Source organism: Pinus tabuliformis, chromosome 7 (assembly GCF_031772625.1).
Source record: "Pinus tabuliformis cultivar Carrire ecotype Pingquan chromosome 7, CPIR1, whole genome shotgun sequence".
NCBI lineage: Eukaryota > Viridiplantae > Streptophyta > Pinopsida > Pinales > Pinaceae > Pinus > Pinus tabuliformis.
The window spans coordinates 1,413,944,551-1,414,016,639 of NC_142293.1; positions in this window are offsets into that span (position 1 = coordinate 1,413,944,551).

Genomic DNA, 72,089 nt, shown 5'->3' on the forward strand with positions numbered 1-72,089 from the left:
ACCAAAAGGTCACCCCACCGGCTTCACTAGATCCAGAAGTAGAGCAAGTCCCAAGCAATCAAGGACACACTAGAATCCTTGAAGACAATCCAGAAGCCGAGATGCACACCATATGTTTTGACGAGTCACAACATAGAGTTATGCAGTCGCGCAGAGTTCCCACTTTGGATGTCCATGTATCTCCTGCGCAGTTTGAAGAATGAGTGATCATGTCTGATGTGCATAGACATCCAAATGCATTAGTCGATGCTACCAAGGCGTATGCTAAAGCCACCAGCTCGAGTGTTAGATTATTGATAGTTGAGAACAAGCACATGGATAAGGAGTTACAAGTGGGCAAGTAGGGAGAAGAGAAAGTTACAACATTTTCTAGAGCAAAGGATAGGATATCAATACTAGATCAAGTATCGTCTCTTGAGACAGTCATGTAGAATATGTACTTCAGGTTCGTTACTGTGCATAAGTCAGTTCTCCATCTTAACAGTTGGCAGCAATGTTGTGCTAGGAGAGAAAGAATCTTGTCAGACATACACACTACTATCAATCACATGAAAATATGGAGAATGAGGTATAAGGGAGCCCCATTGCACTTGCCAAAGATGATGAAGCCAAAGGAGGTGGAGTTGAAGGCATGCATCAGGAGTTAGATACAGAACTATAAGGAACTCTCACATCTCATCACCAGCTTACAAGCTTCACATGCACGAGTGTTTAGGAGCATGGATGTCATTGTGCACATGCATGTGATCCCATCCATTGGCACACTCATTGAGGCAAAGACAAAGAACCAATTCTGACTCGAGTTGGACATGTACTTTGATTAGTTGATGCGCATAGCCACTAGCACGGACTTGCAAATGAGCGCAGACACCATGCACTAGTATGTTGTTGGTACGACTGCACTCAAGACCATGATGTGCATGCTATTCAATGAGTTCGATAGAGGTGCCAAATAAGTGTACTCGGATGCAACAAAGGCAAGAGTTCACTTTCAGAAGGATGTCACCACAAAGCATGTGGAAACCATAACAGACTACCAAGCTTCGAATTAGTTTTCCACCATTGATCATCGAGAGAATGTCGAAGATTTAGTCTTCCCACAACTATTCGAGTCTTAGTGATGTCTTGCATGTCTTAATCAAGCCTATTTTTGTCTCACATGGTTACATGTGTAGATTGTAATATAAACATGTGGTAAAAGTGAAAGGCCAAGTGTCAATGGTAGAATGTAACAATCATGTGTAAGTTGAAGAGTCATGAAGGTAGGTGAAGAGTCACAAAGGGGAATTTCAAGGGTCACCCCACCCTTTTCTATTTATAGAACCTCATAACTCATTGTATAGGCTTTTGGGAGCCAATATTCCTATAGGTATCACTTAGAGAAAGCTTAGAGTGTATTGTAACAAGCATTGGCTTCTCCATAGTGTAGAGCTAGTACATCTCTCTCGAGGAGCAAGCGACAATGCCTGTAATGTTCCGCTATCGGGGCTAGTGGTTGTCATGGTTGTATGTATGATTGGATCTTTCACTCTTTTAATATAACAGAGCCAACACGTTTCATGCATATGTTGTTATTGTAGTTCGGCTATCCTGGTTACTTTAATGATGTATGTAGCTGTAATTTACACATGTATGTATGGACTATTCCATATGTGTTTGTATGAATCTTATCGAAGTGTGTTGTTGATATAATCCATCACTTTGGATCGTCGGTTATCCTGCTTTCCATCTCGTGATGTCTTTCTGCTCATGTGTTCCCTTTTAAGATATTTCCTATCACAGGTTTCTAAGGAGCACACTCTTCCCCCCTTCCGTGTGTTAGAGCCTTTCATGCACCTTCCTTGACTTGCTGCAAGGTCACACCCTTTCTATAAACAAGGACATCTTACTTACCTCTACGTGAAATTGCAGTTAAGGCGATACCATACCACCCACTACCATAGATCCTACTCCAAATGGTTTGAGGTCTATTTGGGACTTCTTACTGGGGAGATCCCCTGACATGTTGGCGGGTCCAACACCGTCAATGTTTATGGCGCTAGAAGGAGGGCCAGATGAAAAGCTCAGTACTCACACCTTATTTTGAACCTTCACACATCTATCATGAATATCATTGTAGTTAAACCTCTACGATGTTTGTCCAACACTAATTCCTTTGAAGTCACGAAGGAGTTTTTTGATCACTTGTCGGAACTCGAGTATGATGGTGAAGGAAAAGTGGCCCGGCCTTAGCACTTACATGACTTCCTTGCATTCTTGGAAAATGCAGAAGATTTTGATGACATAGAGACCATAATGTTGCTTGCATACATACTTCGCGGATACCCAGAACATTGGTGCCACAACCTGCCTCACAATTGCGTGCACTCATTTAAGTAGATCATGATCTAATCAAATATATTTTACATCATTTTGATCCTAAATCTCTTCACAAAAATAAGTTGAAACAATGGAAGGCATCGCATGAATCACCTATGGATTTTTGGAAGCACTTCCATCTACTCATGTTTGAAGCTCCGAAAAGTCAAATGAAATTCCAATATCTTATGGATAGATTTGAATATTGTTGTCACAAATCAATCCGTCTCAAAGGAAGAAAAAGTTCAAACCCCACTCATCATACTTCGGTGATGGAGCTGTGCAATCACAAGTGGACATAGTTGCTGTCACTAGTGACTGTCCACCTTCCCCTCATCAAAAAGCTCCATCCCCATAGAGTGCTATGGGAGAACATGCACATAAGACTATTCAACTGGTACATGTCTCACCCTCACTATGCTTAATTTCTGTGCAGATTTGGTTTGGAAACCCATGGGTTGTCATATGCACTTGTTACCTCAACGTCCGTCTTTGCATTTTGCTGATCCTCTGGATTGTACTGTCATGTGTTCTTCTATTCTGGACTCTACACCTATTGTGAACGAGGATCAAGCTATTGACGGAGTTGATGTTGCACAAACAACCTATGTTGTCATTCAACATGAGTATGACTAGGGATATGAGCATCAACCCACAGTGAAGGATAATGTCCTTCTGTTTGCGCCTCCTCCGCTTTTTCCTGACATATTTGGCGATTCTACTATCTATTATTCTCCTTGTGTAAATACATCCACAGATGCATCTAATTCCTATCATTTGCAGAACACACCTGATGCCAATCGATCATTTCACAGCAGAGAGGAAAAATTCTTCATTGAAAATCCACTTGATTTTCATCTACTTTTTTCAGAAACATAGAGGGTGAACATTCTTTCTTATCATCTACCCCTCTGTATGATTCGTCAGATCATGAGGATGCCAATGAACTCATTTATTTTTTTATCGTAGTTTTTGTGATCTCTTTACTCCTGTATTCAATCACGACGTTGATTCAATCATTGTTGATCTTTCAAAGCCACATGTTTGTGATGATCTATTTGTTGATGAAGTTGAAAACCCATAGGTTGTCAAGGCACTTCAGCTCGAGTTGATGGTTATGTCATGCCCTCACTGTCCTGAGGTTGGTTTCACTTCCGTTCAAGAAATTGTTGAACCACCCAAGGCTCCTCACCATTCATTCGTATGCATTAAAGATCAATCCAACACATAGATTTCACTTCCTCCACCTAAATCACATGATCCTATCGCTCATGTATTGGAAGAATCTTACACAGCAAGCACACTTGTGAGACATAAGTTATCTCTCTTCCTCATGTTTTCTTGCTTGTCACAGTCAAGAGAGTGCATATGATTATCATCTACACGCATTGTATCACAAAACCATGGTAAATCCACAAAGTGCTTGTCCTGTGCTTTCACTCTTTTCTTTTCTGTGGACGCATTTAAACTGAGAGTGTGTTTGTCTTCATGGTTATATCTCTCATGTTTGTTGGTTCACCTAACTGTGTTGTTCATGAACCATGCCTTCACCAACATGGGTCAACCAATGCGCTGGTGGCTACATTGGAAATATCACTTCACATGATCAAACCCATGCACCATTAGCTTAGGAGTAGGAGTGGTGTTTTGTTTTTGTCTGGTTTTCTTGCATGCATGTTTGCTTTGTTTGTTTGTTTGTTTGCTTTTATTACTTGCTTTTCTTTCGCATTTACTTCCTCTCTTTGCTTTATTTTTTTGTTTGCTTGTCTACGTCCGTAGGTTAGTTTCACATGAAACCATGCACGGCTCTTAAGACAAGAAGGGTAAAGTATAATAGGACTTGTACAACTATCAACACTTGGTTATCCGTTGTCTTCTCTCTTTATGCAGAACTTGTTGTCTTCAATCAATGATACACCAATGGAAAATATGTTCTGTTCGAAGTGAGTCTTGGTGAAAAGACAACACTTGCGCTCTAACTAGTACCACCTACTCTAGTCGGTTGTTTTTGGGTTAACCCTTATCATCTCAGTCAAGTAGAGTAGGGTGAGGGGGAAAACCTTAACAAGTATGTCACAGGTAGACATAACATAGTTCTCTGAAGGAACAACCTCTTCTTCTATCAATAAGTTAGGATCCCTCTTCTGCCTTTGAAATAAATAAGTGTCTATGCACAAGTTCTTGAAAAAAATGAAAAATGAAAAAATGAAAATGTGAAAATTTTGAAAAAAAAAAGGCAAAAAAAGAGAAAGGCTTCTTGCATAGAGAGGTGATTCAAGTAACTCCGTCGGGGTACTGACCAAGCTCGCTAGCAGAGGAGTGATGCTTGTGTTCCTGCGTGACTCCATCGGGGTACTGTCCAGGCTTGCTGACAATGGAGTAACACTAGAGATGAAAATTAAACTCTGACAATTATATTACCTATGTACCAATATACCCCTCATCACGTATCGAAACAACTAAGTTGACTTGGCTTGGAATCTATGTTGTTTGATCATGAGCATGGCATGTGCTACATCTTTCATTCAAGCTAGTGTGGAAGCCACAATGATCTAAGGATCGAACAATACTTCCAGAGAAGTTAGACTTGATTTTCACGAAACAAGGTCCATTCAGAGAGTTGGAGTTCTACCAGTGTGTCGCCAAGTGTTGTAGGGGCTACAACACTCCTCCAAAAATTTTCCTTAGCTTTGTTTTGGAACCTCTCTACCAACCATCCTTAGTAGCATGTCTTGGATTGACAGGTATCTATGCTTTAGTTGAGTTTTTGTGGCTTATCATCTTCTGTTTTCTAGCTTGTTTTCCTTCCACCCACAAGCTAACATCCCATGACTTGGTTATTATCTGGCTATTTTGATGACTTGAAAAATTGCACAGAACTGGAGGGAAATCAACCTTGCTCTCTAGAATTGTGTAGAACATGAAGGAAATATGCCTCTCTAGAAATGCACATAGCAAGCAAGTAACGTTCCCTCTGAAAATTGTGCAGAGAAGCCCATCACTAGGCTTGCTCTCAAAATTTGCACATATCTGGCTAACAACCTTGGCTTCAATCCAAAAATTGCGCAAATCTTGAAGGGCAGGCAGAGCCACTCAACCCAGAAACTGTGCAGAAGTCACTCCACAACTTGCAGTCCTTTGCATGTGCTCCCAAGTTGACTGGTTCTCTCCAGGACTAACAAATCTTGCTTAGTATGCATGGGCTACTTTTTCCCAAAAAAATTCAAAAACCATCCCTAGAATTTAGGGATCCATTTATAGCAATTGGGGGTTACGTGCAAAATCCATTTTAGAAACCTCCGGCCAAGTGTCGCTTTTTCCTAGATTTGTGGCATGTGCGTCATAAGCCTCAATTTTATCAAAACTATTTATTCGATGCCTCTGAGCTCATTCTTCATTTTGATCTTGGAGCTCTGGCATCCCCATCACATCTAGGAGCATTCGGCACACTTAGCTCAGATTTTTCGGGTAAGTTTGATTTTCATGTATTTTGCTGCTTTTCTGTCACATTTTGTATTTTGGTTTGTGTGAATGTTGTTTATTTGGTTTTGTTGAATGCTTTCTATCATTTAAATGCATGTTAGCTTGTATAAGCATTGTTTCAAGTTTTTCATTGCATCTCATTGTTTTCGCATGCATGACAATGTTTCTGCACTAACAGTCGTTGTTGCGGTGACTCGCTTCACACACTTAGTTTTTTTCCCATTTACTGAATCCCGCACTCACTGTTTTCATGCATGTTCATTCACTCATGTCTGCACTTAGATTCACACATGCATTTATCCATTTTCATTTTTTAGTCACCCGTCGGCGGGTCGAGGCTGCCTTGGCCCAGACCTTGCCTTGGTCGACTTGCACTGTTCATTTGTAAGAGTGAAGGTTGTGCCTTCCTCCCAAGAATTTCATATATCTTGCCCAAAACTATCCTCCCAGGGTTTCTCTATACAATTCTGAGAGGCAATGCCCCATTGGCACCTGGAATTGCACAGATGCAATTTGACTGGGTTACAGTCATGCTGATTGAAACTGCACATTGCGTAGTTTTAGCCCTCAGCAGGCCAAGCTGGACCGTGCTCAGCGAAATTTCAATAGTCAGTTAGCTCACTGACATTCTAGACTATGTTCTACATAGTTCTGGAAGTCATTCTCTCAGCCTCCCAGTGAAAATTGTGCAAATATTCCAGTGAGTCACCTGGGTCTGTTGCATGTCAGTCCTCAATTGCATTTGGTTTTCAACCGACATTGTGCTTGCCATGAGTGTTGCTCTATCTCCAGGTATGAAAGGTGTTCAACAATCTCTCAACAGTACAGGTACAATGGCTTCCAAGAGAGTACGGTCAAAGGACACCATTGAGAGTGCAACTAGAGAAGCAGTCAAGAAAATGTCTCTGAGCTTTCCCATCTATGAAGACACTAAGTTGTTCATAGACAAGGAGATAAGATGAAATGGAAGGAGATCAATGAAATATTTTCAGGCACATTTGAGGAGAACCTAGAGGATGCAGGGTCTATGTCAACATATGCAAGCCCGGTTTGTATCGGGTTGCATGCATGTATCCCGCGTTTCCATGCGCATACATGATCCACTGGATTGTCTTGCATACTAATCCAGAGACAATGGTGTTTAGTACTGTCAGTGAAACGAAACTTTCTACCTTTAGGGAAAAGGACTTTCAGGCAATGTACCACTTTCCACAGTCGGTGATCATGATGGATACACCAATCACTAGACCTAACAGTAGTGAAAACTCAAAAGACATCTTGAAGAGTTGGGTGAAAGAGTCGTCCAAGTTCAGGACAACACCCAACCAAGTGTACAAGACGAGGATACTGCGGAAGGTTTATTAGCTCCTCGTCATCTTAGCATGTCACTTATATGTCCTGGAAAGTACAGATACCTTCTCGCAGAGTTGGGTGATCATCTTGGATCAGTTGGCGAACAAAGGAAGACCTCTTAACTGGTCTGACATGTTGGCTCTCTAGCTAAAGGAATAAGTAATAGAAGCCAGACATCCACCCAAGTATCAACAAGCAAAGCTTTTCATGTCCGCTTACATACTTGATGCAGCCAGTGTCCATCAGCAGTTTCCAGGCTTAAGTTGGGCATGGACACCATTAGAAACCTCTGTGCACACTTAATGCAAGTTGTTATCCGAATGCATCTTCTGTGAAGTTATCATACAATTATCAGACCACTTCGTCACCCCGGTGTACAGGATGATCCTTTGAGTAGGATCCACTTTGCATGTTGTATCAATGATGGAGGCATTGGTTGACATGGCAGATTGGTATGCCTCACCCCTTATCACCTTCATCCAAATGTATAATGCAGATAAGGCTCTACATGTTTTATCGAAGATTTCCATGGATAAGTTGGACATGCAAGAAGTTGTGTATGACATATTGATAAGGTTGTCAGCATGACTACACAAGAAGAAGAAGTCACCTTGGCCTGCTCTTCCTTTACGAATTGGGTTGTATGAGGTCCAGAATATCAAGCATGCTCAGGCCAAGAAAGAGGAATTAAAAAGGTTCACCTTCTACACTAGAAGCTTCAATCCATATGACCTACATTTCTTAGTGAAGGACCACTGTGCAAGAGTGTATCATCCTTGGATCCATGGGGCATGTCATTGGCCTGAGGAAGACCCATGGAGATACTGCTATAACTTATCAAGGCTCAATGAACCGGTCAGAATGGTTGTAGAGTGGTTAGCAGTGTAGAAGGAAACAACATCTCAGAGAGCAGCATCATCAGCAGTAGCAAAGAGAAGCAGACCTGTGCTTGACAAAGGCAAGAAGAAGGTTGTTGATAACACAGAGGCGGAGAAACCCTGCAAGTTTAAAGCAGATCCACTTATGTTGAAAGTAGCTTTGGAGATCGAGGGAAAGAGGAGAAAATGCGACAGGAGGATCGCGCAAAGGAAAAGAGAGAAGCAGAAGTTGGAGGAAGCAGAAAAGTAGTTGCATGAGTTGAAGTAGCAACACAGGGAAGAACAAGAGTTACGCAAAAGAGAGAAGGAAGCGTAGCAGGAACAAGAATAGAAGGACGAGTAACATGCATATATTGATGAAAATGCATCCATATAGGTTATTGATTCATCCGAACATCTGGTACATAACAGATAAGGTGAGAAATCACAATAGTAGTACTTTGCTCAAGAGATTGAACAAATGTTGGAACAGATGGACATGGATGTGGTTCAACCAGAGTTAGATCAGGACATTGACCTCATGCCTCAAAATCAAGAGGTCACCCCATTAGCTTCACCAAATCGGGAATTAGAGCAAGTCCCAAGCGATCAAGGAGACACTAAAATCCTTGAAGGAAATTTGGAAGTGGAGAGGCACAACATATCTTTCAACGAGTCACAACATAGAGTTTTATAGTCATGCAGAGTACACAATCTGGATGTCCATGTATCTCCTATGCAGTTTGAGGAATGAGTGATCATGTTTGATTTGCATAAACATCCAGTTGCATTGGCTGATGCTACCAAGGCATATGTCAAAGCCACCAACTTGAGTGTTAGATTCTTGATAACTGATAATGAGCACATGGATAAGGAGTTACAAGTAGCAAAGCAGGGAGAAGAGAAAGATACAGTATCTGCCAGGGGGCAGAGCTGAGGAGAGCGATACTAGATGAAGTATCGTCTCTCGAGACATTCATGTGGAAGTTGTACTTCAGGTTCATCACCATGCATAATTCATTTGTCCATATTAACATTTGGTAGCAGCATTGTGCTAGGAGAGCACGCATCTTGTCAGACATACACACTATTGTCAATCACATGTAGATATGGACAATGAGGTACAAGGGAGCCTCATTTCACTTGCCAAAGACGGTGGAGTTGAAGGTACACATCCAAATTCTAACCCAAAACTATGAGGAACTCCCATAGCTCATCACCCGCTTATAGGCTTCACATGCACGAGTGTTAAGGAGTATATTTGTCATTGTGTGCATGCATGCGATCCCATCCATTGGAATACTCACTGAGGCAAAGACAAAGGACCAAGTCCGATTGGAGCTAGAAATGTACTTTGATCAGTTGATGTGCACAACCACCAATGCAGATTTGCAAATGGCCACAGACATTATGCACAAGTATGTTTCTAGTCTGGATACACTCAAGACCATGATGCGCATGCTATCCCACGATTTGGACAGAGGTGCCAAACCAGTGTACCCTGATGCAACAGAGGCAAGAGTTCGCTCTCAGAAGGATGTCACCACAGAGCACGCTGACACCATAATAGAATACCAATCTTGGCATCAATTCGCCATCGTTGATCATTGAGAGGATGTTGAAGAGTTAGTCTTCCCATAGCTTTCCTAGTCTTAGTGATGTCTTGCATGACTTACTCAAGCCTATTTTTGTCTCACATGGGTACCTGTGCAGATTGTAATATAAACATGTGGTAAAAGTGAAAGACCAAGTGTCAATAGTAGAATGTAGCATTCATGTGTAAGTTGAAGAGTCATAAGGGTAGGTGAAGAGTCACAAAGGGGAATGTCAAGGGTCACCCACCCTTTACTATTTATAGAACCTCATAACTCATTGTACAGGCTTTTGGGAGCTAATCTTCCTATAGGTATAACTTAGAGAAAGCTTGGAGTGTATTGTAATGAGCCTTGGCTTCTCCATAGTGTAGAGCTAGTACATCTCTTTGGAGAAGCAGGTGATAGTGACTGTAATGTTCCACTATCGGGGCTAGTGGTTGTCATGGTTGTATGTATGGTTGCAGCTTTCACTCTTTTAATATAACAGATCTATCACGTTTCATGCATATGTTGTTATTGTAGTTCGACTATCCTGATTACTTTAATGATGTATGTAGTTATAATTTATGCATGTATGTATGGACTATTCTATATGTGTTTGTATGGATCTCATCAAAGCATGTTGTTGATATAAAATCATCACTTTGGATCGTCGGCTACCCTTATTTCCATCTCTTGATGTCTTTTTGGTCGTGTGTTCCCTTTCAAGCTGCATGCTATCACAGGTTTCTAAGGGGCGCACTGTTCCCCCTTCCATGTGTTAGAGCCTTTCATGAACCTTCCTTGACTTGCTGCAAAGTCACACCCTTGCTACCAAAAAGGACATCTTACTGACCTCTACGTGCAACTGTAGTCAAGGTGATACCGTAACACCCACTGCTGGGACTCCCACTCTAGATGGTCTGAGGTCTAGTTGGGACTTCTTACCGGGGAGATCCCCTGACATGTTGGTGGGTCCAACACTGTCAAAAAGCTTCCAATTTGTTTCTTTTGTCCTTTGGCATATGAAAATATATGGGGCATCCAAATACACAAATATGGCTAATATCATGCTTGATATGTATGAATATTTCTTTAGGGGTCTTGTTTTTAATGCTTGATGAGGCACCCTATTTTGAACATATACAACAATAGATGTAGCTTCAGCCCAAAGGAACTTTGGCACCTTTTGATCATGGTGCATGGCACAAGTAGCTTCTACTATAGACCTGTTCTTCCTTTTAGCCAAACCATTATGTTCAAGAGTATATGGCACAATTGTTTCCTTGTTGATCGCTTCTTTCTTGCAAAATGTTATGAATTTTTTTGACATGTATTCTCATCCATTTTTGGACCTGAAGACTTTGATTCTCTTTCCTGATTGATTTTCAATCAAGGCTTTGATTTCCTTGAATATTTCAAAGGCTTCATCCATGTGCTTAAGGTAGTATATCCACGTCTTTGTTTAGAATTCGTCAATAAAGGTGATGTAGTAGAGATGACCACCAACATAATGTACATGCATAGGACCACATATATTAGAATGAATGAGATGGAGGATGTCATTTGTCTTGGTCTTACTAGAGGGAAAAGTTCCCCTTGTTTTCTTTTCACTAGCACAACATGGAAAAACTCCATCATGATGAGCTTGAACATTGGGAATACTTGAGACCAATTTATTCAACTTCAAAAGTGCATCCTAGTGTAGATAAGCCAGACTGTGGTGCCATAACTCTCTCAGATGATTGGTATTATGAACCAATGCTAGAAGAGGTCTTCTAGTGACTCTATAGAGTCTTTCAAATCTCAATCCTAATGTGAATGAATCTCTCATAGGTGAATAATAAGGCCAAGTAAAAAAAATCCTTTGATGAAGGAAACCCTCACCCATTTATCTTCCAATGTGGATATAGATACCAAATTCTTCATTAATCCTAGTACATACATACCATCATGCAGCATAACGGATTCCCTAGAATTCAACTGAAATTTGACGGATCCAAATCCTTTCACATGATGAGTGGAGTTGTCTCCAAGAATGATTTTCAGCGTAGTCTCTCTATCTACCAGATTAGAGAGGACTTCCTTGTATCCAGAGAAATGATGAGTGGCCCCAATATCAACCAACCAACTATCCCACGAATCTGGTGGAGAACTAGTAAGGGTAGAAATAAGAATGTATTCAGATTTATTTACAATAACTTTCGTAACTGGGAGCCCTTGACTTCTTTTGAGGAGGATGGTCTTCTTCACAGTCACTTGAGGAGTCTCTTCTTATTCTTTCATATATTTTATCACGGTTATTTCTTTCATTGTGTTTTCTTCTTTTGTTATTGTTTTTGCTTTTGGTGTTGTAACGCGGCCTCTTTCTCTTCTTGGGACAGTCATGAGCATAATGACCTTTCTTGTGGAAATTGAAGCATTCAATATGAGATAATGATATGGCATTCCTTGCTTTTGTGTTTTGAGAAGGAGGCTTCCTTAATGGACCTCTTTTTTCCTTCTCCCTTTTACCATGAGTAATATATGAAGTGGGCTCTCCCTCTTCATGATTTTGAATCCTTCCTCTTGCTATCATCCTTGATTATTCTTGAGTAAGATTCCCAAAAATTTCATCAAACGACGAAAGGAAATTGTTGTTGTTATGAAACTAGCTCACAAAAGATCGAAAAGATAGATAAACACCTTATAATTCAGCCTCTTAGAGGGGGAAACCTCCTTTAAATTACACAAATGAACAATTATTGGATGATACAAATGACTAAACGTCCCTTCTATATATAGGAGTCTAAGGGGTCAAAATATAATCAAGACAACCTAACATTAATAGCATAAGGGCACAATGATAACAATAGTGGGTTTCTATGGGGCACACTAATAACAATATGGGGACAATAGGGGCACAATAATAACAATAAGGGATACAATGACGATAGTAATGGGGGAATCACTAGTATTATAGGGACCTAACATGCCCCTCTCCTTCCGAAAAGCATTTTCCTCAAGGTTTAAGTAGTTATGGATGCTTTTATGTAAAATTCTCATCCTCCCATGTGGAATCTTCAACGGATAAGTTCTTCCACTTGATGATATACTCCGAAATTGATCAATTTCATAGCTATCAAGTTCTTGTTTCTATGACTGCTTCAGGTTCCAATATTATTTTTCCTTCCTCATCAAGTTCTTGCAATATTGTTTGAACTGGGAGCTTGTCACCTATAACCTTCTTTAAACATGAAACATGGAAAACTGGGTGCATTCGGGAAGCTGCAAGAAGCTCCAATTTGTATGCCATAGTACCAATATTTTGCAACACCTTGTATGGACCATAATACTTTGGTGATAATTTATTATCCTTCTTAGCTTGCTTGATGGACATTTATTTATATGGTTGTAGCCATAGGAATACCCAGTCACCGACATCAAAACTTCTTCCGCTGTGATGTTGATCTACCTGTTGTTTCATTCTATTCCACGCAAACGTGAGGTTATCCTTTAATAGTTGGAGAACTTGTTGTTGATGCTTGATGTGATGTTCCACTTCTTGAACCATAGAATTTTCTCTTAAATATGATGTTATGGATGGTGGATGATATCCATAAAGTGCCATAAATGGGGTCATTTTTGCTGCAGTATAGAAGGAAGTGTTAGACCACCATTTAAACAGGGGCAACCATTTGACCCATTGTGTCTGTTTATCAGATACAAAGCAACAAATATATCCTTCCAAACATTTGTTTATTATCTCAATTTTCCCATCAAATTTAGTATGATAAGGTTAGCTATGAGCTAAATGAGTACCGAGACAGGAAAATGATTTTGTCCAAATATTTCCAGTGAAAATGGGATCTCTATCACTTACAATTATCTTTGGGTTTCCATGTAGCTTTTGAATTGTTTCCATAAATGCAGTAGAAACTGTATTGGCTTTAAATGGATGTGATAATGCACAAAAGTGTGCATACTTGGTAAGTCTGTCAACTACCACCATGATGACACTCTTTCCTTCGGACTTGGGTAGACCTATGATAAAATCCATTGAAACCTCCTCCCAATGTTGGCTTGGAATAGATAAAGGTTGTAATAGACCTGGGGTCTTAATTGTTTCAACTTTATTTTGTTGGCAAACCAAACATTTTTCCACAAACTTTTGAATATCCGATTTAAGGCCATCCCAAAAAAATTCCTTCTTAACCCTGTGGTAAGTTTTTAAAAATCCCGAGTGCCCTCCTAAGGGAGAAGTGTGCAATTCCATAAGAATCTTTTGTTTGAGTTGAGAATTCTTACATAGGTATAAGCGATCTTTGTACCATAATGAATCATTTTTCCACCTAAATGTATCAAACGTATTGGGATCTTGTTGCATCTTTTGAATGAGTGCCCACACTTCTTCATCATTATTCCATTCATCCCTTGCTTCATTTATCCAATCTAGTTGGATAATAGAAATGGCACACAAAAATGCTTCCACATCCTCATCATTTCTTGAGAGTGCATCTACCACAACATTTTGCTTCCCTTTTTTGTAGATTATTTCAAAGTCATAACCCAACATCTTTGTGACCCATTTTTGTTGCTCTTCAGAGGATAATATTTTTTCTAAAAAGTATTCAAGACTATCATGATCCGTCTTTACCTTGAAGTGTCTTCCCATTAGGTAGGGTCGCCATTTATTAAGTGCATGTAGTATTGCCAACATTTTGTTCTCATAAATAGCTTGGTGTAAATACTTTCCTTTGATTGAACGACTTTCGAAAGCAATGGGTCTTTCATCTTGCATTAAAACAGAACCAATTCCATTTCATGATGCATCACATTCCACAATAAAGGTTTTTGTGAAGTCCGGCGTAGCGAAGACCGGTGCTTGGCACATTTCTTCTTTAAGATGTTCGAAGGCTTTTGTTGCTTTTGGAGTCCATGAAAATGCATCTTTCTTCAACAATGTTGTTAGAGGTGCTGCTATTATCCCATAATTCTTAACAAACTTGTGATAATACCTTGTCAACCCGATAAATCCTCGTAGATGCTTTATGGATGTGGGGATTTTCCATTCCTTAATGGCTTGAATTTTGCTAGGTCTACCTTAACACCTTCATGAGATACATATGACCCAGATATTCCACCTCTTGTACTCCAAAGAAACATTTGGAGCTTTTTCCATATAATTGTTTCTCCTACAATAGTTTGAGCACGCTGTCAACATGTTGAACATGATCCTTCCAAGACTTGTTGTATATTAGTATATCATCAAAAAATACTAAGGAAGGGTTTGAAAATGGAATTCATCAAACCTTGAAATGTAGAAGGTGCATTGGTAAGGCCAAAAGGCATGACTAGAAATTCATAATGATCCTCATGAGTTCTAAATGTTGTTTTCAAAATGTCTTCAGTCTTCATTCTGATTTGATGATATCCTGAACGAAGATCCAATTTGGTGAAGTAAATTAATCCATGCAATTCATCCAATAATTCATCAATGACAGGAATGGGAAATTTATCTTTAAAAGTGAGCTTGTTGAGCTCCCTATAATCTGGCTGATCTAGTTTATAACTCATTCGCTCTGGGTATGGAGGATCATCTTCTAGATATTTTTTGTGGTCATGATACGAAGGAAATAATGACTAAATCCTTATCCACGGATATTAGTCCAATTTGGGATCCTGAAAGTTGGCAAGAATTGGGTAAAATCCCCCGTTTTGTAAGGGACGAAGTAAAAAGAAATACAGAAAAATTTGCACGACGAAAGGGACACATGTGCCATGATCCATCCTTCTTATGCACCAATACTACTGGAGTAGAGAAAGAACTTTGACTAGGTTGAATTATACCAGCCTCTAGCATTTATGCAACCATACCTTCAGTTTCACTCTTTTGGGCATAGGGATATTTGTATGGCCTGATGTTTGGAGGAAGACTTCCTCGAATCAAATGAATAGCATGATCATGATAAAAAATAAGTGGTAGGCCTTTGGGAGTCTCAAATACCTTGGAATGATTGTCCAAGACTTTTTGGAGATCTAGAGAAATAGATGATTTCGATGTGGGAACCTCTAGCGAACATAATTGTGAAATAACGCCTCATTGTTCCTTCTTTAAAAGCTTCGTCATACCGTTAGAGTTGATTATCTTTCTTGGTTTCCCTGCAATACCCCTTAATTCAACTTCCTTTCCTTCCACACAAAATTTCATGAAAATTTCTTGAAAATTAAAAGCTATTGTACCCAAGGATTGTAGCCATTGGACTCCTAGTACAACATCAGCACCACCCATTGGAATGGAAAGCATTGGGCTATTCAATACATATTTTCCCATGGATAGCTTGATATTATGGCACTTTCCAGAGAAATTTATGGTTCCTCCACTTGCAACCATCACTTGACACTCTGGTGCTGGATATAGGAAGAAATTCAATTCCTTGGCTATCTTACAATGAATAAAATTATGGGTACTTCCCGAATCAATCAACACTATTACCTTTTTCTTCTTGATATGTCCTTCTATCTTGATAGTTTAAGGAGTGGTAATTCCAGCCAATGCATTACAAGATATGGTCAGATTCATTTCTTCTTTATCTAGGGTTTGTTCCTAGAGTATATCCTCTTATTTTGACATTTCTTGTTCCTTTTCTTCCTCCTCTTCACAATCTATGTCGAATAATTTCTTCTCAGCACACTTATGACCTTTAGTGTATTTGCTATCACAACTGTAACAAAGCCCATTTGCTCTTTTCTCTTCCAATTTTTGTGGTGTCAACCTTGTAGGTTGTGGAAGGCTAGGAGCAACAACACTTCCATCTTTATAGTTTTGAGTGGTAGGTTTCTTAGTTGCCATAATTTTTCTTTCCATTTTTCTTGCTAATCTAAATTCCTTCTCTAGTGAATCAGGTTCCCAAAGGTGAACCTCATGTTGGATATTATCCTTTAAAGTCCCTATGAACACATCAATCCTATGCTCCTCTGGAATATCTTTTACCCTTATGTTCAATTTTTCGAAGTCCTCAATGTGCTCCATCATTGAACCGTTTTGTTTGAGATTAATCAATTGGCTAAAAAAGGTGTTGCTTTTTGTATCCTCATAATGTGCTATCATTTATTCCGTAAAAATTTTCCAAGTGAAAATTTGTTTGCGAGAGCAAAGCCATCAATACCATACAAATTGGTTTGGTTCCAAATATAAAGTTGCAATACGTACCTTTTGTGTGTTTTGCACATTATGAAGATTGATAAATTGCTCCATCTGTAGTATCCATGTTCCGGGATCCTTGCCATCAAACTTCCTCATATCGATTTTTGGAACATGGTGGGTCTTCAATCCAACATTAGAGTCTATGAAATCATGATTAACATTTCTTTTGTTCTCATCATGAGTTTCCTTTACTACCCTTTCACCATTAGTAACCATTTCTTGTAGCAACTTATTCAAATTTATCTTCAATTATTCCATCTTAGCATCATGCCATTCATCTTAGCATCCATGCCATCCATCTGAGCATTTGTGCCATCCATATTAACTTTCATGCCATTTATATTAGCTTCCACGCCATTCATCTTGGCTTCAGTTACCTTTTGTGAGAGTGAAATTTGTTGTACTTGGTATTGTAATTTTGATATATCATGTTGCATTTCTTCCTCTTCTTCACAAGTCATGCTAAAGCTTTCAAGTTTCTTACTAGGTGTTTCCATTTTCTTTCTTCGAGGCATCAATTAATGCTAATAATTCTTCACTATTCCCTTTGAATTCCTTTAAACTAATTTTTCAAACAAACCTTATGCAAAATTAAAAAAAAAAAACGACACACCTTTTTTTTCACTTTGTAAGAGCTCGATATTGAATTTGTTGTATCTCTATAACTGCATCTTGAATATCTGAAATCGCATCCTAAAGTAGCCATTTGATTCCTCTTTCTAACCCCGCAAGTATGATCAAGATTGGATTCTCCAAGGAAGAGTTATGCCAAATCTCCCACGATGACCTGATTAGACTAGTTCAGTAGAGCGAACTTGTATGAAGTGCCACATGTCACTGTTTTGACCTTAGTACCTAAAACTAATGTAAAAAAAACTACAGGCCATTCTCTTTCTGAAACTTCTTACGAAATTTCAATCTGATGCTTAGAACAAAAGTTATGATAATTTTCCCCAAGTCACTTGTTTGGAATGTAATTCAAGAATCTACAAAAACCCTAACTTCCTCAGATCATATCTCCGAAAATATAGTGAGACAAGCTCTTAAACTCAGACCCAAAGTTCATAATGATTACAGCTCAAATGGGTTTTTTTAGCTTCTAAAACTTCACCAAAAAAAAAATAGCGAAAATTAAAAATTATAGTGAAAATTCCACGATGACCTGTTTGGAGCAACAAAACCCTAGAATCCAAAGCTCTGATACGAAATGTTATGAAACTAGCTCACAAAAGACAGAAAAGATAGATAAACGCCTTAGAATTCAGCCTCTTCGAGGAGTGAACCTCCTTTAAATTACACAAATGAACAATTCTTTGATGATACAACTGAATAAACCTCCCTTCTATATATAGGAGTCTAAGGGGTCACAATATAATCAAGTCGACCTAACAGTAATAACATAAGGGCACAAAGATAACAATAGTGGGTTTCTATGGGGCACACTAATAACAATATGGGGACAATAGGGGCACAATAATAACAATAAGGGATACAATGACAATAGTAATGGGGGAATCACTAGTATTATAGGGACCTAACAGTTGTTGTTGATTGTAGTAATGAAGGTTTCCCAAATAGGAGGGAGACCTATAAGAGTCACAACTACTAGCTCTCTGTCAGACACATTTTCTCCAACTCGCTGCAATCGATCTCTAAGGCAAGAGATCCTCATAATGTAGGATTGAACAACTTCTCCTTTGTTCATCTTGGTTTCTTTGAGTTGATATTTCAAGGTGATGATCTCATTCAAGATGCTGATTTCATACATGCAGGCTATCTTGTCATACATATCTTTAGACTTTCTTAAATTCCCAACATATGCAAGTAAATGATCTTGTAAACCACCAACTATAATTTTCTTTGCTTTGGACTCAACTTTCTTGTACCAATTCTTGAGGGAAGTGAAAGCATTTTCTGGAACCTCAGGCATCCCTCCTTGAATTTATTCCAACACATCATTATTGTCAGCTATGATCTCCAATCTTACTTTGGCATGTAGCAAAGTTTGATGCATCACACAACTTTTCATGCTCCTTGAAGGTAGAGGACAACATCTTGACCTTGACTAGGCAATCTTCTTTCTGAAAATGAGGGATTCAATGCTTTTTTTTCTTTTGGGCTTGTCCTTCACCTCAACTCCGATACCATGTTAAATTTTCTGATTGTTCTATGTTGTATCAATTACTTTAGCCCAATTTATTTCTTCATTAACAATGCATCCAATTATTCGAAGTATGACCAATCATCAATGTAACTGAAGAAAGAACAATATATGCAGTGAAAAAGAAGACAACAACACAACCATAAGAGACAACAAATTGTTCCAAGACCAAGGAAAAACCCCATAAGGGGGAAACCCTTTCTTTAATAAATCGTCATAAAAAGTTTTCATTTGAGAGTACAATGAGCCCAATATATAAGTTTTCAACAGATACTAATAAATCAGATCTACAGATCTATATAACAACGGAGGTAAACCCAGATCTACTAGATCGCTAAAGCCAATTGAAGCCAACTGATAAACCCAAGATCAAAACCTTGGACACTCTTAGCAAAACTTTTTGCTATGTTTGAAACTCTCTGGACACTCTCTCTTCCACTGTGTGAGCGCATCTATAGCTGCTCGGATGCTCTCAGAAAGACCTTGTTCTTGCGTTCGAGGTCAAACCTAATAGATATGGTCAAAAGACTTCGGACGATATCTTTCACTTGCTATTGCGTGTGTCAAGGATGACTTGGATGCTCTCAGGACTACTCTGTGCGAGTGTCTGGGGACTGATACCTTTATATTTTCCTCTGAAACCTTGGACACTCCCTTAAGCTTTTGTGCCAAAATCTAGGGCTCTCTGGACACTCCCATAAGCTTGTGTGCCAACGTTTAGAGACTAAAACTCCCAATTCTATGCCAACATCTAGGGATCATAAAACCCTAAGTCAGAGCGAACCTTATGCCTATGATTTTGGACCATTGCGTGAAATCCTTCCATCAAACCTATATGAACCAATACAAAAGAGAATAATAGAATATGGCTTGATCAATGTGTTGAAATGAGCTTGAGGTTGTTGCTATTTATATGCTTTCCTGAGGGTTCACTTAGGGTTAAAGTCGACCTAAGAAGTTAGCCATGTGGTTAGGGCCGACCCATTCCATAATGCATGTATGAATAAAATAATTCAAAACTTAACTTCCGTTTGACCAAATTGGGTGATCTTTAGGTCAATTTTGGTCCTCTCAAAAAGAAGAATTTAATGCAAGCATCATCTTATTCATATCATCTTTCCATTGTGGAATTTGACACTAGTTGAAAAAAGTAACATAAATAATATGAATCAATTATGAAGAATGATATATGGGATGTTGTGCCAAGACCTAAAGGAAAGTTTGTCATAACTTCAAGATGGCTATATAAGATAAAACATGGATCTGATCGAAGCATTAAGAAGTAAAAAGCAAGGTTCATGGCCCGAGGTTTCTCACATAAAGAGGGAGAAGACTATGAAAATGTATTTTCTCTTGTTTTCCACAATAGTATTATTAGATCGATTGCTTCCCTTGTTGCTAGTCAAGGAAGGACACTTTACTAGATGGACATAAAGATGACATTTATTCATGGCATACAATAGGATGGAGTATATGTTGAGTAGCGTCAGGGTTTTGAAGTAAAGGACAAGAAGAATGATGTTTCCAGGTTGAAGAAAGAATTATATGGTTTGAAGCAAGCTCCCCGAGCCTGGTATGCCCGTATTGACATTTACCTAGTAAAGCTTGGATTCACACAAGGCAGTGTCGATTCAAACCTCTACTTCAAAGTGGTCCAAGGTATGCCTTTAATTTTGGTTTTATATGTTGATGATATATTATTGACATCTATTGAACCCTTGATGCTTGAGTGTAAGAGGGATCTTTCCTCTAAATTCAAAATGAAGGATCTTGGTCTGATTCATTACTTTTTGGGTCTAGATGTTTGGCAGAGACTTGGAGATATTTTCATTTATCAAGGAAAGTATGTTTTGAAGCTATTGGAAATATTTGGAATGACTGAATGCAAGTCCCTAGCTATACTGATGGGGATTAATTTCATGATTTTATGTAGAGATGTTGTTGGACATCATTTGGAAAATACTTCTAAGTACCAATAGTTGAATGGGGCATTGATGTTCCTAGTAAACACTCCTCTAGATACATGCTTTGCAGTGAGCACCTTGATTCAATTTATGACTGATCCCCTCCATGCATGTTGGGTTGTTGCCAAACACATATTGAGATATTTGTGTTATCACTCCAAAAATTATTTTGAGTTGATAGAGAAAGAAATGATAGAGGTAACCACAAACCTACTTTGGATAATAGGATCTAGCCTTCCTAATGCTCAGAGAGGGCTCTCTCTTTATGATTTAACTTTGTTTAGTTTAATTGATTTTAGGCTAATTATGGTTTTACTTGGGTTTTGATTTGGATTTGGTGGTGGGGTCACTTAATTAGATGGACAGAGGGGTGTCTTTTACCATTGCGCTATGGGGTCAAATGTCAAGCAAACAAGACTGGATCAAGTTCTAAAAATAGTGTCTACAGAGAAAGGTAGCTGAGTTACTTGAGATCTCAAGGCTGGATGGTGAAGTTGATTTCAATCGGATCCAAGGAGAAATCAAGGTTTCCTGAGGCCGGAATTGGAATGAAGTGAAAGAGGTCAACCGAGATGGGAGTGAAAGTAAGGATTCTCATATCTGGATATTAGAAGAAAACATAAAAATGATTAACTGTTCAAGACAAAGTATACTTAAACAAATTATGAAATAAATTTCCAATTAATTCATTCACTTTAGATAATATTTAAGTTTGTGAGATACATAAGAAAATAACAAATTTGACAAAGAAAATAATTCACTGTAATAGCTCAACACATGATTCCAGTCCAGTCTGCTGACTTGAAAAAAATTGGTACAATAACCCTTAGGCTTATGTTTAATTCAACTCTACAAATGTATACCAATCCACACTCAATACTTCGATTTATGAAGTATTTATACAAAAATAGTTTACAAAATATCCCAAACTGTCTTGGGAATTATTCTAGGAGAAAGAAATATCTTCATGCAATAAGATAGAGATAGATATTCAACTATTGTATGTTGTCCCTGTTTATTAGGTTTTGTTGTCTTTATGCTCTAATATTTTTCTTTTTATTCTCTGCCTTGCTGTTGGTTTCCACGTTGGGTCTTCTTTGTACTTTGACCTTTAGACTAATACTCTTTTTCCTGGCTGATCTATCATTATCCTTTTACTGTGTTGTTTTCACCCTTACTGTACATTTTTACATTTTGACTGTGTATATTTATAGTACGTCATTCAATTTCTCCCATGTGTCAGCATATGGTAATTGGATATTTACCATCTTCCTGTAGATTTTGTTTGCTTCAGTGTATTTGGCAAAAGTGGGTTTATTTACAAAAGGTGTTTTACCTCATGTTGGAGGTAAAACGAGTTCTCAAAGGTTTGATATAGGACCTTGCTAGTAGGCATCCCCTTCATAGAGGAAGTGTTTACCTAATCCCTTGCCACTTCTCTAATTCTTCTGTTGTGGTCTTCCTGTGGCATCATTTTTCCGTTTATTACCAAGGCATTGGGCAGACCCTTCTGCCTTAAAACATCAAACTTCACCGTGAATCTGTCTATAGCCAGTTGCATGGTTTGGCACTTATCCTCAAGTTTCAGAATCAAATTTCTCTTGTTGAGCACCTTCTTAACTTCCAATATTGTACCTGTTCTATCAGGTATCTCTAGCTCCTGTAATTCATATTTTTTTTTGGAGTTAAGGAAGTGAATGATCCTAGTGGCTTCCTCTGGCATGTCTCCCAAATCTGTTTTAACTCTCTGTATAGCTTCTGTAGCCTCTTTTACTAGGTCACATTGTTCAAAAATTACCTGAATGGATGGCCAAATATCATTGAAAAACTAAATGATATTGGCCCATAACTGTTCCTTGGCTTGGCCAGGTGGTTCCTTAAAGTCATCTCTTTCTCTAAGCCCTTTATCCTTTCATTAATTCGGGTTGCCTTTTGTACTTCTTCTTTGTGCATAATATGGGAAAGCTTATAGTCATTCTCTAAACTGGTTATTTTTTCCTTAAGTTTATTCATTTATGTGGTTTGAATGGACATGTCTTCCATTGCTTTGACCAATTTACTTGCCTCATCACCTAGCTGAGCTGTTGCTTTTGTCGACCCTATTGCTGATGTAAATGTTGTGGCAGTTGGCAGTGTTGTAGCCATTGGAGCTATAGGAGCTAATGATGATGCCAAGGTGGATGGTATTGCAGTAATGACTATTGGGATAACAATGGCAGGGGCAGTCTCAAGACTAACTTGTTTTAACTGTATCAAGTTGTCTAACTCCTTCTCCATTTCCTTTAGTTGATCATTAAGTTGGAGAACAAGGTCCATCATCTCCTCCTGATGAGTTTGGCTCTCAAGGACCTCTTTTGTCTGTGGGTGCTCTAAATGAGGCAATTTGAGTTGTTTTTTGAGAGCAGCAATGTCCTCATTCTTTTTCTTTATTAACTTCTCAGCAGCCTTGATATCATTGGGATCATGTCCCAGCTCAATTACCAAGTCCTCCAGTGACTTGATCATATTGTCCTTGGCCTATGAGGAGGCCTTTTCCAATTTTTACTGTGTTATAATATTATCTAATGAACTTTGTAGCTTATGTGCAGCCATGGCTTTACCTATCAAGGTGGAATAAATCATCTCACCTGCCTGCTTGTGGAACTCAATTTGGTCAATGGGATGAACATCCCTAGCCAAAACCTCAAAGTCTGTTTTCCTATAGTCAGCTGATGTTTTTGGTTGTTGGACTATAGGCTGCATGAATGACATCTGCATTTTTCCTGTTTTGATGTCAAAGGCTGACATCAACCTGTTTTGATTTGCAGGTGTCTGCTTGAAGTATTGAGCATAGGTTTCAGCCTTCAACTTCTCATTCCTCAACTTAATTTCTTTATATCTGTCCTTGATATCCTTTTCTTTATCCACTGGCCTGGTAAATGAAGAAACCTCAATGCTGAGCTATCTCTCAATAAGTTGAGTGTTAGATGTTGAGGGTTGATGTGTTTCTCCTAAAGCTATTGTGCCTTTGCTTCTTTCCACCATTGTATCAGTGTTAGCAATTTCCACTAAGTCAATAGTGTCTTCCTGTTCAGTTATAGGATTAAGCATGGGCCTCTTCTTGTAACTAATATCAAACTTTTCATCTATGGTTTCCATGGCTGAACTGGAATCCTCCTCCCTAGTTCTCTTTGCATTTCTCTCCTCATTTGCTGGAGTTTGTAAAATAGGAGGAAGATTCATTGGTTCTCCTAGTTCTGGAACCTGCAGGACGAAACTTTCATTAATCTGTTTCTCTACATCAATTAGTGTATTTTCTACATCAACTATAGTACTGTCTGTGTCAATTAGAGTGTTTTCCAACCATTTTGATTGGTTGGAAAACCTCTTAATGTCTGGTCTGGGATGATGAATGAAAGGTCCCAATTTGACCTTGATCTTTAGATTATTTATGACTCCATGAGGGTCATACTGCCACATAAAATTGTTTTTGAACTTTATTTGCTGCAAAATCTTATCTGCCTATGGTCTAGCTTCTTTGGTATTACAAATGAAGGGGCCCAATTGATTTTTCATTTTGAATTGGGTTTTCTTCCTAGCTGCTAGGAAGTTGACTTCATCAGAATTGATAATCTGCCTAAAGTATTCTAGTGAAAATATCCTCATGGGGAGGTATCTGGGCAGCTTGTATGGGGCAAGTTGGCATCAATAAATTCTTATTTCTGTGTGGTTCTGGTATAGATACCAGTCTCCCACCTTACTGTTCTTTACCAACGGTAACACCCTTTTGATCTCTTGACTGATTCTGGGTTGAGGGCTATTGGTTAGCATATTCATAACTGGATGCACAAATGAACCAATGAAGTCCTTGTAATTGAATATAGTGGAGTACTTCTGGATCAAGGGTTTCCAATAGATAACTAACCTTGGATTTCCTTTGGTATCCAACTTCTGGATGCTGACAAGGAATTTATCTGACTAGTAGTATAAAAACATGTGGAACAATAGAGATGAGTACTTGAAGACTCTCTTATTAGGTAGTCTAGTGAATTGTTCATGCATTCTATGTGCTATGAACTGAGCATAGTTGTAAATTACAGCAGGAGGCTTTCTTGGGCTAAAGATGGAAAGGAAATCTAGGACAACCTCATCCACATGCTCATCTGTGGTATATCCTAAAATGCAAGAGAGCATGGTAATAATCTGTTTGCCTCTCTCAGAAAAAATGGTGGCAACATAAGGGGGACTATCTGTGGGAGTATGACATTCCTCTATGATGAAAGTTTGGAAAATTTGGGTTATTCTGGGAAGGTCTAACTTGGTATAGAGGTACAACAAGCCTCCAATAGATAGTGGGGTCTCATTAGGGCTTGGTTGGATCTGCGGCATTTGGTTAATGGATTCCACAGTGACGGTAAACAAAACTTGCTAGTCAGGGGTGACAATGGCTCTTTGGCTGGGAATGTAGCAAGCATGATAGAAGTGGATGATTTCAGGGAATGGTTGTACTTCTGGAAACAAATAATTAGGCAAATTATACTCCCAAAGATGAATGTCATCATTCTGGTTTAAGAACTTGTCCTTACTCGAGCAGTGGAGCTTTAGAAGGTATGCAGGGGAAGTTGTGTCCTTTATTTGGAAGTCTTTGTCTGCCAATGCAAGGTGGTCAACGTCCAGGTGAGGGGTTTGCAGAGGTATCACATCCAGAGAGGTTTGGGAAGCCATAATTGAGTTTACAGATTTGAATTAGGCTTGTAGTGGTTTGAGGAGTGAGGTTTTAGAAGCTCTAGAACAGTGGGAGGGTAATTACAATATGTAAAAGAAGGTTTTGGGGTATACAAATAAATGTCTCTTCAATTTAGGCAAGTTTCTTAATTAATTTCAATTAATTAACCATTCAATTACACTGTGCATTTTCAAATTGAAGGGCCGTTCTGGTTTTTCCCAAGAATACCTGGAAATCGACGGTCTGGCTTGCAAACTAGGTTAAGTGGTGAATGCAGAAGGTACTATAGCTTTTCAACTGTGAACTGGTTTCTTTAATTGGGTATCCAGAGCTTCTTCAAGTGGTAGACAGTGGTCAAATTGGTCGCAGAGGTTTCAGGGTGTCGCAAATGGCTAAGTAGCAGTTTACAGTGAAAATGCAAGAAAAGAGCGAAATGGGGTTTTTTCGGCCTTTTAACGGGTAACAGTCACATGTTGGCATGGAAATAATCAATGAACAATGTGCAGGTTTTGGTTTAGGCTGGGAGGTGGTTTTTGGGGCCATTGCATTGCTTTTGGAGGGCAGATGACATTTTTCACGAGCACGTGATCTAGCCTGAGGCTGCCACGTAGCAAAACAGTGCCTAGGGAAAATCACGAATCTCGCATGCTCTCATGTTGTTATCAATTGGAGGATGAACCCACACGATATGGTTGTATGCCGTTGGATCTAGGGGTAGAGATTGGAGGGCTATCGCACAATTGAGTTGCACAGAGGGAATCAGGAAAGGGATTTACGAGGCCCGGGATTTAATTACAGTTAATTGTAATTATTTAACCAATAATGTCGGGATTTTCTATATGAACATATGGTAAATTACGGTGGTACCGTGGCTTATGTGGTAGGGTTTTTTCTTTAACTACACCAAGGGTTGGTGGGTTAAAATAGGGTATCGGGGAAATATGAAGCAGGGAAGTTAATTAGATAAAGCTGGGGTAGAGAAACTAAGGATAAGGGGGGTTTTGTGGGTTTTCAAGGGGAAAAGGGAAATTAATAAGGGGGGAGAGTAATATTTATTATGGGGAATGGGTTTCACACTAGGGAAAGGGGTTTTGGGAAGGGGGGATGATTTTTGAAGGGTAATTTCTAGGGAAATGTGTGAAACCAAGGGGAAAATGTCAAAATGAGGGGAAAACGGTATTTATAAGTGATGAAGGGATAATGAGGAAACTAGTAAAAAAGCATGTGGGGATATAGTGAAATGAGGGGAAATTAGTAAACAAGCTTGTGAATATCCTTTCCTTCTCACATTTCCTCCTGCACATGAAACATAGGATTAAGTATGATAAATGTGCTTTTGACTCAACAACCTTGTGCATTTGCAACCTTTCTTCTACCTACCCTTTATTTACCCTAACATTTTTTCTCCATTTCATTGGGTGCATTTTAGTTTGCTAACCCTTTATTTCCTTTTATTTTTACAAGCAAACTATCTAATTCTAACCTTATAACTTCCAATGGCTCAGATTAAACTGATGAGATCATTTTTTTTCTCTACCTAACTACTGACCTGCCAAGGTTAAAAATTTGGCTAGATCTTCATTCTCTATCTATTAAAATTAAATTTAAAACATGAACGAGTCAAGATTAACCTTATTTTGCATAGTAAAGTTGTTGGCTATGTGGGGCCTGACCCAGGTTCAGTAGTGAGTTTAGCTAAGCAAATCCCGGTACTACCGACCCTTTCGGAAATAGTGTGTGGTGCGTAGACTGAGGTCTCACCCGAGGTAGTATGGGAGGGTGCTGGAACCAAGTTTCTACACCCTAGGGATGTCTTGATGAAATCTGAGAAGTTCGCGACTTGATCCTGCGCACTTGCGCTGCTCCGCGTAGCCGTCTGTCCTTCGCAGCTGGTGTGACTACTTTCACGCAGCTCTATAAAGAGTATGAAGAGGTGCTCTCTAGATCATTTATCCTTACTGTGCTATTATTATAGATTTTAACTTAATTGCATATACGCAATATTCTCATTAATCATTTCAACATTCATAGCAAGTGTGCGCAATCATAAAACTGTAAAGAGATGCTTAAACATAACAAGAGTATAAACACACAGTATTTTAGAATAAATTTATCTTTTATTAATTCTTTGTCCAAGTACAATCCCAACTCCGCCCTACACACTCAGCTATAGGGGTCCACGCACATAGCTACAAACTCTACCAGGCCTTTGTGCACATAGCTGCAGAGCCTCTCACTACTACAACCCAAGACTTAGACTTACAAACTTAGAGTGAATTCCTCATCCAAAAGAATATATGACTTCAGACCAAGACTACTTTCTACACTTAGATCCTTCCTCTATTTATACAAAGGCCGACACATCCTATATTAAATTACATTATTTTAGGGCTAACAACCCTATACTCTCACACTCCATGCTCGTATTTTGCAGGGTCTTTACATTATATTGACCAAAACTTGGGCGTTAAGCCCCAAAACTTACTATGGGGGGATCCGCTACCCAACAGGTCCCAAACACAATCATCGTGACTCGTCCCGAGTCACTCAGCTGGAGCGGCGATCCTAGCACAAAGTCCATCCAACTGTGTTGGTGTGGCGCGAAGGTTTGCAACTCACCATGCTGTTGTGGTCTAGATTTGCTCCATTTATGCTTCTGAATCATCTGCGTCCAACTTGATTCTCTGATTTGATGTTGGCTTCTAGTACTTATGTTTATAGTCCCGCATCTTTGTCCAGCTTGTGGGGTCGCGAAGATTGTGCTTTGGTCGGTTGGTCAGACAACCAACCCACCCGTGTAGGGCTTCAGGCGACTGCCATTTACTCTTCCTGGGAAGGGCTCTCCATTAAGTTTGACTAGCTGGACCGCGCCTTCGTCTGTGACCTCTTTTACCACATACGGTCCCAACCAATGCATTATGAATTTTCCCGGAAATTTTTTGAACTTGTTGTCATACAACAACACTAAATCGTTTACCTTGAATGTGCGCAACTTGATATGGTGATTGTGCCAGGCTTTATCGTACTGTTTCTACACCTGCTAATGTAATCCCGCCAGAAACCGTTCTTCCTCGAGTTCTTCCAATTGCGTGAGTCTCTCTTCCAAGGCTTCGCGGTCCGACAGGCATGTAATTGCTGCTATCCGCAAACTAGGTACGATGTATTCCATTGGCATGACTGCTTCCATGCCATAGACTAACCTGAAAGGTGTAGGTTTTAACCCCATACAGAAATTACCCGCATACAAATTCTTAAACACAGAAAATAAATAATGCAAGAGCATAACACATAAAACACATATACATAGAGATTTCCCCCGGAATCCCAAAACCAGGACTACTAGCTTGATTTTTCATTATGTTCCTTTAAATTTTATAATACATATTTATACATGCCGAAGCATCCAATATCATGGACCAAAAACCATCGCATCCAATACCATGGACCGAAAACCATCACGTCCAAAAACATGTGCGGAAATCATGCACAAAAACATAGGTGGGCTAGTCATGGAAAGAATATAACACAACCCAACATTCTCCCACTTGTTGTTTTCTTTCCATAGCGGGACACAAGAGAGCTTAGTCATTTTTCCAGCCTTGAAATGCCCATTGTCTCTCTACACCAATAGAACTTCTCAAAGCATATAGATTTTGTCAATGCACCTGTAGTATTCTTCAAAGTGTCCACCTTTACTAGCAACACCTTTTTGTCTTCTATCATATCCCTCACAAAGTGATACTGAACATCAATGTGCTTTGTCTCTGAATGATATACAGGGTTCTTTGCAAGAAAATTGCACTTCAGTTGTCACAGCCTATCCTTATAGCTTCCTGTACTAACCCCATACTTGAACATAATCTCTGCAACCAAACTGCTTCCTTGCTTGCATGAGTGACTGCCATGTATTCTACCTTTGTAGTTGATAGTGCCACTATAGATTGTTTCTTACTCATCCAACTGACTGCACCTCCAAATAGCTTAAACACATACCCACTTGTAAATCTTCTCTGATCCAGATCTCCAGCCCAGTCTGCATCAACAAAGCCATGAATATCCAACACTCTGTCCAATCCTGGTCTTCCTTGGTAGCACAAATCATAATCACTAATGCCACACAAATACCTAAAAACCTGCTTCACTACTGTCCAATGCTCCTTTCCTGGTTTTGACATAAACCTGCTCAATACTTCCACTGCATGTGCAATGTCTGGTCTAGTACAAACCATTGCATACATCAGGCTACCGACTGCACTTGCATATGGAACATGGGACATGTCCTCTTCCTCTTCTTGTGTCTTGGGACATTGTTCAGCAGATAACCTCACACCTACAAGAATAGGAACCTTCACCTATTTACTATCCTGCATATTAAACCTCTGCAATATTGTCTCAACATACTTCCTCTGGTTTAACCAGAGCTTCCTCTTTGCCTGATCTCTTTTAATTTCCATGCCCAAAATATAGTTTGCAACACCAAGATCTTTCATGTCGAATTTGGAGGACAATTGGGTCTTCAAATCCTAGATAACTTCTTTTTCATTTCCAACCAGCAACATATCATCCACATACAAGACTAGATAAATAACATGGCCACCAATTAATTTAAAATACACACAGTGATCTACTTTGCTTTTGGTGAAGCCAAGTCCCTGTATAAATGCATCAAATTTATGATACCACATCCTTGGTGACTGTTTTAACCGATACAGAGACTTCTTTAACTTGCATACCAGATCTTTCTTACCCTTCACTACAAAGCCTTCAGGTTGCTTCATGTAGATATCCTCTTCTAGATCCCCATGAAGAAATGATGTCTTTAGATCCATATTCTCTACCTCAAAATCAAAAGCAGAAACAACAGATAAAAGTAATCTAATAGAAGTTACCTTGGCAACAGGAGAAAATATATCACCAAAATCAATTCCGGGCACCTGGGAATAACCTTTTTCTACCAACCGAGCTTTGTATTTCTCCACCTTTCCTTCTACATTTCTCTTCTTCTTGAACACCCATTTGCTGCCAATGGGTTTCCTTCCAGTTGGAAACTCCACCAGATCCCAAGCCTCATTTTTGTGCAAATATGCCATTTCGTCAACCATGGCCTCTTTCCAGAGTTTTCCATCCTCTAAATCTATTGCTTCCTTCACAGTTATGGGATCATCGTCAGTAATAGATAAAGAAAAATTTGAACAAAAAGCAGATGGACTATACCTTTCTTGTTGCCTTCTTTCTCAAACTGATCTTCTCACACTCGGAGTTTGAGGCTCTTCATATTCTAATTCCTCCTCTGTTGTAGAGTCTGATTCTTCCTCCTTAAGCTCAAACTCTATCTTCTCAAGTTCATTTGGTTGGACTTCATGTTTAATAACATATTTTACCTCTCTGAACACCACATCTCGGCTGTACACAACCTTCCATGTGACTGGGTTCCAAAGCTTATAACCCTTTAAACCATCCTTATACCTAATAAAGATGAACTTTTCAAATTTACTATCCAACTTGGTTCATTTCGCCTTTGGAGCATGTACATATGCATCACATCCAAATACCCTCAGATGTGAAAGAGAGGGTTTCTTACCAGTCCATAACTCTTGTGGAGTCTTATCCTCCAATGCTGATGAAGGTGACTTGTTGACCAGGTAACATACAATATCCACTACCTCTACCCAGAATTCCTGTCCTAACCCGGCACCACTGAGCATGCTTCTTGCCCTTTCCATCAATGTCTTATTCATTCTTTCAGCAACTCCATTTTGCTGAGGTGTATATGGAATAGTCTTCTATCATGCTATACCACACTTCTTACAGAATCTTCAAATTCCTTACTGCAAAACTCTCCACCATTATTTGTCCTCAACACCTTTATCTTCTTCTTTGTTTGATTTTCCACAAGAGCCTTAAATTCTTTAAACTTGTCAAAGACTTCAGATTTCTTCTTAAGGAAATATATCCATGTATTCCTTGAGAATTCATCTATAAATGATACATAGTAGACAGAATTACCTAGTGATGGAACCTTCATAGGTCCAAACACATCACTGTGAACAAGCTCTAATATATGTTTTGCCCTCTTACTACTAGAGGGGAAACTCACCCAATTCTGCTTCCCATATACACAATTTTCATAGAAATCAAAATCCAGAGAGCTATTACTCATACCTTCTACCATACCTTTACCATGAAGTATTCAAAGGCCCTTCTCTCCAATATTTCCAAGCCTTTGATGCCACAGCATGGTCTTTTCTCCAAAGACCACTAGATTTTCTGCTCCACTTTCAGGAACCACACAACTGTTGCACCCATCAATAACAGTGCTACCTTGTAGTTTGTACAGAGTTCCAATTCGAACTCCCCACATCAAAACCAGTGCTCCCCGAACCATTTTATAGGTATCCTTCTCAAACAATGTTTTTACACCTGCATCATCCAACTTGCTTACATAAATCAGATTTCTGGCCAATGTAGGAATATGTAGAACACCTGAAAGTGTTTTAACCCTTCCACCTTGTAGCTTCAACTTTACTTTTGCATGACCAATGATTCTAGCCTTCCTATCATCCCTTAAGAAGACATCACCACCATCATATTTCTCATACTCGCAAAACCACTCTCTATGGGGAGTGAAATGAAAGGATGCACCTGAGTCAATCGACCATTCCTCATGATCTACATGTGTACTTGAAGAAGCCAAGTACACATCCCCACCTTCATCTGAAGTGGTTTTCGCCTCTACAGAAGGAGCATCATAAAATCCCTTTCCTTTATCAGGAGCTTTAGATTTACAGTCACTTTTGTAGTGCCCTTCCTTTCTGCATTTCCAGCACACCACCTTTACAGGTTTTCCTGGAGATTTAGATCTCCCTCTATATTTAGATCTCCCACTCAATGACTTATTTTTGTTTTTGTTCTGGGACCGTCCTTGTACAGACAAGGCATCACCATTCTGGCTCTCCATATTTTTCTGTCTCATCTCCTCCGTCAGCAAGGATGAGACTATTTCATCAAACTACAAGGCAATTGCATTGCTACCTATTGCAATAACTAGACTATCCCATGAATCTGGTAGAGAACACAAAAAACTGATGCACTTATCTTCATCTGAAATTTTAATATCAACAGATGCTAACTGAATTACCACAGTATTAAATTCATTTAGATGCTCTGTCACTGAGTCTCCATCTTTCATCCTTAGGTTATACATCTTTTTCTGCAGGAACAATTTATTCACCAGAGACTTAGATTGGTACAAAGTCCCTAACTTGTCCCACAAAGCCTTCACCGTAGCTTCCCCTGATACATTCAACAACACTGAATCTGAGACACACAATCGTATTGTGCTCTTTGCCTTCCGATCCAACTTCTTCCATTCTTCATTAGACACTCCCATTGGTTTTGTACCCAGATCTACCACAATCCACTGATATTTATCCACCAACAGATCCTCCATCTTGAGTTTCCACAAATCAAAAATCTGACCATTAAATTTCTCGATCTCTATCTTTCCACTGCTTGCCATCTTCTTTCACCACTAGAATCGATCTCCTAGATCTCCCACTGAACAAGGTCTACCACAGGCCCAAGCAAAACCCCTCAGCAACAAAGGCATCCCCTTGAAGCCAAAACAACTCTGATACCAAATGTAGGTTTTAACTCCATACAAAAATTACCTACATATGAATTCTTAAACATAGAAAATAAACAATGGGAGAGAATAACACATAAAACACATATACACAAAGATTTTACCTTGGATACCAAAACCAGGACTACCAGCTTGATTTTTCATTATGTTCCTTTCAATGTTATAATACATATTTATACATGCCAAATCATCCAATACCATGGACCAAAAACCATCGCATCCAATACCATGGACCGAAAACCATCGCGTCCAATACCATGGACCGAAAACCATCGCATCCAAAAACATGTGTGAAAATCATAGACAAAAACATAGGTGGGTCCGCCCAACCTAACATAGGCTCCAAAACCAAAATTTTCTGGGGCGCTACCCCGGACCCTATAAAGTGGGGTTACGGTGCCCTAAAACCCCCTGTGAACACCCCCCCCCCCCTTGCTACACAATTGGTGAAACGAAGGGGGGTTTTCCCCCCTACCCACCTCGTCTAACCCCCCGGTTAACTATGTGGGATAGTCATGGAAAGTATATAACACAACCCAACAAAAGGTGTCTAACCCATCAATTTCTTGCACATGGTTTTGTATGCCCATAATATGGCAAGTATGTGCAGGTCCCAATCATTTCGTTGTGCCGTTACATACCTTGGTCAGCGCTGTCTCCAGAATCTTGTTGAATGCTTCTACTATACCATTAGCTTGCGGATGGTACAGTGTACTTTGCTGATGATACACCTGGAACTCCTCGGTGAGTGCGCTGATAGTTTCATTCAGGAAGTGCATTCCTTGGTCACTCATTAAAATTTTCGGGCATCTAAACCATGTTAACATGTGGTCGAACAAAAATTTCACAATTGTGGCAGCCATGCAGTCCTTAACCGGTTGTGCTTCCGCCCATCAAGTTAGGTACTATGTCACGGTGATGATGTAGGGCACACTCGTCTTTCTCTGAGGTTTGATTGGTCCCACAAAATGAATTTCCCATTTTTTGAATGGATGCAACGTCGTCTGTGGATTGAGTGGCATCTCATCCCTCTGTGATGGTTTCCCAGTCCTTTGACATATGTCACAGGCTCGATAGTATGCTTTCGAATCCCGATGTAGGGTTGGCCACCATAGCCCAGCGTGAAGAATCTTCTGTGCCGTCGCACGTTCTGCATAGTGTCCTCCTACAACCCCCCCACGTGCTTCTGCAAGGATCTGTCCTTGTTCAAATTCAGGAACATATCTTCGCAATATCTCATCGTTTCCCATTTTGTAGAGGTGCCCACAATGACAAAAAAGTCCTCCGCACGTACCACCAATTCCTTCTTCTGTCGGACTGAATATTCCTTTGGTGCAGTCCCTGTGGTTAAAAAATGGATTATATCTTTGAAGTGGCCATTTGTGACGCGCACTACAAAGAGCTGTGCATAAGGTAGTCCTTCTTCCAAACTTGTTGGCTCCTCGCCTGTCTCGATTCATAATAAGTGATCTGGTCCTGCATTTAGGCATCCCGCTTTACGATGACCTTGAAGTCATATTCTTAAAACAGTAACAACCATCTGCATATGTGCCCCCCCCCCAACACGGGCTTGTTCACCAGGTATTTCAACATGGAATGTGTTATGCTCCTATACTAATAGGTGTCATATTTCATGATTGACTGGTTAAAATCCCTAATATGTTCATCCTTTCCCTGCTGCAAAGGTTTTCCATATTTTGAAAAAACAAAAAATTAAAAAATGTAAAGAGGGTATGTGTTGTTGGGAAAAGTATCCAATACAGAATGACCCTATCCCACTCTAAGGGTGATAGTACCTCAGCAACAATCAAAGCAAAGCTATTTGAGATTACTTCTTTATGAGATGTAAAAGAGGGGAGAAAGAGATCCACTAACCGATGTATTTCGCTAATGATTGATCTAATCTTCTCTCCTTGCTGCTTGTTCCCAGCTCCTTGCTCTTTCACTGGCCCAGCTACAACAAGATCCTACAAAATGGCAAGAGAGGGAAACTACAAGAAGCATACATTCATAATTGATTCAAGGATTAGAATAAATCAAATACACAAGTATAGCAACACATCATTGAGACACATGTATATAGAAGAACCTCAAATGCTTTATTAATGGAAGAAGTAAAGTTCAGGAAGTGATACAACCATAAGAGGCCCAATCCAGCATCACCTCCCAGCAGAAAGAAATCTCCACTTCACCTCCTTCAAAGCAAATCACCCAATAGTTCTATACTCAAACCAACAACAATTCTTTACATTCACAAGATTCCACCCCCTTAGACCTCATGAGAGAGCTCTATATATAGGAGTTTTGGAGAAAGGATGAGTCAGCTTGAAGCTGGCATGAAGCTGACTAGTGTCCTCTCTCACTTCAGTTATTCTTCAGTTCTTGAGTCCACTTGGAGGTTCTTGCTTCCACTTGGAGATCTAGACCCTCTTACTCATCACCAGTCGAATTCCTTGATCCAAGTGTCATTTTGGAAGCTTCCTGGGCATTGACACCTTGAGGAATGACTGTGCCACATGTCCCAACTCGCCCAGCGCAGGTAGCCTTCTTTGAAGTTGACATTCAGCGCAGGTAGACAGTGGAGCAGTTGACATTCAGCGCAGATGCTCAGTGGAGCAGTTGACATGATCCAGAATTGCCTTGTTTTTGAGTGTTTTCAGGTGGAGAACTGTTATTCAGTGCTGTGGTTTGCTGACCTTGTTCCTCTAGGGGTAGGAACAACATGTTTAGGCACTTTGGATCCCTTAGATTATGGACATTTCATGCTTCATGCTGTAACGTACAAAAATGTCTATAACAGTTGCCCCCTAAAGTATGAGGCCGTTTATCGGGTGAAATGCTTTATCAGGAGGATCCGAAGTTCATTCAATCGCTGAGAGGTGACCTGTAATAAAATACAATACAATACATTATTTTTCATTCTGCTTTCATGATCTAGCTGAGGCGGGTATTCCCATGCTCAGCTTTATAAATTCATTTTGGTACATAGAACAGACGATCGTCTGATGGTAGACTGATAATTCTCTGCTGAAATTATCATCCTTTAAGTAGGATGATCATCTGCTGCAATGATGTACATGTCAAATGTCTTTATATTTCCTGAATATATATCGCAGCCCAGATGGATGAAACTAGATCTGGGGTCTTCAAACTCGTTCGATCTTCACTCTAAGTACAAGTCGATCCATGTGAGAATTGTGCTGAAGTCGAACATGGAAAGACATCGCTTGATTACCGGTCAATGATGTAAACCGTTAACAAGCGCGAGAGGAATCACCGATAATGATAATGACCCTCAAGGTACTGTAGTACAATTTACGTGGTGTGAATAAAGGACTTGACGTCGAACACCACGCAAAATCTTTCGGTCGAAGGTCATTGATGTATACCTGTCGCCGGAAGTGAGAATCTTGCCATTGAGGCATGCAAGCTTCAAAGTACTGAGGGGGTTGTTCCTAGATCAACTTCTTGGATAATGAGCTGAAGTCGACAAGAAGCGGTCCGTCAAAGGAGGGCCTTAATGAATCCCACATCAGTGACACGGAACAGAGCTAATGATTTTAATGGAGGTGAAAACAATCTGTGACATATGATTCAGGGTGGCGATCATGGATGGATGAAGGATAATGTATGGCAGTGGATGGGACACGGTTGACTCTTTCTGAACAACATCTCTTGAACATATAACGACACTGATGCGATGGATCGGTAGCATTACCCCAAATGTGGATGGTTTGGCGAGACCATGGTGATGAGACCGGTGAATGAAACAACCCAACCCGATGTGATACGGAGGAAAAGTGTCATGTTCAAGAGCGACTTGCTACCATTAAAGCTTTGAGGTTCTCCCAATTTTTCCCCAGTCATTTCTGACCAGTACCTCTTTATTTTTGTCAAGCTTGAGGAGGATAACATATGCTTGTTCTATAACCTGCCCTTCGGGCAAGCCCATCGCTATGTTTTAACGAGCCTAGCGATAGGGAAACTTGTTCTCGTCTAAAGACAAGTTTGTCGCTATTTAATCATTTTAACGAGTCTAACGACAAGGAAAACTCGGTCCTTTTCATTTTTAGAGAGTCTGAAAAGGTACAGAAAGTTAACTCCAAAATTCCTTTTTCGTCATCTAATCCCTTAAGTCCGAAAAAGTATAAAACAATACAGAAGGGATGAATTTTCGATAACTTTAACGAGCTGAATAAAACAAGCGCTTGACCTTTTTGTGCAATAATCCCTCAGGTCCAAAAAGATTAAAATCTAGAGGAGGGATAGCTCTTCCGGTCCTTTAACGAGCTAGAAGGCAAAAACTCGACAAACTTTTCATATTTTACGAGTCAGTTGAAAAGAGCTCAAAGAAGACTCGTCTTTTGAGGAACGAGTGATAAACAGGGATAGTAGCAGATTCCAGGTACAGGTTGGAATTTTCCAATCACGGCAGTGTCACAAGGATGGCTAGGTGAAATCACTCTTCGCAGCTGTTCCTCAAAATGGGTAAACAATCATATGGAGGTGAACGATCGGCCAAATGACGGTGGAGGTGGCAGGTGCAAACATGACCAAGGTTTTTATGGCTGATAAATTTACGATCACAAAGGTTATTTACTGGAATAGGTTCATTTTTTATTTAAAAATGAGCTTAAACTCTGGGGGAAACATTGCTCACTGCTTTTATTTATTTTTTAACGAGCATGAAGACCGCGTTAAAACTTCTCGGATCTTATGTTTATTTTTTAACGAGCATGAACTATGTGCTAAAACTGCTCGATGATAAGTTTGCATGCCCCCAGCATAATAATGCAAATCGAGGTGCACGCCCCCCAAGCTTCATTGCATTCAATTCGGTGGTTGGAATGAAGGTTTACCTTTGAGAAAGGGGATTTGTTTCATTTTTTAAATGAGGTTGACACAAGATAGGAACTATCCTCGACTCTTCATTTTTTAACGAGGTTGACATGAGATAGGAACTATCCTCGAAGTTTTAGATCCATTAGAAATAGAAGGTTTCATATTCCACTATGGCCATTTCTGGCAGATTACTCGGAGACGTTAGGGCCAAAGTACTCATTAAAGTGGGGTCTTTTAGGAAAATTACTCCGATATTTTGGAGAGAATGATTGCTTCCATGGATCATTGGAATGCTTCCCGTAATAAGTTGTGGCACAACTTCTGTCGAAGTTGTCGTCGAACTGCTTGGTTGATCTTTACCTTTGTCGTTCGACAGCTGAGGATTCCCGTAATTTTTGTTCCTTGTCGAAATCAAAGCATCATTCTGTTGCTTGGAGGTCGACAACATTAGCACCTGGCACGGGGAAGCATTTCCACTATCAACCAGATTTTGACCTGGATTCGGAAACGGATCAGTTAACACAGCTGGGCTTTGTGAATTCTTTAAGAATCTTTTTAGCTCAGCTTTGTATGGACAGTTTGTTGTCCAATGATCCTCGTCACATATAAAACATGGACTTTTTGGTTTTCCTTTCCCAGGAGGGTTTGAAGAAGATCTTTTAGGAGATGATTCTCCTTGTTATTTTTTCTTCCCTTTGTTTTGCTTTTTCTTGCTTCCTGGTTGATTGGTTTCTTTGCCTTTATCTGCTGATATGGCATTTACTTCCAAAGCAAGAATTTCTTCTTTTGCATTTTGATCCAAATTCTTACGGGCTTTCTTAGACGAAGCCTTTATCGATTTCGCGTTTGCCGTGCCAATCACGCCATCACCAGCATGAGAGTCACTATTGGATTTAGGAGGGGGAGGAATTGAAAATTCTGGTCTAGGGGCGTCAGGTATTTTGTCGTAGAGCGTGCCGGACTGAGTATAAACTAAGTCCAAATACTGTGCACGAGCGATAACTTGCTCCTCTGTTACGACTCCTCCCTTGGCCACATCTTCCGTTATAGCAGGAAGTAACGACTTTATAAACCATTCAGCTAACAGCTGATCGGGAACGTATGTTTTCACCATCCTACGACGACGACGCCACTCATGTATATGATCAGATATATGGGTGGCATTTGTCTGCTTGAAGTTGGTTAATATTTTTGTTCCCGTTTCATACCTTATTGGTAATTGAAAATGGGTTAAGAAAGTCGTGGCCAGGGAACTAAAATTGTCGAAAGAGGCTCTAGGTAATTCAATATACCATTTAGCCGCTGGACCTGTCAATGTCCTCTGAAAAAGGCGAAGCCTTATCGAATCAGTTTAGGGTGTTTGACGAACACCACAGATGAAAAGTCATCACGTGATTCGATGGGTCTTCACCTGGATTTCCATTGAATTTAGGAATGTCAGATGGAAGTTTATGAGGAATCGCTGGCCACCAAGGGGCATAAGCAACCGGATCGTTGGTTAACCGGTGTAAATCGGGTAACTCTAAAGTCGCCACGAATGGTAACTGTTGATTCAGGTTAGGCGAAGCGTAACCAGGGTACGATGGAATCGCTTGAGCAGTGGGCCTTTGCATACCAGCATAATGTAATTGATGTTGGTATGACTGATACGGTTGGTGGACTTGACCACTGTAAAGTGGTTGGTTTTGACCGTTTTGGATATACGGTTGTCCACTGTTCGCAAAAATCTGCTGCTCAGAACCTTGGTACACCTGCTGGAATTGAGGTTGTTGGTATTGCACAAGCCATGGTTGTGAAGCCATGTTCTGTTGTGCTATGCTAACCGTTGGACCAAGGTGTGGGGTAATTGTACCCGTTTGGACCTGTGTCGCCCCACCAGTTGGCGATTGTGGTTGTGACCCATGGTCAAGTGGCTGTTGCATTACAACCTGAGAAATCTGAGGTTGACATGCGACAGGCATCGCTTGAACTTGCGACACTGTTACAATAGCCGGTGTGGTTGGGATGTTCGTCATAGGTACACACTGTTGCATAGAATATACAATCCTTGGTTGTTGAGGTAGCATAGGTACCCAACTACTTGATGCAATTCCAGTATAACCTGAATACTATTGTGAACTCACATATGGGTACCCTCCCGGAGGGGGTAATGAAAGGGCATACTGCCCCCCATACGGTAGAAATCCGGAACTCAAGGGGATTGATTGTCCTTGGGGACTGGATTGCCCAAATTGACCTCCAAATGGATCAATTTGGTGAGTCTCAACATAAGAGTTGCCGGGTATTACTCCGGATGAACAAACTGGAACAGACCACACTGTCGAAATAGTCCCTTGGTGGACTCCTTCTAGCTGTTGTGAGCTAGTTGGGACAGATGGTATGCCGACAAACATTGTCGGAGTGACGGCAGGGGCTTCTGCTGTCGCTGTGTCATTTGACACAGTCCTATATGATGATGGTTGTTCAGACATTTTAAGTCTATCCAATAGATTGCCTAGCGATTCTACAGGAACCTCCACCTGTGGTGGATTAACCTCTGATGAAGGAAAAAGAGTGACCCCGACTCCAAAATGGGTTGGAGTACTTGCTTGCGGATCCTCTGAAATTTCCTCTATCGCAATCAAACCTGGTGGAAGAGGAAGACCGTCAGGTCCGTAAAATATTTCTGGTGCCGAAGAAGGGGTTGTTTCGACAGCGACAGTTGTTTGAGGAACAAAACTTTCTGGACCGGTTACAGATGGAACTGGTTCAGTTATACAAGTATTTGCCCCCAGACTAGGATCAGTATTACTGTCCCTCTGTGGCTGTTGAACTTCTTCTATAGAGGCAGGGTTTCTAGAAATGTTTGGAGTAACCGGAACCTCAGATGCAGTTGGAACGCTCGTTCTAACTTTTATAGGAGATTTTGAACCGGTTAAACGAGTTCGCTTTGTTCGTACTGTTTTTTATTCCGGAGACAAAGACGGTTGACTCGTAAGCCTCCGCGAACGACGGGGTCTCAATTGAATTTCTTCCACGATTGCGGATTACTCGATCAACCAAAATATTAAAAAGGGGAAATTTGTGTTTCCGAATTGAATGAATTTTATTAGACGCTTTAGACACAACTTGCTTTTTCACTTTTTAAGAGTCGAGAAAAAGCTAAAGATGACTCTAGTCTCCTTCGATGTTTTAACGAGCCCGAAGTGACAAATGCTCGGATGGACTTTTTCAGTTATAGAGTTTGAAAAAGGCCAAAAGAAACTGCTCTGGAGATCTAGGCAGAGGGTGTGCCAAACCTTTCGCAAAACCACAGAATACGTTTTACGGTACAGGTGGTCGATCTTCGTGAATGCTGTGTTCACTGCATTGCGATCAGTAGGGCGGCCGACACGGCTTCCTATGGATAAAGGCTTTATTCCTATAGGGGTCTCCCAATATATACGCGACGGTACGTGGGAGCACAAGTCCGTATTAGTGCCACCGACTCTCAGGAGGAATCACCCACCTTCTTCGAGATCAACAGTCACTACGTTTAACGACGCCGGAACACATCTCTAGCTTAGACCTCTATGTGTTTGCGTTATGTTTCAAAGCGTTGTTAGGTTCATTCAATATATTTTAAGTTGATCTTTTTAAAGTTTGCTTTTCAAGGTTCACCACGAGATGTATGATACAAATTCCTAAATGCAGTCTAAGATGAGAAGCAAGCTTTTTCAATCTTTTCGACTTATGAAAACCTTAACTACTGAGGGAAAAGAAAGACATCATCTTTTCACACAGATCATAGAGCACACACTAATTCACTTTTTCCTAAATCAACAAGCAAACTTATCAAATGCAAAATGCACAATGCAGGTATTTCTTTTCTCTTTCTTAATGTTGATGTACTACAAAAAGAAAGCTGTTGTATAATTTTGAATTCAATTTCAAGTGAAAGCAAACAAGCTTTGTCCAAGATCAAAAGACACCTTAAGATTTACTCGTTTCGACACTAGAAATATATAAATTCAAACCATACGATGAAAGCAAAAGCTCAATCAGCTATGAACAGCAAACAAACTAACTCTTAAGATCAAAACGACACTTATCACAGGTCTAGATCTAAGAGGCCATAGCAAGACTAGTTCACTTTTCGTTATGGGAAACTGCAAATGATGTAAGAAATATACAAAGAACAAATACAGTTTCTTTATACAACCGAGGCAGAATAGTGGCAAGGAAAGTTGGTTTCAGATAGGCACATTGACTGATAACAGGCTGCAAAAACAAGGATGAAAACAGGGCAATAAACAGCAAGGAACCCTAGTTGCACAAGGCAAAACTGGTTCAGCGCAGGTAGTACACTGTCAGTTTGACCTTCAGCGCAGGTAGCCCCTTCAGGACCTGCGATGAAATGCAGACTGCCTTCACAGTGTCTGCAATGAAGACATAAACTTTCGTTTTTCTCAGTTTCCGGGTTACAAATTGCTCAAAAATTCACAGTTTTTGGCCAAATCAGAAGCTATCAATCAAGTACACACTAAAGGATAATTAGGAGGATGAAAAGCTATCACTAAGAGCTGTTCAGAGTCCTTTTGTATCAGCTCTTCAAATCATAAACATGCCCAGAAACTGAGCTAGAGTAGTTGCCCTCTACTTTGCATTTGAAAGATTCAAATGCAGTTCGATTCGGTACTCCCTGTGTTTAGGAAATGAATAGCAAAAACACAAAAAACCAACAAGATACGCTTCCCTAGCGGAGTCGCCAATTTGTTGTTGGGAAAAGTATCCAATACATAATGACCCTATCCCACTCTAAGGGTGATAGTACCTCAGCAACAATCAAAGCAAAGCTATTTGAGATTACTTCTTTATGAGATGTAAAAGAGGGGAGAAAGAGATCCACTAACCGATGTCTTTCGCTAATGATTGATCTAATCTTCTCTCCTTGCTGCTTGTTCCCAGCTCCTTGCTCTTTCACTGGCCCAGCTACAACAAGATCCTGCAAAATGGCAAGAGAGGGAAACTACAAGAAGCATACATTCATAATTGATTCAAGGATTAGAATAAATCAAATACACAAGTATAGCAACACATCATTGAGACACATGTATATAGAAGAACCTCAAATGCTTTATTAATGGAAGAAGTAAAGTTCAGGAAGTGATACAACCATAAGAGGCCCAATCCAGCATCACCTCCCAGCAGAAAGAAATCTCCTCTTCACCTCCTTCAAAGCAAATCACCCAATAGTTCTATACTCAAACCAACAACAATTCTTTACATTCACAAGATTCCACCCCCTTAGACCTCATGAGAGAGCTCTATATATAGGAGTTTTGGAGAAAGGATGAGTCAGCTTGAAGCTGGCATGAAGCTGACTAGTGTCCTCTCTCACTTCAGTTATTCTTCAATTCTTGAGTCCACTTGGAGGTTCTTGCTTCCACTTGGAGATCTAGACCCTCTTACTCATCACCAGTCGAATTCCTTGATCCAAGTGTCATTTTGGAAGCTTCCTGGGCATTGACACCTTGAGGAATGACTGTGCCACATGTCCCAACTCGCCCAGCGCAGGTAGCCTTCTTTGCAGTTGACATTCAACGCAGGTAGACAGTGGAGCAGTTGACATTCAGCGCAGATGCTCAGTGGAGCAGTTGACATGATCCAGAATTGCCTTGTTTTTGAGTGTTTTCAGGTGGAGAACTGTTATTCAGTGCTGTGGTTTGCTGACCTTGTTCCTCTAGGGGTAGGAACAACATGTTTAGGGACTTTGGATCCCTTAGATTATGGACATTTCATGCTTCATGCTGTAAGGCACAAAAATGTCTATAACAGTATGCCCTAAAAGAAAGATCAAAGGGCAAAAAGAATGAAATGGTCAAAAAAGAAAAGAAATGAACCCCAAATAAAAAAGGACCAGGAAAGTGTGTAAGTCCAAATGCCACTACTACTTCACTTCTTGTAAATAAAGTATCATGTATAGTTTGTTGAACTCTTGCCACAGTTGACGAATGGCCAAATAGCTTAATCTTGGTTGGTTCATGTTTCAATTTCCTGTTTTAGAGATAGAGAATAAAATCTGTCCAAACTGTTCAATATTGGCAAATAAATAGTTAGGTAGAGAAGCAAAGGAGCTCAACTGTTAAACCTGAGCCCTTGGATCTGATAAGGGTAGATCTAGATAGGATTTCAGTCAAAAGAAAAGAAGAGAATGAGGGTTTGCTAGTCCAAGTGCACCCAAAGAAAAAGAAGAAAAAATGTTAGGTACACTAGGCTGGGTAGGCAAAATGATGTTGCAAAAGGTGACTTGTGATGTATGGTGTAAACATGTTGAAAATTCATTCCCATCACAGGTACCAAGGCAGATAGTTTGATGCAGTTCAAGCAAAGTATGACTAACTTCCCTTCACACTTCTCCCAAAATCCCTCACGAATCTCCCCCAGGGTGTTGAGATCTGCTCAATATCCCCAAATCATTCCATCTCATTTCATAAAACCCTAAGTAAAACCCTTTTTCTTAGGACATTGTACAAAAGCACATATAAACTCTTTTCTTTCCTAAGCCTAAGTCATTAAACTTTATTAACTTAGCGCTTGTGTTCATATCGTTTTTCATATTAACAAATTAACCGTTATTATATTAAATACCTTGTAAATTATTCCCAATCCCTATATTACACATATATATAGACATATATAAGCCCCAAACATTAATTATCCTCCCCGATTTCATTATAAATCATAAACTCTGTTCGTCGGGAATTAATGGTTTATCTGAAATACATTAAGAAACCTCCCCGCGCTCATAAGGAGTTAATTAACCCCACATTAATTAATAAACCTAACCAAGCCCGCAACCTCGCAAACCAATGGTAAATGACCCCAACACGTCATAAAAATTTAAAATATTGAATGGGCGCCGCTCTGTAACCCGGAGTCACCTCAAGTGAGCGCCAACTGTCCGATCGACGCCCACTCATGAGACGGCTCACAATCATATCGCACCCCCCCTTCCATCCGTAGTTTACAGCCTGTGGAACTATGGTATTGCTGCCCGTACTTTGGACACATGGCGCCCTCCTGCCATGCTCGCGACCCCTCTGCCTGAAACTGCCTTAGCTCATAAGCGGTGGGGGCCAATACGGCTTACCGTCCCCCTGTTGACCCCACCTGCTGACGCCATCACCATGTCACTGCCACATCATCCTCCCGTACCCCCACGTCATGACAAAACGTCACATCCCGATGACGTCATCCGACCAAAAAGCGCCAAAATCCCCGCGAAAGCCAAATTTGGTTAAAAAGTCAAGAAAATTTCATTTTCACCCATTTTCATTCGTTTTTCTCTGCGAAAATGTTGCATGCAAACTACGTCCAAGCAACTGCTCGAGCATACAGTCTACCACCCAGCCAAACAGAGTCCAGCATCCTACTCCACAGCTCGTTGGTCAACCTACAATTGCACTGTTTGCCTCTAAAAAATAGTTATTTACCCCAATTTGCCTTCCGAACCTGTAATTTCATTTTTCCTCTGTAAATTTTACCCAAAGAGTCGTATTCAAGCTAAATTCTGTCTATAGCTCTCAGAAAAAGACACCCCAAACTGCTATTTTGCCTATTTTTCCATAGAAACTTGACCTCCAGTTTAGAAACACAGAGAACTGAACATGGAAGCCCCTGTGGCCCTCAATGTTGCACCCCTCAATGCACCTCACAAAGACCTGGATTGGTTACCCTTGGCTGACAGAGATTTTCAAATAAAAGAGTTATCTGGCGACATGAACCATCTCCAGGCATTTTGCCGAATTAGGAATAGTTATCTGAGTAACTCTGATATCCTTGGAATATGGGAATCTAATATCCCCAGGTATTACCTTCCCTCAGTCAATGTGTTCCCAGATATTATTCACCATTGTTGTGCAAACTATGACCCTGTCAGTAAAGCAGTTATGACCCCTTCCCAAACTGTTCTCTTCTACATAACTGCTGAATCTATCAATGAGATGTTACACTTCCATCCCACTCAGCCCCTTGCTCCTCTTTCCATGGGATTTTTGCTTGAGCAAGGCTCTCAATTGCCCAGTTCAGAAATAACCCGAATTGCTAAAATATTCATGAAACCTGATTGCCAGCCCCAAGGCCCACCTCCCTATGTGCATTCCTGGTTTACTGAAATAGGCAAGCTTATCCTTGACATGATATCCTATATCTTGGGATTCAAAACCAGTGAATTTGTTGATGAGACCAACTTAGTTATGTTGTCAATGTTTACTCCAGGACAACCCCCTGCTGTCAAATATGATTATGCCTCTTTCATTTCCAATAAAATCAATGAGCAATTCATAAATCTGGAAAGAGAAGGAGTTTTCAAGTACACCTCATTCATATACCACCTTTTGCTATATTATCAGCCAAACATTTTTTCATTTCCCATCAAGAAATTGGATTCCAAAGGAGAGAGGAGGTCTGTGATATTTTGGACCTCAGTCTTCCACAATGTTTGTGAATCCCCTTATACCTACTGTGAATTCATTGACTGGTTTATACATCCAGCCTCCACTCTATTGATAGGAGCTCCTCCTCCTAGGCTCTCTAGGGATATAAAGAAGATTTTACAGCTCTCAAAAAACTACAGAATAGGTGACTGGTACCTCTACCAGAATCATACTGAAATCAGAATATATGGTTGTGAACTGTGCCCTTATAAGCTGCGCAAATATGTGCCTATGAGACTATTTTCACTGGAGTATTTCAGGGAACTTATCAATGCAGATTTAACTCACTTTTGCAATGTAAAGAAAAAGGCTCAGCTGAGAATGAGAAACCAATTAGGCCCTTTTATCATTAACAAGAGGGAGGCATGGGAAGATGTTGATAAGATATTAGGGGAAGACCTTAAATTGAAGAAAAGTTTCTGGTGGGTACCATATGATCCAAATAGCTTTATAAGTGACAGAAAAGTAAAAAATAGGCTATCGGCCTATAAAATTTTTAGGATCCCTAAAATAGAGCAATTTGCTAATCAGAATGAGTGGGTAGAGGGTGCATTGATAGAAGAACTTACTCAACAAGAAAAAATGGAACAAGCTATGAAAGACCTTGAAAAGACCCTTGACCTGGACTCTTTTGGACAGGTATCTTTCAAGCTGCCTCAGCAAACTGGAGTGGATACATCCTCTGTTGGAACTTCATAGCAGCCTGTACAGGAAACCAGTGCACCAGGTACAGGGTCTTCTAAAGGCAAGGAAGTGGCAGGCACGGAGCAACAAGCAATGACTAATCAATAGGGGCAAATTCCTCCGGTCCAAACTAAAGCACCAGAGATACCAGTGCTATAGACTCCTCTAAATGAGGAAAAATGCAAGAAAAGAGACAGAGAAGAGGCCACAACCATCAGTGGACCTGCAGAACAACCGGGTGAAAAAAGGCAAAGATTGGATCCTCTATCTGAAGAGGAAATCATTGAAGAAACAATAGAAAGTCTAAGAGGGGAAAAGATAGCCAGCTAGCAGACATCCCCAATGGTGGAAACATCAACTAGCTCACATAGGCAGGAGCTAGAAAGGCAGCATAGTGTGGAAGTTTCATCCACTAGGCCACCAAGTAAGCAGACCTTTGACATCAAAAGAACGTTCACAAAGCTAAAGGCTAGAAATGATCCACTAAGGCTGCACATTTATAATCAATATCTTAAAATGCCCCCCACAAAGCAGCAAAGATTGATGTTTGCTTATGACATTAAGGAGGGAAAAATGATCATGAGTTATTTCAAGCCCAAGGTGCAGCAACCCCAATCAGCAGCTGATTACATTAGGACAAATCTAGAGGTCTTAGCCAACGACATTCACCTAATAGAGCAGATTGAGCTGCATAAATAGACTGGAGAGATGGTATACTCCACGCTAGTTGACAAAGCTATGTTAGCTCATAAACTACAAAACTCCTTGAATAATACCTCTTCTCGGTTGGATTTAGAGAAAGCTTCTTCTCTAGCAAAGGATAACAGGGTAAAATATTTGGAGGACATCATCATTGAACTGGGACATGATCCCAAAGATTCCAAAGGCATAAAGGCACTGATGAAGAAGAAAGAAGAGGACATTGCTGCCCTCAGAAAACAGCGACAACACCAAGCAGCAGTACTAATATGACTACATAACAATTAATAAAAGCCATGGAGCAATTGAAAATCCAAGTATCAAAGTTGAAGCAGGTAAAAGAAAAATTGGCAAAGGTTGAACAGAGTTATGATAAATCCAAGATGAATGTGGCAGAGAAAACAAGAGAGATCAAAACATTGGAGAACAAGGTAAGAGCCTTAGAAAAGGATCTCTCTCTGCATAAGCCTCTAGCAGAAATCAGAGGAATTTTGTGGACCAACATCACTCAATCCCTTAGTGATGTGTGGAGGTCTATCCAAACCATTTATGAACAGATTGATTTGATAAGAGTGGCCCAAGTGGAAATTCAAAAAACAAGAGCCTTATTGGGATAGATGCCTGAGCAAGCTAACAGGCTAATACATTTTTTGAATACCAAGATCAGTGAAGAACTGGAAATTAGGGACAGAACAGGCACCATTCTAGACATCAAGAGAGTTCTAACCATGAGAACTCTAATGCAAAATTTGGACAGAAGATGCCAAGACATGCAGGTAGAGATTGATTCTTTCACAGAAAATTTTACAGTCCTGCATCAAAAAGGTTTGCCAAGTCCTTTGGGAAGTAATAATCATCTGATGAAACACAAGAACTATGTACACAAATTAAATACATATGCTATTAGTCAAGTTGATACATTATCAAGTACTTCAGGAGAAAAAGCACTTGCATCTGGCCAGTCCCTTTATGGCAACCTGGAAAATTTGTTTTACATTGAGCACGCGATAAAACATTTGTTCACCATCCCACCTAATTTCTTCAGGTACACAGAAACTGACAAGACTTTAAGGAAGCTGCAGAGACATAAATTACCAGGACCGAAATGGTGGCAAAGCATGTTAGAGATCCTATAAATTTATCTTTGGTCAATACAAAATTTTGGACCATCTACTATAATGCACAAAATAGAAATGAATCACAGTCATGCGGGTCAAAGTGCATCACATCAGAGTTAAAGAAAGTTCGGCCGAGGCAGAGTAACCAGCACAGAGGATCAGTAGAATACGGTCGTGAACTGAATTGCAGCACCTACCTCCAGTACATCTCATAAAGGTGGAACAACCAGCGCAACATGAATTTATTGCATCTATTTATTGTCTCCCTGTTTTCGAGGTTGTCTGTCTCTATCTGTGTAATAGAAGCATTAATTATTAGCAGATATTATTTCTATCAGATATTTTGTATGATATCTTGACACTTTTGTATAAATACCCCCTAGACGAAGTATTCGGGGTTGGTTGTTGGTGAGAATTCATAGTTTCTGATTGTAATACTGTAGAATTTTGGAATAAAAAGGCTTTTGGAACCATTTTTGTCTAGCTTACTGAATGAGGAATTGATGTTGAGGACCATTTTACAAAATTCTTGAATCATCTTATGAATCAATAAGTCCCTTCTAACTTGTGTTTTACAGTTTCTATGTTTACTATATCATCTATGTTTCATGATCTAAATAATAGAGAAAAATAATAACTCAGAATTTTCTTGATTGCACTCTGTGTTCAGTCTCTGTTATTATTAATGTTTTCTTTAGAATTAGAATAAACAATGAATTCTTAATTGCTCCTGTTTCCCCTGGTTCTTCATCTTAAATATTTTCTAAGGAATTCTTAATTGCTCCTTAACAGTAGTTAGCCATTTTCCATCTGTCAACATGATGAAGGATTCTTAATTGCCCTTCACCCATTGGCTTCATTCCATATGATTTCAGCCTTTAAATTGTTGCATATTTGAGTACCTTGGTCTGTGGTACCTCCTCTGATAATAAACTTAATCCAAGAAGCTGTCCTTCTTTGACTCCATCATGCCCAATGGACTGAAACTTTTCAGTTTTACCTCACTATTCTATTGAATCCCCATCCCTCCAACCAAAACTCAAACAAAACCCTTGTACTTCATAACTAGCCTAACACATATCAAAACAAAGCTAAATCATATAGAGAGAGCCCTCTCTGGATGCAGATTGGCTAGAATCTATATCTAAAATATTGGTTTGTGGTTACCTCAGCCGTATTCCATTTCTTACAACTTTAGGGAACAACCTGAGTGATAACATCATTGGCGACTCCACTGGGGACCTGAATAATTGTTTGTTACTGCTGTTTATTGCATAAGCTACAGATGGAGCCTGAAGTTAGCCAGCTAGCCTTTGAAACTGCTTTTGCTATGCAATTGGAGGAGTAAATAAATGTTGCTTCAGTCTATATCCAATCTAGTTTGTGTATTAAATAGTTGTCCCAAATACTTGATCAGTTCCTTGTTTCCATAGATCTTTAGGAAAATTCAAAACTCCCATATTTAAAACTTCCTAGAAAGATACTGTCAAAAGTTGTATTGTTAAAATATTCAAAGAAGAACAAAAAAAAAAACATACTCAGAAGCTGGCTGCAAAGAAGAAGATCCGTTACACCAGATCAAATCCAGATCCAAATCCCTCACCTATCTTTGAAAATCCTAATATGATCGCTAAGTGTTGTTGGGAAAAGTATCCAATACGGAATGACCCTATCCCACTCTAAGAGTGATAGTACCTCAGCAACAACTGAATGCAAAGCTATTCAAGATTACTTCTTTATGAGATGAGAGAGAGAAAAGAAGGATGATTAGCTAACCGTTATCTTGCGCTAATAGTCGATCCAATCTTCACTCCTTGCTGCTTGCTCCTAGTTCCTTGCTCTTTCACCGGCCCAGCTACACAAAGATCCTGTAAAAGCACAAAGAAAGGAAACTACAAGAAGCATACATCCATAACTGATTCAAGGATTAGAATAAATCAAATATACAAGCATCAATTCGCCATAGAGACACATGCATATAGAAGAACCTCAAATACTTTATTAATAGAAGACGTAAAGTTCTGAGAGTGTTACAACCATAATAGGCCCAATCCAGCAACACCTCCCAGTAGAAAGAAATCTCCTCTTCACCTCCTTCAAAGCAATCACCCAATAGTTCTATACACAAACCAACAGCACTTCCTTACTTGCACAAAATTCCAGCCTCCATAGACATCATGAGAGAGCTCTATATATAAAAGTTTTGGAGAAAGCATGAGACAGCTTGAGACTGACATGAAGCTGACTAGTGTCCTCTCCTACTTCAGTTAATCTTCAGTTCTTGAGTCCACTTGGAGTCTCTTGCCTCCACTTGGAGATCTAGATCCTCTTACTCATCACAAGGCGAAATCCTTGACCCAAGTGTCAGTTTGGAAGCTTCCTGGGCAATTGACACCTTGCAGAATGAGTGTGCCACTTGGCCAATCTCGCCCAGTGCAGGTAGCCTTCATTAGATTTGACATTCAGCGCAGGTACAGAGTGGAGCAGTTGACATTCAGCGCAGGTACAGAGTGGAGCAGTTGACATTCAGCGCAGATGCTCAGTGGAGCAGCTGACATGATCCAGAAATAGCTTGTTTTTGAGTGTTTTCAGGTGGAGAACTGATTTTCGGTGCTGTGATTTGCTGACCTTGTTCCTCTAGGGGTAGGAAAAACATGTTTAGGGACTTTGGATCCCTTAGATTATTGACATTTCATGCTTCATGCTGTTAGGCACAAAAATGTCTATAACAGTTGCCCCCCTAAAGTATGAGGTCGTTTATCGGGTGAAATGCTTTATCAGGAGGATCCGAAGTTCATTCAATCGATGAGAGGTGCCTTGTAATAAAATACAATACAATACATTATTTTTCATTCTGCTTTCATGATCTAGCTGAGGCGGGCATTCCCATGCTTAGCTTTATAAATTCATTTTGGTACATAGAACAAACGATCGTCTGGTGGTAGACTGATAATTCTCTGCTGAAATTATCATCCTTTGAGTAGGATGATCATCTGCTGTAATGATGTACATAACAAATGTCTTTATATCTTGAATATATATCGCAGCCCGGATGGATGAAACTAGATCCGGGGTCTTCAAACTCGTTCGATCTTCACTCTAAGTACAAGTCGATCCATGTGAGAATTGTGTTGAAGTCGAACATGGAAAGACATCGCTTGATTACCGGTCAATAATGTAAACCGTTAACAAGTGCGAGAGGAATCACCAATAATGACAATGACCCTCAAGGTACTGCAGTACAATTCACGTGGTGTGAATAAGGGACTTGGCGTCGAACACCACGCAAACTCTTCTGGTCGAAGGTCATTGATGTATACCTGTCGCTGGAAGTGAGAAACTTTCCATTGAGGCATGCAAGCTTCAAAGTACTGGGGGGGTTGTTCCTAGATCAACTTCTTGGATAATGAGCTGAAGTCGACAAGAAGCGATCCGTCAAAGGAGGGCCTTAATGAATCCCACATCAATGACACGGAACGGAGCTAATGATTTTAGTGGAGGTGAAAACAATCTGTGAAATATGATTCAGGGTGGCGATCATGGGTGGATGAAGGATAATGTATGGCAGTGGATGGGACACGGTTGACTCTTTCTGAACAACATCTCTTGAACATGTAACGACACTGATGTGATGGATCGGTAGCATTACCCCAAATGTGGATGGTTTGGCGAGGACCATGGTGATGAGACCGGTGAATGAAACAACCCAACCCGATGTGATATGGAGGACAAAGTGTCATGTTCAAGAGCGACTTGCTACCATTAAAGCTTTGAGGTTCTCCCAATTTTTCCCCAGTCATTTCTGACCAGTACCTCTTTATTTTTGTCAAGCTTGAGGAGGATAACATATGCTTGTTCTATAACCTGCCCTTCGGGCAAGCCCATCGCTATGTTTTAACGAGCCTAGCGATAGGGAAACTCGTTCTCGTCTAAAGACAAGTTTGTCGCTATTTAATCATTTTAACGAGTCTAACGACAAGGAAAACTCGGTCCTTTTCATTTTTAGAGAGTCTGAAAAGGTACAGAAAGTTAACTCCGAAATTCCTTTTTCGTCATCTAATCCCTTAAGTTCGAAAAAGTATAAAACTATACAGAAGGGATGAGTTTTCGATAACTTTAACGAGCCGAATAAAACAAGCGCTCGACCTTTTTGTGTAATAATCCCTCAGGTCCAAAAAGATTAAAATCTAGAGGAGGGATAGCTCTTCCGGTCACTTTAACGAGCTGGAAGGCCAAAACTCGGCAAACTTTTCATATTTTACGAGTCAGGAGAAAAGAGCTCAAAGAAGACTCGTCTTTTGAGGAACGAGTGATAAACAGGGATAACAGCAGATTCCAGGTACAGGTTGGAATTTTCCAATCATGGCAGTGTCACAAGGATGGCTAAGTGAAATCACTCTTCGCAGCTGTTCCTCAAAATGGGTAAACAATCATATGGAGGTGAACGATTGGCCAAATGAAATGGAGGTGGCAGGTGCAAAACACGACCAAGGCTTTTGTGGCTAATAAATTTACGATCACAATGGTTATTTACCGGAATAGGTTCATTTTTTAATGAGCTTGAACTCTGGGGGAAACTCTTGCTCAAAGCTTATGTTTATTTTTTAACGAGCATGAACTATGACGCTAAAACTGCTCGGATCTCACTTTTCTATTTTTTAACGAGCATAAATTCCGCGGTAAAACTGCTCGATATACCAGTCATAGGATAAGAAATGTCTTCCTGCAAGATTCCAATTTTTATAGAGCTTGCACCTCACATAAGCTATGCTCTAAATTTGGCAATTTTTGACCTTTGCCCCCCATCCTTTCTTTATGTAAGTTAGGAAACGATCAATGACCGCTCTTTGCTTACACTCCAAAAGGTTTGCATGCCCCAAGGTATAAGGTACAATTTCAAGGCTGCCCCTACTTATCCTCCAAAACATTTGTTTTGATGGGTGAGGCTTGCCTCTTTCAGGTTATCCAAAAAATGGTTTTATTTGCTGCCGCAAATGAAACTCTTTCTTCGGCGATGTCTATCATTAGGTTATCCAAAGATGGTTACTACTTGTTGCAGCAAAGGAATCCCTTTCTTTGGAGGTTGCCCCTACTTATCCTCTAAAACATTAGTTTTAATGGGTGAGGCTTGCCTTTTACCCAAAGATGGTTACCATTTGCTGCCGCAATAGAATCTCTTTCCTTGGTAGCCTACCTGTTTAGACAAAGGTGAATGACTAAAATCATCAAACACATAACTTTGACAAAAGAGTCCTGTTCTAGAACAACCCCTCTTCCATCCATGGACGGGGTACGGACTAGTCATACTTTTTCGCGGAAATTCTACCTTATACCTAAGGTTTCCTCTGTCCGAAGCAGACCAGGATGCATGCCCCCTGGGTTCCAGCCCTATCTTTCCGAATCACTCGCACTCATCGGGAAGGAGGACTGGGGGTGGAGACATTTCTTGGGTGAATAGACCATTCAGGGTTGGTATTTGACTATTTGCGATGCGTGATCCCGGAAATGAAAGTTGCTCTACGAGCTTGACCATTCTTCCTTCGTGTGGAAAACACATTACTCTAAAGAGTGAGGAGACTATAGCTCCCATGCAATATATATAGTCTCGTCCAAGGAGTAGGTTATAATCCAAGGGTCCTTGAACGACCATCACGTTCATTTGAACGGTCTTCCCTTTCAATGTAACAGGTACATTGGGGAGGATCCCTAATGGTCGACTGGTTCCTTTATCAAAACCCGAGAGATTTCTCATCTCAGGCAAAAGCGTCGGGGAACCCAGTGCTTTCCAAGCAATAGAGGAAAGGATACTCACAGATGCCCCTTCATCAATGATAGTTCCAGCCATTACCAATCTGTAGATTTGGACTATGATTCTAAACCGGGGTCTGCCTAGTTGGTTCCAATCAAAGGATATGACCAGGTTGCTTGGTGGTGGGACCAAATACACGGCCGGATACGATCCTGACGATGTTCCTTCCTGCGATAAAGGAATGGGCGCATTGCCCTGATGCTCATTAGAATCTGTGTTGATGAAAAGAATCTGGATGGTGTCATCCTTTTTCTCTTCAGTGAGGGTGTCACTTGAAGATGAATCTTCAGTGACGGTGTCATTTGAGGATGAAACCTCTGAAGGAAGAACCGGGTCAACTGCCGTATCGACCTTTAGACTCTCGTCTGGTCTGGATTCAGTAGGTTCATTTTCAATGACTGACGTTTCAGCTGACCACTTGAGCGGGCCAGCTGTATTTTCAACCAACGAAGGACTTGGCACAAGTTTTTTGTATCCAGGAGGAAGTATTACCGGTGAAACCGGACGATCTTCCAAAACTCTCTTCGCTTCGTCTAAGAAGGGACAACGGTGGATGGCGTGACCGCCTTCACACAGTCTGCAGGGAGATCTTGATCCCCCTCTTTGTCTTGAACCTTCACTTTCGCTGGTTGACGGTAAGCAATCAACGTGGCTATCAGAGGTTGATGCTCCCGAATTGTGCAACCGAGGGGACCAGTCCCTTAGTATCCGGGGGATACAGGGACAATCTCTATGGAAGTGGTCTCCTCTACATATGACACATGGAGATTTAGGCCCGGTCTGTGCTGTGTGTGGGTTTTTGTCAGATGTCTTTTGCTTGCCCCCAGTCGCCTTAGGCTCCTTCTTCTTCTTCTCTTTCTTCTTCTTTTCCTTCTTCTCCATGGGAGCTTGGCTTTTGTCAGCCCTACCTTGTGAAGATGGAGGATTAGAGGAAGAGTTATAAGAAGTGGAAGGCTGGTGGGCAGCTCTAGACTGATCTAACTGTTGACTCGACTAATCAGGAAGTGACCCAAGGAAAATTTTAAGGACGGAAAATTTTCTTGAAGTTTAAAATATTGGCGAATCTCACTAATCCCTAATATGCAAATTATAAATGTTTATTGATATATTTGTAAAATTAATCAAATTTATAATTATTTTATATATAGTATCTATATAATGTTGGCAATTTTTAAGGTAAAATAATTTTATATTCTAAAATTTGGGCGAATCGTCTTTTATAAAATTGGAAATTGGCGAATCTTTTTTGTGGAAAAATCATGGAAAATTAGCCCACTGGGCGAACATTAGCCCCTAAAATTTTCCATGTCAGGAACCATGGTGGTCTAAACTACATTAGTTGAGAATAGCCAAATAGGCAGGCCAATTGTCAGTCCTGGAAGCGACAATGTGGCCATGTGGGGCGCACCAACTTCTCCCCAAGAGGAGAATGGACTAGGATTTCCATCATGTGGAGTTCCTTGGTTGGGGCGTTCCATGTTCTCAACTTAAGATCAACGCGGGAATAGGAGGTGATTATGTTCCGTTTAAAATAAATTTTATAACGACGCTTAGACACAACTTTCTTTTTCACTTTTTAAGAGTCGAGAAAAAGCTAAAGATGACTCTAGTCTCCTTCGATGTTTTAACGAGCCCGAAGTGACAAATGCTCGGATGGACTTTTTCAGTTATAGAGTTTGAAAAAGGCCAAAAGAAACTGCTCTGGAGTTCTAGGCAGAGGGTGTGCCAAACTTTTCGCAAAACCACAGAATACGTTTTACGGTACGAGTGGTCGATCTTCGTGAATGCTGTGTTCACTGCATTGCGATCAGTAGGGCGGCCGACACGGTTTCCTATTGGATAAAGGCTTTATTCCTATAGGGGTCTCCCAATATATATGCGACGGTACGTGGGAGCACAAGTCCGTATTGATACTTATCGCTTCACCGTGGAGGAATCACCCAACCACTCAACGCTAAGATATCACGTTTAACGACGCCGGAACACGTCTCTAGCTTAGACCTCTAGATGTTTGCGTTATGTTTCAATGCGTTGTTATGTAAATTCAATTTATTTTAAGGTTGATCTTGTTTAGCAGTTTGCCTTTATGGATCACCACGAGATGTATGATAACACTCCTAAATGCAGTCTAAGATGATAAGCAAGCTTTTCAATCTTTCAACTTTGAAAACCTTAACTACTGAGGGAAAAGAAAGATAACACCTTTTCACACAGATCATAGAACACACACTAATGCACTTTTTCCTAAATCAACATGCAAGCTGTCATAATGCACATGCACAATGCAAGTATTTCTTTTCTCTTTCTTAATGTTGGCGAAATGCAAAAAGAAAGCTGTTGTATAATTTTGAATTCAATTTCAAGTGAAAGCAAACAAGCTTGTCCAAAATCAAAAGACACCTTAAGATTTACTTGTTTCGACACTAGAAATATATAAACTCAAACCAAATGACGAAAGCAAAAGCTCAATCAGCCATGAACAGCAAATAAACTAACTCTTAAGATCAAAGCGACACTTTATCACAGGTCTAGATCTAAGAGGCCACAGCAAGACTAGTTCACTTTCGTTATGGGAAACTGTAAATGTACAAGAAATACACAAAGAACAAACACAGTTTCTTTATACAACCGAGGCGGAATAGTGACAAGGAAAGTTGGTTTCAGATAGGCCTACTGACTGGTAACAAACAGCAAAAACAAGAGTGAAAACAGGGCAAGACACAGCAGGAAACCCCAGCAGCACAAGGCAGGACTGGTCCAGCGCAGGTGGAACACTGCCTGTTTGACCTTCAGCGCAGGTAGCCCCTTCGGGAACTGCGCTGAAATGCAAACAGCCTTTGTACAGCCTGCACTGAAGAACGAAACTTTCGTTTCTGGTGGTTTCCGGGTCACAGATTGCTCAAAAATTCACAGTTTTTGCTCAAATCAGAAGCCATCAGTCAAGGACACACTAAGGGATGACAAGGAGGATGAAAAGCTATCACTAAGAGCTTATTAGAGTCCTTGTTAATCAGCTCTTCAAATCATAAACTTGCCCAGAAACTGAGCTAGAGTAGCTGCCCTCTACTTTGTATTTGAAAGATTCAAACACAGTTCGATTCGGTACTCCCTTTGTTTATGAAATGAATAGCAAAAACACAAACAACCAACAAGATACGTTCACCAGCGGAGTCACCAATTTGTTGTTGGGAAAAGTATCCAATACGGAATGACCCTATCCCACTCTAAGGGTGATAGTACCTCAGCAACAACTGAATGCAAAACTATTCAAGATTACTTCTTTATGAGATGAGAGAGAGAAAAGAAGGATGATCAGCTAACCGTTATCTTGCGCTAATAGTCGATCCAATCTTCACTCCTTGCTGCTTGCTCCTAGTTCCTTGCTCTTTCACCGGCCCAGCTACACAAAGATCCTGTAAAAGCACAAAGAAAGGAAACTACAAGAAGCATACATCCATAACTGATTCAAGGATTAGAATAAATCAAATATACAAGCATCAATTCGCCATAGAGACACATGCATATAGAAGAACCTAAAATACTTTATTAATAGAAGAAGTAAAGTTCTGAGAGTGTTACAACCATAATAGGCCCAATCCAGCAACACCTCCCAGCAGAAAGAAATCTCCTCTTCACCTCCTTCAAAGCAATCACCCAATAGTTCTATACACAAACCAACAGCACTTCCTTACTTGCACAAAATTCCAGCCTCCATAGACCTCATGAGAGAGCTCTATATATAGAAGTTTTGGAGAAAGCATGAGTCAGCTTGAGACTGACATGAAGCTGACTAGTGTCCTCTCCTACTTCAGTTAATCTTCAGTTCTTGAGTCCACTTGGAGTCTCTTGCCTCCACTTGGAGATCTAGATCCTCTTACTCATCACAAGGCGAAATCCTTGACCCAAGTGTCAGTTTGGAAGCTTCCTGGGCAATTGACACCTTGCAGAATGACTGTGCCACTTGGCCAATCTCGCCCAACGCAGGTAGCCTTCATTAGATTTGACATTCAGCACAGGTACAGAGTGGAGCAGTTGACATTCAGCGCAGATGCTCAGTGGAGCAGCTGACATGATCCAGAAATAGCTTGTTTTTTAGTGTTTTCAGGTGGAGAACTGATTTTCGGTGCTGTGGTTTGCTGACCTTGTTCCTCTAGGGGTAGGAACAACATGCTTAGGGACTTTGGATCCCTTAGATTATTGACATTTCATGCTTCATGCTGTTAGGCACAAAAATGTCTATAACACTAAGAACCTTAGAAGCCAGTAGAGTCAAGAACATTCTGCTAGTTCACACCTTGACACACATCAGCAGAACCCTATCCAATCTAAGCTTACTTCTAGAAAATCACAAATCCATTCTGCCATTGTCGTAGCTTTTTCAAGCTCACCATCAACAATTCAAGCCATCTTTTCCACTCCTCCATCTACAACATATATTTCAACTGGTATCCCTGCTCTTCCAACTGTTACACTTATCTCTGTAAACATGGCAAACCGATATGCTCCCTTGCAATTACTTGCAAATCTGGGGGCCATGCCCCAAGATTATCAAAGAAAAATCACTTATTTTGATGGTACTGGCACTTACACAGCTCAACAACATACCAAGAAAATGACTGATTATTTTGAAAACTATGAAATTGATGATGATGATGTTAGAATGAAAGTCTTTGTCCAAAGCTTAACCGGAGATGTTAGAACATGGTTTAGAGAACTCCCTGCAAACATTATTGCTGACCTAGAAGCCCTTTATCAGAACTTCTTGAACAGATGGGAAAAGAAGAAAGATCCCCTACACATTTGATCAGAATATGAAAACTTGAAAAGGGGCCCATAAGAAACTGTTCAAGATTATTGTACCAGATTTAATAATGTATACAACGCTATTCCTCAGAATCTCAGACCTCCACCAGACTTAGCCTTGATCAAATTCCCTGATGCATTTGACTCTGACATGGCATACCAACTTAGGGAAAGAGCTCCTCGAAGCTTAGAAGACATGCAGAGTATAGCTGTCAGTGTTGAGGCCAACCTGATTTCTAAACGGGCTTGAGCTAGAGCTGAAAGGAGGATACCAATCAAAGAAGAACCTTCTGCCTTTGAACAAAAATTAGATGCTATTATCAAAGGAATGGATAGAATTGGTGATAGAGTAGAGACAATTGAGAAGAAATCCCCTTGGGATGGTCAACCAAGCAATACCGGGAGAAACCCAAACTTTAGAAAAAACCATAACTCTAATAATGGAAAGGCCAGCCCTGACCAAAATATTAGACCCCCATTCCAGAAAAACTATGCTGAAGCTTCAACTTCTAGTGAACTAACAGAAGATACTCAAATCAACTTAATGGGTCTCACTAGTGAACAACAAATTTTCCTAACCCAAGAAGACCAAGAAGCTCACACTCTTAATCAATTCCAAATCCAGTCAGGAGAATCATTTGATTTTAGGGAGGGATATGACACAGCCATTTATGAGTTTCACAAGCAATATAATCTGAGAAGCAGAATGATAGATGTTCTGGAAAGAAATAAATAGAAGGATACTAAAAAATCTAGCAGAGCTAAAATCAAGAACCCTTTTGTACAAGCCCCTCCTAAAACAATTCCTAACCCAAATAGTCCAATAGTGGAAGACATATCAGACAGTCAACAACCTAACAGAAAACCTTCCACTTCCATTCCTCCCAAAGGAGAGGTGGAATAACCTCTAGAAATTCACATAGAAGCAACTTCAGCTCATAACAACACTCCTGTAAAAGAGATAGACACTAAAAATACAGAAGAAAAGGAAAATCTCACTACCCGAAATACAAAAATACAAACAGAAAAACCTTTCAACCTCGAGGCCGAAATAGGCAAATTAAAGATAGCAATTCCATTGTCAGAATTGGCTAAGCATGATGTCTATAGAGAACAAATCATCAAATCACTTCAAATTTCAGAAAACAGAGATGCAGTAAATGTTCTTGATGATCAACCAGAATTAATTTTTGGCCCTGAGGTAAATGGAAAACCGGTAGATGGAGGGGTTCCTCCTTTCTATGTAAGTCTGAATATTCATGATAAAAAACTTCATAATGCAATGTTTGATTCTGGTGATTCTCATAATTTAATGCCTAAATCTGTGATGGAGAAGTTGGACCTAGATATTACCAGACCATACAAAGACTTATTCTCTTTTGATTCAAGCTGTAGAAATTTTGAATAATTTAACACATATTCAATGGAGATTATCCTGATCATGTACTAATGCGGAAAACATACACAATACATAAGCTCCTCTACGTTGATCAAGAATATAGCAGCATCAATAACAATAAAACATCAAGAGCATTCACACATTAACACAGTATGTATCACGGGGAAAGCATCTCGCTAAAAACCCCACACTATCTGTATATTAATGATTGAGTCATGTAACATTACACAGCATAATACTTCTCACAAGTATCTCCACCTCTGTTACACACAATACAGCTCAGATCTGATCTCCAAATCTCTTCCACTGCTTGCCTGCCTCCACTGCTCAATACCTGCTCAAGAACTGATGAGAATTGCTTCCCAAACTCGATTTTCACCTGCAAAATAGTCACTCACTCTTTGTGGACGTGAGCAAAGGCTAAAATGCGGGCCAAATATGTGAGCAAACTCATTGGCATACTCAATCCTTTGATTGTGCAAGATCTGGTGCACAACTATAGTCACAACTGATAGCAATCTGATTCTCTACCACCTGTCCCTGTTGAACTGAACATGCACTGACATGCAACTGAGTTAACTGATGTATTCTTTAGTTGTATTATGAGTTAATAATTAGTTTAACAACTCATCATTAGTCTATCTGCAGTTAGACTAACTACAACCAGTTTAACTAAGTTAAACTGAACACAACTCCATCAACTGTACCTCCAGTCCACTAAACTCAACTCACTTGAGTTCTAACTGAAGTCATGCATGCAACAACTCAACTGACTCATAAGAAAAACGAATTTCCTTCTGACAGCTGCATGTGCCACTTCCGTAGCTCAAACTGAAGTGCTCCAAGAGAATAAGATTAAGTTTATAGTCCAAATATTATTGTGAGATAATAATATTTGACTTTTCTATTTTTGACAGCCAGTCTAAAAATAGACTTGATCACTCACACTGTGATCACTCACACTTTCATCAAAAATAGAAGTCCATCTATTTTCCCAACTTGATCAATCATCCATAAACATAGACATGATCCATATGTCTAAAAATAGACATAGTCTAAAAATAGACTTGCGCCAAAAATAGCCTGCGGGCCCACTTAGTGAAGGCGACTCTTTTCACTAAGCTCCATCATCTTGTTGCAATCTCAACACTCCCTCTCGACAAGATATGGATTATCAGCAACCCCTATCCTGCCTCGGTGGTACTCGAATTTGCTCCTGGTGAGAGCCTTCGTCAGAATATCAGCATCCTGATCCTCCGTTGGAATGTACGAAAGTAACATGATCCTCCGCTGCACACAATCTCTGATATGATGGTACCTGATGTGCTTGGACCCGAAAAACCCGACCAAGATCATCCTCATCCACACAGATCTCTGCTTCCTGTTGTACCAAGAAACTACTGTCGATCCGATACTGAAGACCCCTCCTGATGTGCTCTTTCTGTCCGTTGGGCTCGCTACCCAATCTGCATCCGTGAAGCCACATAGCTTCACCTCATCCTCCTGTCTGTACCACAAACCATATCCCGATGTGCCTCTCAAGTAGCGCAATACATGCTTGCCCGCCTTCCAGAAGAGCTTGGTAGGCTTAACCATAGCTTGTGAAAGCTGGTTAACTGCATAGCATATATCAGGTCGTGTATTGACCAAATACATCAGCGAACCCACCAACTGTTGATAAACAGTGGCATCCACTTCTGCTCCCGAAGTGGCATCCTCCTTCCTCCAACCTCCAGGAAGAGGAGTATCAACAGGCTTGCAGCCATGCATGTTGAACTTCTCCAGTATCTCCCGAGCATACTTGCCCTGAGAAACAAACAGTCCACCACTGCGCTGCCATATTTCCAATCCTAGGAAATAGTGAAGGAGGCCCAAGTCCTTCATCTCAAACTCTGTAGCAAGATCCTTCTTGCATGACAGTATCAACAGCTCATCACCCGTTAGAATCAAATCATCAACATACAGTACAATGATAAGCAACTTACCCTCCACCACAATCTGGTATAGGTTCGGATCCGCCTCGCTCTTGGAGAATCCAAGTCCTGTGAAATAGCTGTCTATCCGTGTGTACCAAGCACGTGGTGCTTGCTTCAACCCATACAGCGCTCTCTTGAGCCTGCACACATGCGACTCGCTGCTGAAGACTTCAAAGCCTTCGGGTTGCTCAATGTACACCTCCTCCTCAATGACTCCGTTGAGGAACGCAGTCTTCACATCCATCTGATGAATGTGCCATCCCATCTGCGCTGAGAGAGCAAGAATCGTCCGTATGGAAGAATACCTTGCGACAGGTGCAAAGGTCTCCTCATAATCGATCCCCTCAATCTGTGAAAAGCCTCGGGCAACAAATCTTGCCTTGTACTTCTCCACACTCCCGTCAGCTGCCTGCTTAACTTTGTAGATCCATCTCGAACCTACCACTGATTTCCCTTCCGGTCTAGGAACAATCTCCCATGCACTGTTTCTGACAATAGAATCATACTCTTCCACCATGGCGTCTACCCATGCGGGATCCTCCACAGCTTCCTCGAAAGAGGATGGCTCAGTCACAACACACTTGCTCATAAGAGCCATGTATCCAGTGTACCGATCAGGTGACTGTCTCTGCCTGCGTTGGGCTGTAGGTGGTCCTACAACTTTCTCTGCATCTTGAGCCAGTCGCTCAGCTTCTGTCAAGCGCTTTCGCCCTCTGATGGTTGGCGCTGCATGAGTGGTCTCTTCCACTCCATGAACCTCGTCCTGTGGCTGATCCACGTCCTGAAGCTCATCCTTAGGAACTAATAGCTCCTCATCTGCATGCAAGTGTAGCTCCCTCTCAAGCGAACACTTCATGGCTTTCTCCTCCTGAAATTTTATATCCCGTCGCACAACAGTTTTACCACTGTCTGGCAAATACACACGATAGTTGTGGGGCGTATCAGTGTACCCCACAAATATCCCAACCTCTGCAGTCGGCTCCAACTTCTTTCTGGCATCCTTCGTCACATGCATGTAAACGTTAGCACCAAAAATCCTCAAATGAGAAAGATCAGGCTTCTTACCAGAATAAGCCTCCTCGGGTGTACTCATGCCAAGTATCCTATGAGGACAACGGTTCTGCACATAAACTGCTGTATTGCATGCTTCCGCCCACAAGTGAAGGGGTAGGCCCTGATCATGCAACATTGCCCGTGCAGCACCCACAATCGTTCTGTTCTTCCGCTCAGCTACCCCGTTCTGCTGTGGGTTATGGGGAGCTATGAGCTCTCTACGAATCCCTTCTGCCTTGCAGAAATCCTTGAACTCGTCTGAGATGTATTCATCACCATTATCGCTCCTAAGAGCCTTCACCTTCTTCCCCGACTCCTTCTCGACCAGTGCTTTGAATTCACAGAACTTTGAATATGTCTCGCTCTTCTTCTCCATGAAGAAGATCCAGCACTTACGAGAGAAATCATCAACAAAAATCACATAATACCTGTGTTTTGCTGTCGAAGCAACTGAGAAAGGTCCACACACGTCTGTGTGAATTCTCTCAAGGATCGTCGTGGCGCGACTATCCTTCTCGTGAAAGGTGGCTTTCACAAACTTCCCCAAAGTACACCCCTTGCATTGATCTGACTGCGCAAGTGTGCCTTTAGGAAGCCCTGTAGTGATCTGCTGCAGTATCTTCAAGCCTCCATGGTGAAGGTGACCCAATCTCCTGTGCCACAACTCGCCATCATCCCGGCTCACCAATCCTTCTGCCTTGCCTGCCATTGCTGCGCATCCATCTACATGCAACTGATAAAGGTTCCTCACTCGAACCCCTATCTTCCGGGTCTCACCAGTTGTCTTGCTGCGCAGGAAGGCCTTTCCCTCGCTGAAAACAACATCATACCCCTTGTCTTCTAACATCGCCACTGAGATGAGATTCTTCTTTAATCCTGGAACATGCATGACTTCCTTCAATACAAAGGGTTTACCAGAATCCCTCTCAAAGGAAATGGTACCGATATCGGTCGCACTGTATCTACCATCATCTCCCATCTCGATGTGCACTCCAAGATCTTTGTCCTCCAGATCAGAGAACAAATCTCTATCTCCCGTCATGTGAAAAGACGCACCACTGTCCAGAAACCACACTGATCCCATCACACTTGAAACCAAGCATGCGATCAATGAAAAATCAAGCTCAAACTGAGAAGCTAAAGCCTCTCCCCCTGCAGATCCAGCAGCTTGCTTGTTCTTCTTCTTCTACGGACAATTTGTGGCATAGTGTCCATGTTGGTGACAGTGAAAACACTTCACCTTGGACATATCCTGCTTCTTGCCTTTCGCACCAGACTGAGAAGCTTTCTTGCTCTTCCCTTTCTTTGCTTTGGCAGCCAAAGCACAATTCTCTTCATCAGCTCCCTTTGACGAAGATCCATCCCTGGTACTCTGCCTGATCTCCTCCTGCACAAGATCTGACCATAGTCTTTCCCATCCTGGCAACTTCTCCCGACCATTGACAGAGTCCTGATAGGAATGCCAACTCTTCGGAAGACCAAGGAGAGCCAAGCTCACCAAGTCCTCATCATCGACAGTAACCCCCACACTTCCCAGCTCATCTCGACACTGAGTGAACTTCGTGAGATACTTGGGAATACTGTCTCCCTTCTCGCATTTGATGTTTCTGAGTTTATCTTTGAGCGCCAGCTTCCTCTGATCGCTCTTGCTTTGGAATAATTCTGTTAATGATTTCCACATCAAATATGGAGTAGCCTTTCCATGGAGGCTGGACACAATGTGATCCTTCACGCCCTCCAACAGAATTCTTCGACATTTTGCGATCTTCTTTTGCCAAGCATCAGCTTGAGTAGCATCAGTAGGCTTTGGGATATCCGTATCTATGAATTCCTTCAGCCCGTTATCATCCAATACTGCCTCCATCCTGTCCTTCCATGCAATATAGTTTGAGCTGCCCTCAAGAGCATACTCCAATCGCAATCCGTTGAAAGACATTGCTGCGTTGTCACCAAGAAAATACTGCTGCAAATTCGAATTCCACCAGCAACCAACTCAACTGCTTCCGATCAACCCTCGCTTGATATCCTGTAAAAATCTCTTCTACAAATCAAGCTGGTCTGATACCATGTATAAATTTTGAATAATTTAACACATATTCAATGGATATTATCCTGATCATGTACTAATGCGGAAAACATACACAATACATAAGCTCCTCTACGTTGATCAAGAATATAGCAGCATCAATAACAATAAAACATCAAGAGCATTCACACATTAACACAGTATGTATCACGGGGAAAGCATCTCGCTAAAAACCCCACACTATCTGTATATTAATGATTGAGTCATGTAACATTACACAGCATAATACTTCTCACAAGTATCTCCACCTCTGTTACACACAATACAGCTCAGATCTGATCTCCAAATCTCTTCCACTGCTTGCCTGCCTCCACTGCTCAATACCTGCTCAAGAACTGATGAGAATTGCTTCCCAAACTCGATTTTCACCTGCAAAATAGTCACTCACTCTTTGTGGACGTGAGCAAAGGATAAAATGCGGGCCAAATACGTGAGCAAACTCATTGGCATACTCAATCCTTTGATTGTGCAAGATCTGGTGCACAACTATAGTCACAACTGATAGCAATCTGATTCTCTACCACCTGTCCCTGTTGAACTGAACATGCACTGACATGCAACTGAGTTAACTGATGTATTCTTTAGTTGTATTATGAGTTAATAATTAGTTTAACAACTCATCATTAGTCTATCTGCAGTTAGACTAACTACAACCAGTTTAACTAAGTTAAACTGAACACAACTCCATCAACTGTACCTCCAGTCCACTAAACTCAACTCACTTGAGTTCTAACTGAAGTCATGCATGCAACAACTCAACTGACTCATAAGAAAAACGAATTTCCTTCTGACAGCTGCATGTGCCACTTCCGTAGCTCAAACTGAAGTGCTCCAAGAGAATAAGATTAAGTTTATAGTCCAAATATTATTGTGAGATAATAATATTTGACTTTTCTATTTTTGACAGCCAGTCTAAAAATAGACTTGATCACTCACACTGTGATCACTCACACTTTCATCAAAAATAGAATTCCATCTATTTTCCCAACTTGATCAATCATCCATAAACATAGACATGATCCATATGTCTAAAAATAGACATAGTCTAAAAATAGACTTGCGCCAAAAATAGCCTGCGGGCCCACTTAGTGAAGGCGACTCTTTTCACTAAGCTCCATCATCTTGTTGCAATCTCAACACAAGCCAAGTCATATGTCTAGGATTGATCAAAGATTTATGTGTATCATTAGTTCAATACCCTGCCAAGACAATTTTAATGGATGTAGTGGTAGCTGATATTCCACCAAAATATGGCATGTTGTTGTCTAGATCTTGGGGTGCAAAGCTCCAGGGATCTTTACAATTGGACATGTCCTATGCTACCATTTCAGTATTTGGTCAACCAAAGAGATTATACCGAGAGACATTAATGAAATACGTTGTCAGCACCCAGGAGAAACCCCAGAATTTTCCCATCTATTCCATGCATTCTGACATGGACTCCTTCATCCTATACAATGCTGAAATTTATCCCCCAACTGATGTCAAGGCTTCAGCATTAGAACAAGAAAAATTCATAAATGAAAAGTCTAGTGTTCAAATTCAAAAAATTTGTGTGAACAATGATATATCAGATGCTCAAGAGAAATTGGATGAAACAAAAGAAACATATCTTCCTATCAAACAAATTTCTGAAACTCCTGATTCCAATTATAAACATGAGATCCTTTGGCACTTGGAATTTGATGGATCAGTCAATAAACTAGGAGCAGGAGCAGGAATTTGGGTACATAATATGGAAAATGATCATGCTGAAGGACATGCATACAGGTTGAATTTTAGATGCACTAATAACATCGCTGAATATGAAGCGCTCTTTCTAGGACTTAAATTGATCAAAAGTTTAGGGGCAGTCAGGATATCAGTTCTAGGAGACTCTGATTTAGTCATTCAACAGATAAAGAGAAACTTCCTCACAAATGATCCCAGATTGAGATCTTACAAAGGAGCAGCAATTGAAATACTCAATACCTTTCTGGAAACTCGGCTTGCCAAAATTCCAAGGAAACACAATTTGCATGCTCATAGTTTGGCAACATTTGCGAGCACTTGAAAACTGTCATTTGAGCCCAATCATCAGTTTACTTCTAAGATTAAACACAGGCCAACAATACCAGACAATGTAAAGAATTGGCAAGTGTTTGACAATGACACTCAGATTAATAATTTCTTGACCTTAAAAGAAGAATTTTGTAACAGTAATATGGACACGGACACGGTTTGTAAAGTTGATCGAATAGAAAAAATTGAAACAGACATTACAGTAGAAACTACAACATGAATACTTCACCCAACAAAATTTACCAAGGAAAAGTTGCAAGAGCTTAAAGAAATTGACATTGTTGAGGCTATTGGAGGAGAATCTGAAGTTATTGATTTAAAGGACAATTATTTGCCCACAGGATTAACTCCTTTAGAAGACTTCTTTGATTCTAATGATATACCAAGGAAACCCAAAATGCATCCCCTAAACGCAGATATTGAGGACTGTAACATAGGAACTGAAGAAAATCCCAAGATAATAAAACTATCCAAAACTTTGCCTCCTGACCAAAAGCTTAAATATGTTGAACTCTTCAAGGAATTCCAGGATGTTTTTGCATGGAGCTATGAAGATCTCAAGTCCTATGACACTTATGTGATTCAACATACAATACCCCTCAAAGAAAATCAGAAACCTTTCAAGCAAACACTCAGAAGGGTCAATCATGTACTACTCCCTTTAATTGAAAAATAAGTCAAAAGAATGTATGAAGCTGGGATAATTGCACCTATCAGATTTTCAGAATGGGTCTCTAATTTAGTACCCACTAGGAAGAAAACAGGAGAAATCAGACTGTGTGTTGATTTAAGGAATGTAAATAAGGTTTCCTTGAAAGACCACTACCCCTTACCTAAGATGGACCAAATTTTATAAAGGGTAGTAGGTGCCTCTAGAATTTCACTGTTGGATGGGTTCTCATGCTTCAACCAGATTTTAGTTCACCCTAATGGTTAGGAAAAAACGGCTTTTAAAACCCCATGGGGAACTTTCAAATATGTGAAAATGCCATTTGGACTCAAGAATGCAGGGGGAACTTTCCAGCGTGCAATGGACATAGCTTTTGCTAAAGAAATTCATGATTTCCTAGTCATATACCTAGATGATCTCACTGTGTTTTTCAAATCATATCAGCAGCACTTAGATCATCTAAGACAAGTATTTTTAACATGCAGAAAGTATGGTATTTCCTTAAATCCTAAAATATCCTTGTTTGGTTTAGAAGAGGGCAAACTGTTAGGTCACATAATCTCAAAAGATAGCATCAAAATTGATCCTGGCAGAATAGAAGCCATTTTACAAATACCACATCCCAGAAATGTCAAAGAACTTCAAGCTTTCCTAGGGAAAATCAATTTTTTAAGAAGATTCATACCCAACTTGACTGAATTAATCAGATTGTTGAATAATATGCTGAAAAAATATTCCAAGGTTAAATGGACACTAGAAGCCAAATAGTCATTTGAAGAAATCAAAATAGATTTGACCAAAACACCAGTCCTTACAAGCCCAAAATTTGACAGAGACTTCATAATCTTCTCATTTGCATCAGAACACACTATTGTTGCTGTTTTACTACAGAAAGATGATCAAGGAGATGAAAAACCCATATCCTTTTTTAGTAAAGCACTGAGGGATGCACCACTAAAATAACAATCATGGAAAAATAGGTTTATGCACTTGTGAAAGCTATCAAAGACTTCAGAGTCTACATATTATACTCCCATATAATAGTCTATGTACCAAGCACTGTTGTCAAAGATATCCTGACCCAAGAGGGGATTGAAGATAAGAGAGGTAAATGGATTGCTACTATATTAGAGTATGATATTGAAATAAAACCTACAAAGCTTATAAAAGGACAGGGATTGGCTAAACTCATGACTGAAACTAATTGCCAAGCCCTGGATATCAATGAACTAGATAATGAACAGGAGATGGCAACTCCACAAATCAGCCAGTCCTTCCTAGAATCACCTTGGTATGTTGATATATGTTATGTATTATTAAACCTGCAGGCTCCTCCAGGGTTATCCAGAACAAAGAAAAGGTTTTTGAAAATGAAAGCTTCAAAGTTTTTTATTTTAGATGTTGCTCTCCTTTGGAAAAATCATGAAGGTGTTCTATTAAATTGTCTAATAAGAGATGAAGCTGATAAGGTACTCAAAGAATTTCATGCAGGGGACTGTGGTGGAAATTTGTACTGGAAATCAATTGCTGATAAAATCCTAAGGGCTGGATTTTACTGGCCCACATTGTTTGCTGATGTCAAAAAAATTTTCACTGCTTGCCATAAATGTCAAATCTTTGAAGGCAAGAGGAAACTTTTACCTCTACCCCTTAGACCAATTTTCACTGAAAGACCATTTCAACAATGGGGTTTAGATTTTATTGGGGAAATTCACCCTCCCTCTTCTGGCCAACATAAATGGATCCTGACTGCCACAGACTATTTCACCAAGTGGATAGAAGCCATCCCTTGTAGACAAGCCAATGATTCAGTGATCATGCAATTCTTAGAAACCAACATCTTGTCCAGATTTGGTTGTCCTGAAAAAATTATAACTGATAATGCTGCTGCTTTCAAATCCAAGAGAATGATCAGTTTCTGTCACAAGTACCACATTACCTTAGGCCACTCCACAGCCTATTACCCTCAAGGTAATGGTCTAGCTGAGTCATCCAATAAAAGCCTGATCAATATCATTAAGAAAATATTGGAAGAAAAAACAAGAAAAATTGGCATAAGAAGCTTATAAATGCATTATGGGTAGACAGGTTAACTACCAAGAGATCCATTGGAACTAGTCCCTATGAGCTAGTCTATGGTATGGAGGCTGTATTTCCTTCATCTCTGGGAGTACCTGTAATGAAATTATTGCAAGAAGTTCAAGTACAACCCAATGACATTCAAAGAAGGATAAATCAGACTATACATTTGCAGCAAACTAGAGAAGAGGTATATCAAAGATCTCAAGTGCTACAAGAAAAACTCAAGAAGATATTTGATAAGAGGACCAAGGCAGAAGATTTTTTCATAGCAAACAAAGTTTTGAAATGGGATTCCAGAAGAGAAGCTAAAGGAAAACATGGGAAGTTTGACTTCCTGTGGAAATGACCCTTTATTATTCAGGCCTCACAAGGAAACAACACCTACTTTTTGAAAGGCCTGGATGGTACAGAAGCAGAAGAAGGACCAGTTAATGGTCGGATGCTGAAACACTATTTTGATACAGTTTGTTGACATATTAGGACTCTAACTTGTACATAAGGATGTTTAGGTTCTGGAGTTTATTATAGCAATAAGAATAGGAAGGAATGTGAAGAAATTTTGAGGAACAGTCAAGGAACTTTATCACTTTTCTGTTTTCCCTCATTATAGTTTATCATAAGTTGTAGAAAAAGACTTGGGAGCTGAAAACATAAGAACAAACATTCAGAAAAACTATCCAAAACAGAGGTACAATGGTTTGAATCAGCTCATGAGAAATGTATATATTTTACATGGTCCTCTGTACAGTTTGGTTTACTCACATCAAAGGAAAATTTCAGAGTGCAGCAAGAGTTGTAAATAAGGCCATCTGACATGCTATTCTTGACTTTTCACCAGGAAAAGCCATCCCCAAGTGGAGCCAGTGTTATGCTCCTATACCAATAGGTGTCATATTTCATGATTGATTGGTTAAAATCCCTAATATGTTCATCCTTTCCCTACTGCAAAGGTTTTCCATATTTTGAAAAAACAAAAAATTAAAAAATGTAAAGAGGGTATGCCCTAAAAGAAAGATCAAAGGGCAAAAAGAATGAAATGGTCAAAAAAGAAAAGAAATGAACCCC